Genomic DNA, 72089 nt, shown 5'->3' with positions numbered 1-72089 from the left:
GCTTGTGAGTTTTATTTATTGATAAATTTCTTGGCAACAATTAGAGGCATTTGGAATCATTTATTTTGTCTTAGACTGGGCCAAATTTCTATAATAGAGAGACAATCAATGTAAGTTATTGAAGATGATGACAATAATGATGGTCTTTGTTCTAATTAAGTATCAGAGTTAACCCAATACTTCCCCTTTAATAGTTCCATTTCCTCCTAATCATATTCAAAGTGCACCCTATTCTATTTATAATTGTACAAAACAGTCAAAGCAGAGTCCCTGAGAACAAGTATGCTGTGTTGACTCTGCTGACAGCTGTCAGAGCACCTCATACTTCATTAGAAACATACAAAAACATACTCGGTTATTAGAAAACATTTTTTTAAATTATTTTATTGAGATCATAATGGTTTATAACATCGTGTAATTTCAGGTGTACATTATTATATATCAGGTTCCATATAGACTATATCATACTCACCACCAATAGTCTAGTTTTTATCCGTCGCCACACATATGTGACCCTTTACCCCTTTTGCCAACCTCCTCGTCCCTTTCCCCTCTGGTGACCATTAATCTGTTTTCTTTATCCCTGTGTTTATCTTCCACATACGGTGAAATCATACGGTGTGTGTCTTTCTCTGTCTGGCTTATTTTGCTTAACATCATACCCTCAAAGACCATCCATGTTGTTGCAAATGAGACGATTTTGTCTTTTTTCAATGGCTGAGTAGTATTCCATTGTATATGTACCACATCTTCTTTATCCACTAATCAGTCAATGGGTGCTTGGGTTGCTTCCACATCTTGGCTATTGTGAATAATGCTACAATGAACACAGGGGTGCATAAATCTCTTTGTATTGTTGATTTCGTGTTCTTTGGATAAATACCCAGTAGTGGGATTGCTGGATCTTATGGTATTTCTATTTTTAATTTTTTGAGAAATCTCCATACTGTTTTCCAGAGTGGCTGCACCCATTTGCATTCCCACCAGTAGTGTATGAGGTTTCCCTTTTCTCCACATCCTCTCCAACATTTGTTATTTTTTTGTCTTGTTAATTATAGCTGTTCTGACAGGTGTAAGGTGATATCTCTCAAAATAGTTTCGATTTGCATTTCCCTAATAATAAGTGATGTTGAGCACCTTTTCATGTACCTGTTGGCCATCTGCATACCTTCTTTGCAAAAACGTCTGTTCATATCCTCTGCCCATTTTTTGATCAGGTGGTTTGTTTTATTGTTGTTGAGTTGTATGAGTTCTTTATACATTTTGGATATTAACCCCTTTTCAGATATATGATTTGCAAATATTTTCTCCCAGTTCGTGAGCTGTCTTTTCATTTTGTTCATGGTTTCTTTTGCCTTGCAGAAGCTTCTTAGTCTGATGTAGTCCCATTTTGCTTATTTTTTCTTTTGTTTCTCCTGCCTGAAAAGACATAGTATTGAAAAGGATGCTGCTAAAACCGATGTCAAAGAGTGTACTGCTTATATTTTCTTCTAGGAGTTTCATGGTTTCAGGTCTTACAATTAAGTATTTAATTTATTTTGAGTTAATTTTTGTGTATGGTGTAAGGGAATGGTCTACTTTTGTTTTTTTGCATGTGGCTGTCCAGTTTTCCCAACACCATTTATTAAAGAGACTTTCCTTTCTCTATTGTATGTTCTTGTCTCCTTTGTCAAAGCTTAGCTGTCCATAGATGTGTGGTTTTATTTCTGGGCTCTCAATTCTGTTCCATTGATCTACGCATCTGTTTTCGTACCAGTACCATGCTGTTTTGATTACTATAGCTTTGTAATATATTTTGAAGTCAGAGAGTGTAATGCCTCCAGCTTTATTCTTTTTTCTCAGGATTGCTTTGGCTATTCAGGATATTATATTGATCCATATACATTTCAGGATTCTTTGTTCTATTTCTGTGAAGAATGTCATTGGGATTTTAATTGGTATTGCATTGAATTTGTAAATTGCTATAGGTAATATGAACATTTTAGCTATGTTTATTCTTAGAATCCATGTGCATGGAATATTTTTCTGTTTCTTTATGTCTCCTTTGATTTCTTCAATAATGTCTTATACTTTTCAGTGTATAGGTCTTTTACCTCCTTGGTTAAATTTATTCCTAGATATTTTATTCTTTTTCTTACAATTGTAAATGGGATTGTGTTCTTGACTTCTCTTTCTGCTAGCTCATTATTAGTGTATTGGAATGCATAGGTTTTTGTAGGTTGATTTTGTACCCTGCAACTTTCTCTAGTTGTTGACTATTCTTCATAGTTCTTTGGTGGATTCTTGAGGGTTTTCTTTAAATAGAATCATGTCATCTGCAAACGACAAGAGTTTTACTTCTTCCTTTCCAATTTGGATACCTTTTATTTCTTTTTCTCACCTAATTGCTCTGTCCACAACTGCCAGTACTATGTTGAATAAGCGTGGAGAGAGTAGGCAACCTTGTCTTGTTCCTGTTCTCAGAGGGATGGCTTTCAGTTTTTCATTGTTAAGTCTGATGTTGGCTGTGGGTTTGTCATATTTGGCCTGTATTATGTTGAGGTACTTTTATTTTTTTTTTTTTCTTTTTAAGATTGGCACCTGGGCTAACAACTGTTGCCAATCTTTTTTTTTTTTTTCTGCTTTATCTCCCCAAACCCCCCCTGTACACAGTTGTATATCTTACTTGCAGGTCCTTCTAGTTGTGGGATGTGGGATGCCACCTCAACGTGGCCTGACTAGTGGTGCCATGTCTGCGCCCAGGATCTAAACCCTGGGCCACCGCAGCGGAGCGCGCGAACTTAACCACTAGACCACGGAGCCGGACCCGAGGTACTTTTCTTCTATGCCCATTTTATTGAGGGTCATTTAAATCATAAAGGTATGTTGGATCTTGTCAAATGATTTCTCTGCATCTATTGAGGTGATCATGAGATTTTTATTCTTCATTTTACTAATATGGTGTGTCTGATTGATTTGTGGATGTTGAACCATCCCTGCATTCCTGGTATAAATCCCACTTGATCGTGGTGTATGATCCTTTTAATGAATTGCTGTATTCAATTTGCCAATATTTTGTTGAGGACTTTTGCATCTATGTTCATCAGTGATATAGGCCTATAATTTTCCTTCTTCATATTGTCCTTGTCTGGTTTTGGTATCAGAGTGATGCTGGCCTCATAGAATGCATTCCACCTTCTTCAATGTTTTGGAATAATTTGAGAAGGATAGGTATGACCTCTTCTTTGGATGTTTTATAGAATTCTACAGAGAAGCCATGTGATCCTGGACTTTTGTTTTGGGGAGGTTTTTGATTACTGTTTCCATCTCTTGTGATCGGTCTATTCATCTTCTCTATTTCTTCTTGATTCAAGTTTGGAAAGTTGTATGAGTCTAAGAATTAGGTTATCCAATTTGTTGTTACATAGCTTTTTACAGTATTCTCTTATAATCTTTTGTATTTCTGTATTATCTGTTGTAATTTCTCTTCTTTCATCTCTAATTTTATTTGTTGCACCTTCTGTCTTCTTTTCTTAGTGAGTCTTGCTACGGTGTGTCAATTTTGTTTATCATCTCAAAGAACTAGCTCTTAGTTTTGTTGATCTTTTCTACTGTTTTTTGGTCTCTATTTCATTTATTTCTGCTCTAATTTTTATTATTTCCCTCCTTCTGCTGACTTTGGGCTTTGTTTTGTTCTTCTTTTTCTAGTTCTGTTAGGTGTAGTTTAAGATTACTTATTTGAGATTTTTCTTTTTTGTTGAGGTAAACCTGTATTGCTACAAATTTCCCTCTTAGCACCACTTTTGCTGCATCCCATAAGACTTGGTATGTTGCATTTGCATTTTCATTTGTCTCCAGGTATTTTTTAATTTCTCCTTTGATTTCATCATTGGTCCAATGGTTTTTCAGCAGCATGTTGCTTATTCTCCACATATTTGTGCCTTTCTCAGCTTTTTTCTTGCAGTTGCTTTCTAGTTTTATAGCATTGTGGTCAGAAAAAATGCTTGATATGACTTCAATCTTCTTAAATCGATTGAGGCTTGCCTTGTTTCCCAACATATGGTCTACCTTTGAGAATGTTCCATGTGCATTTGAGAAGAATGTGTATTCTGCTGTTTTGGGATGGAACGTTCTGTGTATATCTAGTAAGTTCATCTTGTCTAGTGTTTCATTTAAGGCCACTGTTTCCTTGCTGACTTTCTGCCTGGATGATCCATCCATTGATGTCAGTGGGATGTTGAGGTCCCCTACTATTACTGTTTTGCTGTCAATTTCTTCCTTTAGGTCTCTTAGTAGTTTCTTTATATAATTTAGTGCTTCTGTGTTAGGTGCATATATATTCATAAATGTTATTTCCTCTTGGTAGAATGTCCCTTTTGTCATTATATGCTGCCCCTCTTTGTCTCTCATTGTCTTTTGTATCTTGAAGTATGCTTTATCTGATATAAGTATGGCAAGACCTGCTTTCTTTTGCTTGCCATTTGCTTGAAGTATCATCTTCCATCTTTTCACTCTCAGCTCATGTTTGTCTTTAGAGCTGAGATGTGTTTCCTGGAGGCAGCATACTATTGGGTCTTGTTTTTTAATCCATCTAGTCACTCTGTTTTTTGATTAGAGAACTCAATCCATTTACATTTAGAGTGATTATTGATATATGAGGGCTTAACAGTGCCATTTTATCTCTGTTTTCTGAGTGTTCTATATTTCCCATTGTCTCTCTTCCTTTTTATTTCTGACTGAAATTTGTTTGGTGGTTTTCTGTGATAGTTTTCTCAATTTTCTCTTTATTTATGATTTGTGGCTCTGCTCTGATTTTTTCTTGGTGCTTACCATGAGGCTTGTATAAAAGATCTCATAGATGGGATAGTCCATTTTTGAATAGCTGCTTATCTCCATTAGCCTAAGCAAGTTCCATTCCTTTCCTCTTCCCATTTTGAGTTGTTGTTATCACAAATTATTCTTTTTTGTGTTGTGAGTTTGTGACTAAACTGAAGTGCTTATAATTATTTTTGATGCTTTCCTTCCCTTTTATGTTATAATTGCTGACCTGTTCTGATAGAGAGCTGCAATTTTCTGATTTTGTCTGTGTACTTACCTCCTTGCTCAAAGCACTGTAAAACTTTGAATTTGTTACTGGTAGAAGGGCTTCCTTTACCATTTGTTGTAAGGGAGGTCTAGTGGTGATGAACTCCCTCAGCCTTTGTTTATCTGGGAAAGCTTTTTGCTCTCCCTCATATCCAAAGGATACTTTTTATGGATAGAGTATTCTTGGCTGAAAGATTATGTTTTCCAGTATTTTGAATATATCATTCCATTCTCTCCTAAACTGTAAGGTTTCTGCTGAGAAATCTGATAAAACTTCCTTTGTAAGTTATTTTCTTCTGCCTTGCTTCTCTTAATATTTTTTATTTGTCATCGATTTTTGCTCATTTCAATGTTATACCTTGGAGAAGTTCTTCTGGCATTGATGTAATTAGGAGTCCTGTTAGCTTCCTGTACTTGTAAATCCAGTTTCTTATCCAGGTTTGGGTAGTTCTCAGCTATTATGTCTTTGGACAAGCTCTCTGCTCCTTCTCTTCTCCCTCTGCAATAGCTATAATCCTCATGTTGCATTTCTTAATTGAGTCATATATTTCTTAGAGAATTTCTTCATTTTTTAAAACTCTTAGTTCTCTGTCCTCCTCTATCTGAATCATTTCTATATTTCTGTCCCCTAATTCACTGTTCTGTCCTCCACAACATCAGCTCTATTTTTTTATGGTTTCTAGATTATTTTTCTATCTCATTCACTGTGGTCTTCATATCCAGAATTTCTGTGGGTTTTCTTAGAGTTTCAGTCTCTTTGGTGTAACATCCTTCTGTTCATTGATTTTATTCCTAAATCCATTGAACTATCTTTTTGAGTTTTCTTGTAACTCCTTGAATTTCTTTATGACAACTATTTTGAATTTCTTGTCATTTAGATTGTAAATTTTTCTGACTTCAGGATTGGTTTCTGGAGAATACTATTTTCTTTCTGCTCTGAAGTGTTACTGTAGTTGTTCATGGTGTTCGATGGATTTATCTTTTGCCATCACACGTGGGGTAGTATCAGGTAGCAGATTTCACCCCCCACCATTGAGGGGAGCAGGAGCTGTGTTTTCAGATCCCATCCCCACCTGCTGGGAGTTGTGCAAGTAGGGCTGTTCTGCATTTGTGTGGGTGTGCCACAGCAGCTCTGCAAATTGTGCTTACATGGGCAGGGTCTCTGTGCTGGGTGGATGGGTCACTCTCACATGGGTGGGGCCACTGCACTTGGCATGGGACTGGCTGAAATGCTACGCCACACAGGAGGGGTGCCTATGCAGAGTCTGAGCTACCTCTCAGTGGGTCTCACTTGCTGCTGTGCTCCATGGGCAGCACATCTTCTGAGCCGGTGGAGTGCCTTTTCACCTGTGATGTTCTCAGCCAGGAAGCACCTTCACAGGGCCTGAGCCACCACCACTCAGTGTAGAGCATTCCCACTGGAGGGGCCACCACTGCACAGTGGGCACTCCCATAGGCAGGGCTAGAACTCTGAAAGCATTTGCACCAGCCAGGCTGCCCCCACCTCCTCTTACAGTTGTGCCCACCTCTATGTGAGGATCCGTGACCTGGCTTGCTGCTTCCAGGAAGGGGGAGGGGTGCACTCACTTAGTTCCACTACCTCCCAGGTATCCAGTCCACTCAGCTTCAGATGCACAGCAGCATGGATTTCTCAGATGTCCTGTTGTGCTGTGCAGGGAATCTGCTACTGGTTAATGAACGTTCATTTAGTTGTAACTTAGAGGGGAGAGATAAAGGGAACAACTCACTCCACCACTATGCTGACATCATCTCTATAGAAAACACTTCTTTAAATGGAGGTGGAAAATGGCTCTTACAGAAATCCTAAGATAAGCCCACAACAGTATTACTGATTGCTTATACTTCCCTCCTTGGCAGAAATTATAGGACAAACATGTATTAATGGTACACTTCCCAATGTTGGTGGCAATGCCACTGCTTATCCTTTGGAAGTTATGAGCAGAGATTAACAGTGATGCTGGCTGGCAGAATCTGGTTACCACGTGGGGCCCAGGCATATTTCCAGAGTGGGCAGCAGCAGCTGGAGTTGAGGCCGAAGCAGCAGGAGCAGACCATGGCCAACAGTGAGGGTATCTTCATTGCCAGTAAGCTTGATCAGGTCCAGGGGCGCCTCATGGGAGAGATTCTCAAGCATTTTCAGCAGAAGGATTCCAACTTATTGGTTTGAAATTCATGCAGGCTTCTGAAGATGTTCTCAAGCAACACTACGTCATCCTGAAGGATGGTCTGTTTTTTGCCAACCTGGTCAAAGACATGTACACAGGGCCAGTGGTTGTCATGAGATGAGAGGGGCTGAATGTTGTGAAGACATGCTGGATGATGCTAAGGGAAACCTATCTGTGGGCTTTAAGCTTAGGACCATCTTTAGGGATGTTTGCATTCAAGTAGACAGGAACATTATTTATGGCAGCAATTCCTGCAGAGCGCAGAGAAGACTGGCTTGTGGTCCCTGTTCAGTGTTATGTGTTACCATCAGAGTAAGATACTTTATCCCAATGCAAGAAAAAAAAAAAAAAAGATTTAAGAAAGCAATGTTGGCACAATCCAAAAGTTCAGTGATGTGGGCAGACAAGGTCACATAAAGTGCCATGAAACTGCCTGAGGTCAAGTGTTGGTAATCAGAGCAAGAGTCAGAGGTCTACTCTCCAGAAGTCAATTCCAGCTGGCTAAGGCACAGGGAAAAGAGCAGACAGCAAGGAAAACCATAAGCAGATGGACCAAAATTCAAATTTTCAGATGAAAATGGCAGCAGAGTACAGAGAGCTGAAGCTCTCTGATGCTACACATTAGTATGTGAGCAGATCCAAGGGCAGGAACATGTCTAAGCCCATGAATATGACTATGTAAATCGTTGCAACTGACTTCTGTAGGCAGAGAGTATTTTTCTTCCAGTTGGAGTAGTAGCAAAGCCAGGGCAACTTTTAGACATACACAGCATTTGTGGTCTCCATTGGAGAGCAGCTATCGCTTGTCCATCATCAATGTTTGCACAGAGACACTTTCATGACTATCAGGAGCAGCAGGGCCTTTCTGGCTCTTCCCTCTCAACAAAGTGCATAACTGTTGTAGAATTCAAAGAGAAGCAGTGGAAACAGCCAGTGTTGAGAGCTCTTTGCTGATCATGTCCCCACCCAGTCTCTAGAGCTAATTGGTTCAACCAAGAGCTTCCACCCAAACTGTGAATAAACAGTTAAATAAATAGTCAGAGAGAGACAAGCTTCTAGGGGGTTCAAATTGAGTACAGTGGCTTATTAGTAAGTAGTGAAATCAATTAGTGCCTCATACACAGCATTTCTTCAATGCATTAAGTAGAATAGAATGAATAGAATGATACTTAGTAATTTAAAGTTCACGTATGCGTGATATTGGGTTATGATGTTAGACATAATTCTTACTTTTAGTCAAAGTCAAAAATGCTGAAAAACTGCTGCTTTAGAGCTTCCTTTACAAAGCATGGATGCATTAGGTTATGTGTCCAAATTCGGAAACAAAGTTGTTTAATCCAAACTGGAAAGACATAATTTGCATTAAAAATTCAAATATGAAAAAAGGAGCGCTTACTTTTATACACCAAAAGGACAATCACTTTTTAACCAAGGTGACATGAGAAGGACCATGGAAAGCAAGTACATAGACATAAACTGCATCTGACCTGCTGATGTTGAGCTCCAGTGTCCGCAGTCTTTACATGGCCCACCCCACCTCCAAACTTTCAGGTTCCAATCCCACACCCCCTCATTCTATGCAGAAGAAAAAAATGGTTGTAATTTTTTGAACTCATTGCCCAAAAGCATTTTGTTCACTAAATTTTTAAATAAATCAGAAAACTATAATTATTTCTTGCACACTTGGTAGTCTCCTCTTATCTGCAGTCTTGCTGCCCAAGGGTTCAGTTACCTGCAATCAACTGCAGTCAGAAAATATTAAATGAAATATTCCAAAAATAAACAACTCATAAGTGTTAAATTGCCACCATTCTGAGTAATGTGATGAAATCTCATGCTTCTCAACTCTGTCCCACCCAGGATGTGAATCAGCCCTTTGTCCAACATATCCAAACTGTATATACCACCCTATTAGTCACTTAGCAGCCGTCTGGGTTATCAGATCTACTGTGGTGCTGTCACAGTGCTTGTGTTCAAATAACCCTTATTTTACTTAACAACGGTCCCCAGATCCAAGAGTAGTGATGCTGGCAATTCAGAAATGCCAAAGAGAAGCCAAAAAGTACTTTCTTTAAGTGAAAAGGGGAAAGTTCTTGACTTAACAAGGAAAGAAAAAAAGTCATATGCTGAGGTTGCTAAGATCTATGGTAACTTTTAATACAGTATAGTGTTATAATTATTCTATTTCATTATTAGTTATTGTTGTTAACCTCTTACTGTGCCTAATTTATAAATTAAGCTTTATCATAGGTATATATGTATAGGAAAAAAATATAGTCCAAATAGGGTTCAGTGCTATACACGCTTTCAGGCATTCACTGGGGGTCTGAAATGTATCCATGAGGACAAAGGGAAATACTGTAATTTGCAAATGATTCCTAAATGTACCCAGTGGCTAAATTCGGGTTGCTCCTCTAATTTCTGGAAGTTATTTCTAAGTTACTGGTTCCCTGAGTGGCAATTAACATTAATTTTGAGCATAAAAGGCCATGGTGCAGCCAGAAACCAGAGGCAACAATGGGGATTAGGTGGAACTCAGCCTCAAGGAGATATCAGGATGAGGAAGGAGACTGGGTCTGAGCAGGGAGCCATCCAGGGAGAGGAAGCTGATGTGGCTGCTTCTCTTGTGGCTGCTTCTCAATCAACCCCCTCCCCCAGGCATTAAGTTCCTTCATACACTCTTCCTACAAGTGTCCAAAGTTCCAGTGGAGTCTGTGTGTTCTGGATGCATGCCAATGCTGCCCATACTTTGATGTGGGGAGAAGCCTCAAGAATCCATAACTAAAGATTTTATGTACGAAGCTGTTTATGGATGTCTGGAGTTTCTACTGCCCAGAGGAAGGAATCACACTACAATTAGAGATATCGTGGGGAAAAAAAACGTTCAGTTGACCTATAGAGAAAATATAAACAGCTGAGTTTAAGTCAAGAAATCAGAGTGAGTGTGTTTTCACCTCTAACACCTTCCATTGGCGTGCTGAAATGGGTTACTGCAGAGCCAGAGACCACCACACACAACTCATGGGTGCTGACTACAAACTCAAGCGTTGCCTGAAAACTGAGATCCAGGGTCTCATTGTACCACTGGGAGTTGGAAGAAGAGAAATTAATATCTGTAATTTGTGTTCATTTAAAATTATTTTCACTGCAAGTTAGATTATAATTTACATGATTCAGGTCATTAAAACTGATTATGGTTTTAACCCCCCTTAAAATATTAGAATAAAGTATAATTCAACAGCAAATCTAAAAGAGTCAACAACAATTTCAGTCTTGGGAAAAAAAGAAGGTCTGGGCACAATAACATGTAAAGAACTGTTTTATAAAACTATTTTATATAATAAACAATGCTAGTGGGTAGAACTGTCCATCCTGGCTAGGGTGACTGACACTAAAAACTGCTGTAAGAATGAAACTTCTAATCTAATCATGAGCAGTGTGGGGGGTCAGAATTGGCCACCCCAAAATGTATCTCTTTGGCATAAAGAATATTTTGGGCCTTTGCTTTTAAAGACTCCAGACTTGGTAAAACCTCTGAAAACCAAGTCAAGTTACCCTTTGTAAGAGACATTTACATTTCTAAGGGAAATCTCCATTTGTAAAGATATCTCCTTCTCTCTCTCTCTGTGTACCAAGAAGAGGGGGATGACTTGATCTCTAGAAACTCTTATCAATGCTGAAAGCAAGGACTTAAATCTGCATAATATGCTTACTCCTATTTGCTGTGCTTTTCTGGTAATCTCCCATAACTGACTCCTCCCACCCCCAACATCCTCCTTTGACTTTAGCTGAAGATGCTATTTAAGGTGGCAGCTTCAGCCATTCTGGTGGAGTTTCTAAGTTTTCCTGGGTTTCTCCCATGTATACATGTTATAAAGCTTTGTCTGATTTCTCTTGTTATTCTGTCTAATGTCAATTTTAGTTCACAGCCCGGCCAGAAGGACATAGAGCATCCCTACAGCAGTAAGGTAGTAGGGGGCTCCAAAGACATGACATGGAATTGGAGGATGCACTAATTTAGCTTCAAAATCTAATATGATGTATTCAAAATACTACATTTTGTGTCAGGGTTTCTATCAGTAGCCCTGTCTTCCATCTGCAGACCACAATAAAACTTAGCTCACTATAGAAGCTGTAACTGCTGAGATTGTTGCATAGGTCTGCGTGTGCAAAGTAAGGAATAAACTGTTCAATGGATTTCAGGAGACAATTGGAGGGGCCTGAAATATTCTTTGCCCTACCTCCATCATCTGATAATGCCACAGCCGGCATGCCCACCAGCACCATGTTCCCCCTCCACCACCACCAGATGGTCACATCTTGCTTCCCCATTCACCCTTCCAAGTAAGAGAGGCAAGTAACAAACGGCCTATTTTTTCACAGCCTAGGTTTCCAGTTAATATTCCTGCCACAGTTACTTCCTCTGAAGTACCTCCATAACATAGGACCTCACCTGTACTCTGACACAAACTTCTGAATTGCCCTGGTCGCAGTTAAGGAATCTCTCATGAAGACTAATCTCCCTGAATTAGTGGCACTCTTGGTGTCGAAGCAAGCTAGGTGAATATGGTTTTTCTCTTCAGATCCTGATCACCACTCTTCCTTCTTGTCCATCATAGCAAGAGAATTTGTCACAGCAAGAGAATCCAAAATTTCAACTTGTGAAGGGTCCCAGAGAGGCTAAGGAACAAATGTCTAACTTGTTGCAAATTTTCCAGGGCTACTGAGGAATTTGCCTACATAGTCAGACCAGAATCTCGAGGGTGCAGCAAATGAGCGTTTCAGGTAACAGGCATCCAAAAGTAAGCTTCAGCAAAATGCACTTTCAGGAACTATTTCAACCCTGAGGAGTCTCAAAAGAATTGGGATGGGACGCCCAATTTTGGAAGGCTTCTGCTTTTATGGAACAGCGGAAACAAAATAGTTGTGAATCCCGCAACAGAAAAAGGCTGTGTCTGTTACGAAATTGAATGGACTGAGCCACGTGGTGCCCACGTCATGAAGACACGGGGCGGGGTCATCAGGAATTCTTGTTCTCCCTGCATATCGTGCAGCACCCCCAGGGCCATGCACATCAACAGGGCCCAACACATGTCATCTGACCACGGGAATGGCCTCATACAGTCAAAACATATCCCCCCAAAATCACAACTGTCTAGAGCACCTTGTGCATAATTCTAGCGTTATGTTTGCCATAGCATATTGCCCTCATATTCTAATGTCTGTCCCTCCCTGACTGTGAGCTGTCAGGGCCCTGGATTGCCTTTTATGTCTCTGCATGTCCCAGGCCCAGCCCTGTGCTCAAAAAGGAACTTTGAATTGACCCAATAGATACAGCTTTCTCATCAAAGCAGGGCTTAGGCGCCCACCTTACAAGATGTCTGCTACATTTCCACTCCGTGCTCCAAACAAAGGAACTGAAGCACAGAAAGAGCCTGAGGTCATGCAGGTCCGTGAGGAGCAGAGCGCATTCAGGGCTCCAGTTCCAGGCCAGGTGGATCAAACAGCTACCAAAATGACATGATAAATCCAATCTTGGGAAAACTTAAAAAAAAAAATCAAAATGGTTGGTATACTATCAGCAAGGTAATTAGTTAATTAAAACCTATTTTGTTATGCTAGATTGTATGTGGAAAGAGAGCTCAATTATAGTGAGCCTGATACTTCCTGGGATAATTTAAACAACAACAGTAATAATAATGGAACATGAAATGGGTTCCTCCAGCTCTGCTCTAGAAACTCAGGGGCAGACTCCGTGCTCATTAGTCAAAGACACAGGCGGTTGAACTCTGGGAAATCAGGAGCAGAGTCCCCTGAGGAAAAATTCAAAGTCTTTTCCTCTAACCCTGCTCTTACTAATTCTACAAGTTTCTCCCCCTTGACAATGGCTCTGCCCCGAGGACATCTCTGGGGGCGTGATTTTCCAAGGTCTTTATTGAAAGCACCACCTGGAAGGAGTGATTACCTAACAATTTGCCAAAAGGGAGGGCTGCAGAACCTTTGGCATTTTTGAATTGCAACTGTTTTCTGTCATCGTAAAGAAAAAGCTAATCATTTTTCCAGCAAACCACCCCCTCTGTCTCCTGCACAGACTATTACGAAATTGCCAAAGACCACACACTTGGCTTTCTCTGTTTTCACAGTTTTTAAAGCCATCATCAAAAGGCAAAAGGAGCCCGAGACGAGGATTTCTTTCCAGCACAGCATCTGAAGTGGAATTCCATTGGTAGAATGCTATTCTCTTCTGGCTACTTTCCACGAGTTCCATCTTCTTATTAAGTGTTTATCATCTTGCTTAAAGAAAAAGGAGACAAAAAATCTCAAACTGTGTCCAATTGGGAAAGTGCCATGCAGCCCTTACAGTCATGCTATCGAATACTCTGGAAATGAATTTTAAAGACCAAAAAATTTAGCTCATAATATAAAAGTTCAATTTACGATAACATTTATCTCCACGTTAATAAGGAATTTGCAAACAAAGATGATTATCCAGGGCTTTGAAGATGTACACCATGAATCAATCCAGCCACATATTAGTGATCCAAGGCAGTTGGTTTTAACAGTCTTGGCCGGTGTAAGATGTTTCTTTTTTATGTGAAATTATGTTGAGAGAATTTTGAAATGCATACCATCTGAGTCACAGGCACTGGCTCAGAAGCAGGAATTTCACACAAACATATTTTAGCAGCAAATCAATGATGTAAAGTTTGTTTTCAAGGCAGAATAAAATAAATGATTCACTTCCAAAACCAATCTGACCCATGGGGCAGGGGAGAACATGTCATTGGGCCCAAAGTTGAGGAAAGTCGCCAGAGTTGCTCATCATTTCATCATACACAGCCCTCCTGTGTCCTGTGTGCCGTGCTGCCAGAACAGAGACCTTCCGCTACCTTCCCCTCTCACCCGCTCCCTCCGAACACGTATTCCAGCAGCTGACAGCCAGCTCCTCCAGGGTCTCACAGTGTGATTCAGGCCGCCTTGTCTTCCTTTCACCAAGCTTCTCACCACCTCCCAAGCCTAACCTTGCCCTGGCCTCCTGGACAACAGCGTCCAATTCAGGCTTCTCTCACATACACACTTTTAGATTGATACAGATGAGACATTCTTAGAGTTTTTGTTTGTATTCCAATTTATATTTTTAATGGCTCAGGAATTAGTACTTATCACAAATAATGGCACCTTTAATGCCTCGAGTCGCTCTATGACAGAGTGTGCTATTCCTATTACATGGATTTTTCCACCCTACGTCTGACTTTCCAAACCTGACTCCTTCTTGCAGACTTAATTCAAGTATTATCTGTATTATGAAACCTTACCTACTTCTCCTGTTCCTTGTAATTTTTCACTTCTCACTGTTTCCATTCCATGTAGTATCTGTTGCTATAATTCAGGGTTTATTATCTACTCATGTTTTATTACTCTTGAATTGTTTCATGCACGTAATTTGGTCTCCCTCCTAGATATCTCAGGGAATCCGAGGTTAGGATTATTCTTCTATGATATTCCCTATGAGGCCTGGTCACAAAGTGTCACTCAATAAGTAGTAATGGGTGGAAATAGACCCTTGAAACTGTTGTAAAGCTGAAGTGGTAATATATTCATACAACTAATCTCTGGAGCATTGCCTTGACTAGTATTGAGTTTCATTTTATTTGAGACATGTTGCTCTCATTTTGAATCATTTATTTGGTATGGGGGACAGGGAGTAAGCGGCAAAGGGGAAAAGACTGTAAAAAAGTATGAGACCTACATGCCCTGTGTGGAGGGAAAGAGTGGTTCCCAAATACTGCAGTGCATTGGAATCGCCTGGGGCGTTTACTAAAAATAAGATTCAAAACTTTAAGACTCATGCCAAAACTCCTTAAAAGATACCTCCTGATGTGAAATCAGGATCTTACCTATATTTTAACAAGCTTTCTAAAGGTTCCGGGCAGCCAGTTTGATGCAGGCCATTGGATTGGCCTTTGGAAACCCCTCATGTAAACAATGGGTTCAAATCTAGGTTCAGAAATTTAAAAGCCATGTGATTTAGTATCAGCTACTTAAATGTTCTGATCCTCATTTACTTGCCTGTGAAACTGGAAAAATTACACCCAATAGCAGTGAGGAGATGACCTGTTCCTATTACTGTCCCCTGGTGTGACTTTGTCCTCTAGGCCTGGGAATATGGAGTTATTTTTCTATTCTGGGGAGTGTCAGTCATCTCAGCACCAATCCTCCTGGAAAAGAAGAAACTGAGACCAGAGGTGGAATCTTCCAGGGTAGCTTTAAACTGGAAGATAATTTCAAACTCTCTCTGGGGTCTCCCAGCCTAGGCTTGCTGTGAAGCGCTCCTAGGTGGGAGAGTGGGAGGGATGAGTTGGCTTCTGCCACAGGAGGTCGGCTTAGAGACTGCCTGCAGGGGACCCTAGGAGATGGGTTGATGCCTGAGGGTTTAGGAAGAGCCGCATGTAGTAGCAAGTTGTCCATTATTCATTGTATAAAGTGCTCTTTCTATTATCCTGGAAACTTAGGAAAATCTTGTCAAATATTACAAACTGGTCTGAGTTACATAGTAGGAAATGAAGGGAAGGGTGGATGTACAAACCTGCACTAAAATGGTAAAGGAGAGATCAGAGTAATGTTATCTACCTCCTAAAGGGAAAGTAAATTTTGGAAGAAAAGCATTGAAATTATGAATTTTGGACTATATAAAGAATCTTTTTCCTTATACCACTAAAGTAAATTGGCTTTATTTATTTATTTATTTATTTATTGGCTTTTTTTTTTTCATACAGAAAACACCTAGTGATTAAGCTAAAAAATATATGAGCCCACCGGTATCAGTTAGGTACATATTAGGCTGCTGTATCAAAGACACCCAAAACAGAATGGCTTAAACAAGATGGTGAAAACCTACAAGTAAGCAGTCCACACTGACAGCACCAAGGCTGTCAACAAAAGACAGAAAGAATTTGCATCCTTAGCATCAACATTCCTACTTTAGTTCAAGTCTTTATCCGCCATCTCTTCATTGGATTATTGCAATAGGTAGTACAGGGACCCAGACTATTTCCATCTTGTTACTCTGTATATTCTCACTATGTTAGGGTTCTGTATCCTGACCAAAGATGGTTGCTTCACCTCCCACCACTCCAACCCACGGGAAGAGGAAAATAAGGAGGAGGAAGCATGCTGCTTTTATTTAGAAGTTGCTCATATCACTTCTGCACATATTCCAAGGCCTAGAATCTAGAGCCAGTGGCCAGACCAAGATGTCAAGGAGACTAGGAAATGTAGTTTTTAGCTGGGAAGCCATATGTCCAGCTGGAACTTCTAATACTATAGCCAAAGAGGAGGCCAGATATTGGGGGTCAAGTAGTTGTTTTTGCCACATCACCCTGAAGAAGGTGATCAGAAGAATATCTTTCATTCTCCTCTAAAGAGCCTCTGTAGGATCCACTGTGGAGCTGCGCACACAAGGGCTGTCCCATACACAAGCAGTCGAGCTCCGAGAGGGAGTGACAGAACAAGTTCTAGAGGTCCTACCTAAATCAACAATTTCTTCTCCAAATGTATGTAACTTGATCAACTAAGGACATGCTTTACAAAAATTCATGTATTTTTCAGCAAAAATAATTATATACAAGATATTAGGTCTGGAAATAAAGAGATGAAAAACATTCGTTCCCTACCTTTGAGTCTACTTCAGTGAAAGGGATATTCATGGGAACAAAGCAGTAAGAGCTAAAATCACAGCATAAATGAAATGATGTGACCACACGATGGTGGAAATGACTCTCCCGGTGTGAGATGAGAGGGAGGTAAGCAAAGTCTTCACAAAACAAAAGAGACTCCACTTTCCTGTTAACAGATGAAAAGGGCAGGACTAGCTCAGGAAGGCCAAGGACGGAGGACAGCGATGCTTGGTGTGACTGAGGTAGAGGTTTGTGAGGGAGTGACAAGACAGTGGTGGGAGGTGCTATAGAAATAGGCATGAGCCAAATGGCAGAGGCTTTTCATGCCCCACTCAGGGGCTTTCTTCTGGGCAGCAAGGAGTCAGTGTGGGGTACCAGAAAAGCAAAGTCTGTTTTGCAGGAGGATCACTGTGGTGACAATGTGAAGTTGGTGGAATTATGGATAAACTATAGTAAGAAGATTAGTTTGGAGGCTCTTGCAGATATTGCAATAATCCATAGAAGAGGTGATGAATAAAGGCTTGAACCAGGGCGGAGGTGCTAACGTCAGAGAAGGAGGGGATGGGAGATACTTCAGATGTAGACCCCAGGGATGGGTGAGGGGCAAAGGCAGGAAGTTGCACAGGATGAATTAGAGTTCTCTAGCTTAAGATCCCGAGCATAGAGTGATAAATTAGTTGAGTATGTGAGATGAATCAGAGTATTTTCTTTGGTTGGTTGGAGCGGGTGGCTCCTATGCCCGCAATTCACAGGGTTCATAGGAAGGTGAAGACAACCTCTTATTGCCATCACCAGATTCAGAAAATTATTTCTCATCCCTCACAGAAAAACATTTCATTTAAGACTCATTTCATTCAGCTCCACCACCTTCTAGTCTTCCTTATCGCTGTCACTATCAATCTCCGAACTGTTCCGTTAAGGATTTTCACCTGGTTCATGGTCTCCCTCTCCACCATCACATCAGTTGACTTTAAGTCCATGTGTACAACCCATATTAGACTTGAACCTCCTGTTTTCTTGACCTTTTCAAGTTCATTGACCACCTTGGCTTCATGTGAACTCACACTTTTCTTGTGGAAAGAACTTTCTGTCAGCCAATTCACATAGGAAGACAATCAATCATATAGTTACAAGAGACCGTAAGATTAATACAGTTTCTAAGGAAAACACAACTATTTCTGGCACTAAGGAAGGGAAAATCCTCCCATGCATCCTCATAAAAAGGACAGGAGATTTTTAAAAAATGAACCATATTCTTAATATTTGTACAACAAACACAAGTGAAGTTCATCAGTCTCTTTTATAAGCTTCTGTTACTGTATGCCAAGAGCACAACTCCAAAGCAGAATTCCATAGCAGCCCAAATAATGCAGTTCTCTTACCCTCCTCCCCTCAAAAGAAGAATTCTTTGATCAAACATTTGGAAAGTGGTGGGCTACATTTTATTGCAAAAGTCTCACAACACTGTTTAGGAAAGAATAGCTTATAAATCGAGAGCAGTGCAAATATCTTTAGGAGAACCAAAGGGTATCTCGTGCTCTTATCCCTGTTAATCATTTCTCCAAACCAAGCTGGATGGATCCATGATGCTGGTCACACTGGGATGGGACTGCTCTCCCAAGAAAGTGATATTTCAAGTCTGTGTCTTCTGCTCGGGCTGAGATTGTTGTTCTTCTTTTCATCGAGGAGCCTGGCAAGGAAAATGAACCTGGATGAAAGGCCAGCTCTTCCAGTGCAGAGGTGGCCCAAGGGAGTATTCCACAAGCTGGGCCTCTGTTCTCCCAAGATGTAGTCAGAGCTCATTCCAAGGCATGGACGAAAGAGCAGTCAGGCTCTCCCAGGCACCCACTCAAGTTTGTCTCCATGGGAGATAGCCATGATAATTTCAGCCTGATACAAGTTGAATAAGGTGTTGTCCTTAGCTCTTAAGAAAACAAAATGGAAAATTTCAGTAAAATAATAATTGGTATTTAACTTTGTTCTCTACTTCAAAATAAACTGACAATAAATAAATTGATAATTAATAAACTGATTACCTAAGACACTCCGACTTGGTTAATTTACTGTAAGGAGTCATTGACCCTAGATAAGTTGAATGTTGAGGGATTCTCAACATTCTTTACTTGTTTAATTGTTGACCTGTAGTCCTTTGGGGGAGTTCTAATTAATTAACAGTATCTGTTGTCCATTATGGTTATTCCTGTTTCATGACAATGAACTTTCAGCTGCTCTCTAGAGCCATACAAACCCATCCACTGACATTCTCATCAAAATGAACAGGGCAATCTAGAGGGAAGGGAAGCACAGACACAGAGCTGAGGCAATATTCCAAGTGTAGCAATAAATGAATAAAAGCAGTAAGTGCATTTAATAAACATAATCACATGCACTGTCAATCTACAACAAGGTAAACACACATATATTTAAGGATATGTAAACACTTCGTTACTCTGGTACTGGAATCATATCTACACAAGATGGTCTCTCACTCACTCCTCTTTCTCCCTTCCCTCCCTCCCTCCCCTCCCTTAATAGTGTTTAGTGAGCATCTATAATGTATTAGCCACTATGCTCAGCATGGAGACTAGAAATAAGAAAGACATTATTTCTGCCCTCAAAGAGGTTACAGTCTAATAATGATCTCAAGATGATCAATAATTCTGATTGTTGGCTGTATGTGTCTTTGATAAAACCAGAAAACTAAGGAAGTCAATTAATTATTACTTAATACATCCATTCAGGAGGCAAAAATCTTTCTAATCTGGAATCTATAGGGCAAAAACTAATTAAAGCGGATTTCAATTGGTGAGAAAATTGGAAAGGAGTGTGACTCAGAAAATCAAATACACGCATAGTCATTAAACACTCATCCAGCAATTATTTTTTTTTAAAGATTTTATTTTTCCTTTTTCTCCCCAAAGCCCCCCAGTACATAGTTGCATATTCTTCGCTGTGGGTCCCTCTAGTTGTGGCATGTGGGACGCCGCCACAGCGTGGCTCGATGAGCAGCACCATGTCCGCGCCCAGGATTTGAACCAACGAAACACTGGGCCACCTGCAGCGGAGTGCGCGAACTCAACCACTCGGCCACAGGGCCAGCCCCTCATCCAGCAATTATTGTTGAAATTTTTGTACAAGTTACTTCATATTGTATTAATAATAAAAATAAGATTCAGGTTATTTGTACTTTTAAAAGTATGTGCACATAAACACACATTTTTCTGAATAGTCTATATTAGCGAGATATATTTTTATATAAAAATAATAAAATATGTCCTTAAACATTAAAAAAATCAGAAATGTTTATTAATAGCTCTTGGTGAACATCCAAAATTGCTTCTCCATAACCTCCAGTCCGACCAATCTTTCCAAGAGAAGTTGTATGACATCTCTCTGCTCGGCCAGTGGCCAAGACACCTGGCAGTCTCCTCAGAAGGGCTCCACCCGTCGTCCTGTGCAGGACCCAGGTAGGGCATCCTCTGTGCAGTGGGCTCACCCAGGGACAAACCACCCCAGCAAATTACACAGAGGAAGATCAACACCTGCGTTTGGTTATATTCAAGGTCTCCGTCAGGAGAGAGACCGCCTCTAGACTCGTGACAGACTCATGTCACAGTACTCCACTGTAGCTCAGAAGTTTTGAGAAGTGCTTTTAAATTACCCTCATCTCACTTACAAAGGAAGATGGCACATGTCTCTAACAAGCAAGCCACTTAGTGAAACCACATGGGACAGAAAGTGAGAAGAACATCCTGTTTGACCAAAATTACAGGAGTAATTTAAGAAGTCGGAAAGTCATTACCCTAGTTGGAATCTGAACAGGAAACCAGGATTAACACCCTGAAGCCTTTAGGTAAAGTGCCAAGAACTCTAATGACCTAACCATTTAGGGTGTTAAGGAGCTGATTACTAGAGGAGGCTGAACAACCTAGAACATCCTTTGGGATAAAAACTACATGTAAATTACTGTCACTACTTGTGAATAATGTTGATATTTAATTCCTTAACTCTTTGTATGGAGGCCACTTTCAGGAAAATATGAATATTTTGTCATCATATATTTAATAATGAAGCAAAATTTAAACTCAAGAGAAAGACCATTAAATATAGGAAAAAGCATTTCTTTCAGTCTGGTAATTTAGCTCTTACTTGAACTCTAACTCATAGTTTAAAAACAAAAGTAAGAATGACAAACAGAACACTGGAAAATATTAATTAGCACTCAGTGTGCAGACTAGAAATAGTTATGGATAAATATCCAAGAACTTTAAGAGGCTGGTTGGCCTTATATGTACCAACACTTCTGAATCTCTAAAGCTTTACTTTAGAGATTTTTAGAGTCCCAAATAAAGAATTTACTTGGAACTTCTATAAAATTGAATAAGAAGCCATACGAGACTGGACATGCTATGACAGATTATATTATTATTCCCAACTATTCATTCTCTCCCCTGTAAAATGACATACCTCCTGCCTGTTGCTCTGTGGCTTGCAGTGCCTCTGTGTAGGCAGAATACATCTCCCAATGCCACTGCATGGCTCAGCCACATGGCTTTATTGGACTAAAGAAATGAGAGCAGAGGTGATTGTGTGCAGAAGTATTGTGGGTTTCCCCCAGCTTTCTTGCATTTTTCTTCTTCTACAAGGATGGCTTGTCTCAAATGGATACTGTTCCTTCAGCCTAGGTCCAAGAATGAGAAGATACTCGATGCAGAGCCAAGCCAATCCAAGGTGAGCTATGGCAGCCACAGCCAATTGTAGTCACGAACATGAAATTTCAAGAAGAAATAAACATTATGGTAGACCATGGAGACTTAGGGACTATTTGTTACCACAGAAGGCTGCCTAATGTATGTTCTTTCCTGATGTGGGATCAATAAACATAATTTCACAGAAAATCATTGTGCGAGTAAAAATTGACCATAAAGACCTGATGAGGAGATGTGTCTTGTTGTCTATACAACAGGTAACATACATCTTTCACTTAAAGGTGGAAAAAATTTTCTTCTTCTCTACTTCCATGTCTATCTGATTTACACATAGTTGTGTGATAACACAATTTTCCCAGTCACTTGTGGTACTAGAACACACAACAGTGATAAAAATCAAGCTTCCCTTGGGTGCTTCATTATGTCTCCTACAGTTGTTTTCAAACCTCCTTCTAATATAATCTTTTCCTAAAGAATCCAGGGGCTTCAATTATCCTAGGATCCTCATTACAAAATTTTATAGACTCCAAACAACATCCTCACTTCCTATGTCCTGCATCCTTAGGACCCATGTGACAATACGTAGGACAACTTCAGGACCCTAAAAAAGTCCCTAAAGCACCATGGAAATACTAGAAAATTAAGGCAGAGTTAGAGGGAGTTATTTTTTGGGGGGTGGTAAAGATCTCTCTAGCACTCCTACAATCATACCCAGACCACAGAGATTATTGGCCACTAGCTTTAAACATAAAGTAAGCCTGTCTGAAAGACTCAAAATGCAGAGGGAATTCCATAGAAAACAAGAGAACCGTAGAATGAATCCAAAAGTCCTAGAAACTCAATAGCCAGGTGGAAATCTCCTCCAATCCTTTGAAGAAGTTGGTTGGGGAAGAAAGGGAATGGAGGCATTCTTCCCTTCCTCTATTCATATAAACATTTGCAATGGTTTTCTGAACAAAGAAGAGCAGCTGCTTTCCAGCCAGTGGATCAAAGTGCGCGCAGGTGACGAAGGCTGCTTTTTAAGAGGAGCCCATCAGGCACCAAAGTGCAAAGGTGAAAATTAGAACATATGGGGTGAGGAGGTGTTGAAACAGCCACACAATATTTCCAAAAGTTCAGAGCAGATTAGTGTAGGTTATGTCTTAGAGCTGGGAAAATGTTTGAATTGGGAGAGTTTTCATTTTTGCCTGAAGTGATTCTCCGCCTTTGAATTTATACCTTTATAACTATGACATTTTTGTAAAACAAAAGATCTCATTGTTCCTCCTCTGCCCTGTGAACTCTTATTTAATTCATATAGCACACTGGAGTCCTTTCATTTTTCTTTGGTTTCCAGCACAAAACTCTGTAGCATCTTCTTAATTGACAGCCAAATGTTTACAAGCCTACCTTTCCAGGACAGGTACTTTTTATTTGAAATGCCATTGATAGATTTAATTATGTTCAACTTTCTCAAAAAAAAATCCCATTGGCGCAGTAAAATATATTGAATTTGATGTGTTTGGCTGTAAAAATTTTCATTTGGCCAAGTCTACATAGTCGAAGTCTCCAAGTGTAAATTATAGTGTTATTTGAGATGAAGTATAGAGTCATTTGTGGTGCTCAGGACGACACATGATGTAATCTTACACTCTGTCTGCAGGTGTGATATTGGATTCTGTTAGGACAGGCACCTGGTATCAATGTTCAGTCTGGCATTGTTTCAACATGGTCAACCATGGCTGAAGATGACTAAAATACAACAGCACCCAGCTATGGCAGAATTCCTTTTAAGAAGAGGAATGATGAGTAACAATTACAATGAACTAAATGGTGTCTGATTACTCTTTCTCCCTGAAAAGCACAAAATTCTTGCTCTTTACTGTAATATTGTCAGTACCATGAGAAGATAAAAATGAAACCATCTTACGAATAATAAATACAATAATAACATGTGAGTTTTTCATATGAAAATGATACAGATATTGATGACATTTTTCAAATACAGTTGATGGATATATCCTGGGCCATGTATTTTCCCTTTATAACATTCATCACACTAGTACGTACTTAAGGAATGTCTCTCTCTACCTCTAGTCTCTTAGCCAAAGGAGGGAAGGGACCTAACAGAGTGCACAGCACATAACAGTGTTCAATGCCTATTCGTCGAAGGAATGCTCGAATTCACATGTTCCTCTTTCTCACAGACTGATCTTTGCAGGGGTATTCATCTAAAAACTAGACAGCTACATGTTTGGCTTTTGGGGTACAGACCCTAATCATGGAGTAGAGAAAATCAACTATTCCATTTGAAACTGCACCTGTGATCTTAACCTCATTTAGATGTCTGCCCCGCTGTGCAAGCACCCTCAAAATGTGCAGTGATGAGCAGATGTCTCAGCAGATGAAAGGTGATCTTTTGAATATTTGAGGGGAAAGAGGGAAATATAACTCGCCAAATTGATTTTTAATAGCCTAATCACATTGAAAGTTTTAGATATTAGGAAAATTTATAAAATTGATCTTTTTAAAGTTAATGGGAATTCAAATTCTACAGTTTGATTGACATTAATCCAGACATAGGACTGACAGGCATGACAAATTTGATGGGAAGTTATGTAACAGATCAATTGGAGTATGAGACTTTTTAAAAGGAAGTGGGATCTCAAGCCCATATTTTGAACAGTTTCAGGAAAATGAAAACCATTCATTTATTTATTTAATTCCCTCCCTCAAGAAAAGGAAAAAAAAGTGATTTCACTTGTTTGAAATTCAAAGATCTCAAAGTGATTCTATAGTCATTATCTTGTTTGATCCTCATGTCCCCAAAAGGCAAGGACAGATGCTGCGTCACGTCGCATAGATTAGGAAAGAGGCTCAGCCTGGGTGGTGCCGTTGAGTTGGGCTCTGTGTCCTGTGCTTCTTGCCTCACGTCAGGCTGCCTCTCTTGAATGTTCAAAGTCATTCAACTTGCCACCTAGTCATATTTAATCAAGGTGTATACCTTTAGACGTGAAGTGATTTGGAATTTGACATTTCTTATCCCCACACCCTGCCCTCTTCACTTCCCTCACTATTCTATATGTTAGATGATTCAATCTTGCGAAACATGTGAACCCAAAGTAAGTTAATTTTTTCCATAAGCTCCACACTTTTAAAGATCAAAGCTGGCATCTCATCCACTCTAGTTTACGTGCCAGTGGCAAACAGAAGACATCTCAAGGTTTTCCCTTTGAACAGAGTATTTTGGCACACAGGGGCCTCCTCATGGCAGTGCTCAGTCAGACGATCCGACAGTCACAAAGTGGACTAAAGCCACTGCATCTACTCAGGCTTCCTCAGCAAGATTTTTCTGAAGTGCTGGTGAGTCTCGTATGATATCCCACAGCAGCCTTCTAACAGCCAGGGGAGTGCTGTCCCTGCCTTTGTTTGAATTCACACCCTGTTGCTCAGCAAATCCAGCTCTAGGAAAGCTTTCAACAACTTTTGTGAAACAATCTCAAAGTCATTTTACACATGTTTATTGAGGGGTTTTTTTCCTTTGCAACTTCCCTGGAGGAATAAAATTGGTAAAAATCATTGAGGAAAAAAATTCTTATTTATTCATCCACCAGTCAAAACTTTATAATTTCATATAGTGAAAAACAACTATTGAAGGTTAGAGGGAAGACAGATGGGAAGGGAGAAGGAGAGAGGAATTTCCATTTCTCTCTACTAAGGTCCTTAACAGAAACATGGGAAGGCCCAAGATGAAGACAGGCATTGGGTTGCATGAGCTTGTTGGTGTCCGTGGGGTTAAACTAGGTCACTGCATCTAAAACCACTAGAAGGGAGAGAAGGGTAATGGAACAGGTAGAGAAATAGCAAGAGGCCACTTAACAGGTTTAGGCAACTCTCCAGACGAGGTCAACCGTTTCCCAAAAGATTCAAGGCATGTAACTGAAATAAGGGGCAGATGAGGATCACAAATGGACATCAGAAGGATTTCAGAAACTCAGAGATATTCAAATACTCAAAAAAGGGAATGATAAATATGCTGCCAATCCTCTTGATCATTGAAAAATTTAAGGAACGTATGAGTTAACAAGTAATTGATGAAAACTTAGAAAAACAAGGGTTTACTGGAGCGCATGATAGTTGACAAAGGAAAAGGTATTAGAAAAGGTATTTACACTTATGAATGTTTACCTTAGGTTAAGGGAATATTGTGAATATACTTATCTAACTTAGAAAAAGACATCTGCCAAGTTTCAGATGATATTTTTGTAGACAAGAGGGATAAAAACTGGTTTGATTATGGTGTTAGGGCAGACTGCATGCTACAACAAAGAACCCTCAACTTGCAGTGGCTAGATATACCGCAGGTTGATTTCTCCCTCCCACTACAGCGCAATGTGTAGGGACTTCGACCGATGCCACCTTTCCTGGTTCAAGATCTCCTCCATCTTCTAGCTGTGTCTCCTCTAAGTCCTAGAGTCTTCTCCATGAAGTCAGTGAACAGAGACAGAGGAGACTGAGCACGACAGGCTTTTGTGAACCATGCCTGGAAGTGGTTTGCATCACTGCCACTCTCATTCCATATGCCACAATCTAGTCTCAGGGCCACATCTAGGAAGGGGAGGCTGGGAAATGAGGCCTAGCAGTAGGCAAAAGTAGTCAAGGAGAGCATGGATAATGTGAAAAACAGTGAGCACTAGCAGTCCCTGCCACAATGAAAGCACAGTGATGGTTGTTCCTACAATGCTTTGGTTAATAAATCTGATGTTGAATATCGCTTGGCCCTACTACACCCAAACTTTTAGAAACAACATAATCAGACGCCTAGAAGTGCTCTTCTAATTTTCATATGACACAAAATTGGGAAAAAGCTAATAAGCCAGGTCAATGGCTAGCAAAGTTGTTCTGTAAAACATCACACAGTAAATATTTTAGACTTTTCGGATCACACTGTCCTGACCGCTCAATTCTGCCTTTGTAGCGCAAAAGCAGCCATAGACAGTGCGTAAACAAATAGGTGTGGCTCTCTTCCAAAACAATTTCTATTTACAAAAAGGGGTGGCTGCCCAGATTTAGGACACAGGTTGTAGTTTGCCAATCACTGGACTAGGTGACAGAATCAAAATTTAAATAAATAGTATGATGGATCTGAAACAAGACATTTAGCCCACATACCTTTAAAATTCTTCATATAGATTGAAAAGAAAAGCCCTCCACGTACAGGCAGTGACATGGTTCTTGTGTAAAACACCTTTACACAAACTGTGCTTTAGCAAAATCTCAAAAGGAATTAACAGTATGGTGTGGGAACCTAAAGGTCATGACTAGGAGTGTGGTAGTTGGGGAAGTTCCAGTACACAAAGACACTGATGACATCATGTAACATGGCCTGTTGTTCTGTCCCCCTTGGGTACACCAGCCAACTGTCTTCCAAGAGACCATTAACTTGGTGAGTTTGCCATGGTTCCATGTTGAATCCTTGGCCCAGAAGCCTGATTTACTCCTCAGGAATAAGAAAGCTCAAGTATTTTCACCCACTATATTGAAAAATTTGCAGAAAGTTAGAGTTGTACGACAACATCATGGCCAGGCTTGCTAAGTAAGAAGTGAGTTTCCCAGCTCTGGAAGGGACCGCCTTCCACAATGGCATTAGGAGATTCTGGAATTGGATGAAACGTTGGATTTGATGACTTTCGTGGACCTTATCAATTCTACACAATGTGTGAATCTAAACTACAAAATAAATTAACCTCAGCTACTACTTTCTTTCTTTCATGTTCACCAGAACTGAGTATTGGGGAAGAGAAAAAATGTCCTTGAGAGAGAAATTCTTTCTGACATTGGACTCAAAGTTCTTTTTGCCCTTCTAGGCCATACCACAACATATAGATCCCTGCCAAAGAATCACAGAATCTTAGAGTTAGAAAAAACATTTTAAGATTATCTATCCACATGCCTATTCAAAGGGAAAATCTCCTTGGCATCAGTGCCAACCAATGGCCATTTGGCTTCTCCTTGCACACGTTCAGACCAAGAGCATAGGGTCTCATGAGGCAGCCCCATCCATCCTAGAATGCATCTATGCATTAGAAAAATGGTCCATGAATCCAGCTGAAATGTATTTTTTTGTAAGTTTCATCTATCAGTCCTAGATTTTGCTTACTTTCATTTCAGTAGCTCTCTAATTCCAATACTTGTTTAATTTGAAGTCCAGTCTGGGGCTCGGGCATTAATTTGCTACCATACATTATTAGTCCACTCTCTGAAGGTGATAGCTCTGATGATGAAGATATTCGGATGTGCATGATGTACACTATCATTACTATTAAGTATAACAATAAGTACCATTTATTAAGTGCCTAGTGCTAAACAGGCAGGGATAGGATAAATCATTTATGTTTATTATCACTAGTCCTTACATCAATCCTTGTAGGCAGTATTATATCCATTTTATAGTAGAATAAACAAAGACTTTGAACAGTTTAACGACTCACTTAAGGGTAAACAGACAACAAACGGTACAATCAGGATTTGGAGTCAAGCGGCTCTGATCCTAAGTGCATGCTTTTTCCATTTACCCTCCAGGTAACCTGTTTTACCTGTCCAGGTAAATTGTATCTTTGCCCTATTTAGTAGTTTGTTATCACACTTTTTCCAATTTGTGACAACCACATCATGCTGAAGCCCAGACTTCCAGAGAATCAATGACTTCTAACCAGCCAAACACAAAACAACGGAAGACGTAACAAATGTACTCTCAGATCCCAGCCGAGGTGAGAAGGGCCCTCTAGTTGGCATCAAAGGAAACTGAAATGAAAGCACAAACTTTACAAGAGAATGTGAGCATCAGCGTCTACTTCGGAGAGTGCCAGTCTGAGGGACACAGCATCACAAGCCATAAACATTTAAACACGGAAAACCTCACTAGAACGTGCAGATTAGAAAAATTAAGAAAGACACCCGTAGACAATGTCACTCCCCATATGCTCAGTAATGCTTAAAACAGTTTTATTAAAACTGAAAAAACAAGCCGTTGGACCAAACGCTGATGACGTGCAAAAGTGTTGAATCAAATGACTGATGATGCTCAAAGAGCTGAAAGAAACATTTTTTTCTGAACTGTTATACAGTGCCACCCACACAGGAAATTCAACAGACATATTAATTATACCTGGCATGTAATCCAAAAGATCCAGAGAATGTGCTTTATTTATTTTTTCTTTTGGGATGGGAGGAGAGTAAAATAAGATGCTATCTGCAGATGATGCTGAGAGCTGGGTATGCTGTTTTCATCTGAAAAATCTTCAGTCACACTAATTCTTCCCAAAATTGTTATCTTCTTCTGCAAATAAACCCAAACCTTCATTTCAAACAACTGGCCCGACGCAAATAATTACTAATCTAAGCTCTGATCTGGGCCCTACGGCTCATCTGTGGAAAGACTTCCCAAAGGACTCACTGCTCTGAGTTGTTAAAAACTCAGTGTTTTTTCACAAAGTCAGTCTTACACTCTGATGTCCACTTTTGCTTACCACTTTTTCCACCTCCTGAAAGTTCAGATGCATCTTTTTTTTGGACTCTTTCCAACCCCATCTATAAAAGCTTGAGCAATTTCAAAATGCCTGATTTGCTAAAAAAAAAAAAAAAAGAAGAAGAAGAAAAAAAAAGCCAGAAGGGCCAAAATATGATTGCAATTTAGATCACCTCAAAAAGTCTGAAAACCTTGGAACCCAGATCCAGAAACTGGAGGCTGGTATTTCCTTAGCATTTGATTTTATTTTGGTACGCGCTTCTAAAGCTAATGAGATCGCTCTGAAGCATCATACTTGAGTCCCGCGAGGTGATGGTTTTAGACGGAGATGTCCTGAACCTTTGCAGTTGGGGTCTGCGGCCTCCTCTGCCCAGATAATACTGCTCTCACAGCTGATGGCCAGCTTGATTTGCAGCCCACGTGCCCTGAGGAACCTTCAGGCTGCACGGTTCTTCCGCAGGGCTTTCCATCGGCCCCAGGGTCACCCAACTCCTCTGTCCCTCCGACTAGGCACCGGCGCGCAGGGCTTCTCCTGTTTCCTGGGCTGACCCTCTCTCCCCGGTCACCTCGCTGCCCGGGCACCAGCTCTTCCCTCTGCCTGGCGCACTCTCTCCCTGACGATGCCTCTCGCTGCAGAGATCAGCTTCAACAATTCCTCCGAGAGAAGCCCTCCTCCGACTCCGCGGACGAGGCTGGGCTTGTACAGTCGAGCCGACAGGCCCCGTCCCCGGTCGCCCGGTGCCCAGCACGCCTGGGCAGGGCTGTAACCACGGCCTCCTGGCTCTGAGCTGCCTTCGAGCAGAGCCCGTGCCCTGCTGGCTCAGCTCTGTCCCCAGCCCGGCAGAGCGGGCAGCACAGACCCTGTTCAGTGCGCGGCGGCGGATTGATCGCCAGAGCTGCGTACCTCTCAGTCCTGTACTCCAGAGTGGGGCCAAGTCCCATCACGTTCGCCTTTCCCAAGAGAGCGCAGGCTCCAACACAGAAGAAGTAGCTCACAAACGTTTACTGAATAAGTGAAGGCGCAGAAGGGGCATATACTTCTAATTTATAACATCATAAGGAGACAGACAAGTAAGGAGCTATGTTCTGTCCTTTGAAAAATACTGTGTTTTTAAGCAAAAATTCCCACGATAATAAATAATTCATTGAAGAGAAACTCACCCTACTCCTGCCCTCTTCTTTTCTTTATGACCACCTACCAAAAACCAATAAGTTATGACATGAAATGTTCCATCAGCCAGTTGTTTGGGTTTGGTACACTTGTCACTATGACATTTGAAGGCTTTTTTTTTTTTTTAAGCTAAAACCAAATTTTAAAAAATATCTAATTTAAATTTGGGAGACGTTCATTGTATCGTTGGATATTTTTATCCCCAAAATAAATAGGTTTGAGGATTATGCTCTGATGATTAATCCAGAGGCATTCAAACTAATACAAACCATTAGAGAAAGGAAATCTGGATTTAAAGTGAAAAGCAATCTACACGGAATATTATCTTTCAAAATCTGAAAGCAGGCATTATGGCTTCGATTTCTGACTCTAGAGCGAGCGCAAACCTGCTGAGGAGTGAGCTGGAGTGCCCCAACTGCATGAGGAAGGGAGAGCTTCCCCAGATGTCTCTGGGTTTTTAAATGAATGAAATGCTGACAACTTGATCATAACCAGGTTGCTTTCTCGCCATTACCACAATGAGTAAAATTTACTTAGTCAATACTTACGAGTGAGCGTTTTTAAAAATATATTTAATTTAAGCTGTTTGTTAAAACATATGATCTATATTGAAATGTTTAGATGTTAATGATAATAAAATGAAAATATTCTGGAAAGGATAAAGGACATTTGCCCAAGCTGTTTGCAATTGTTTCTATGCATTTTTTTGCATTTAATCACCCCGTAAATCAGCAAATTAATGGCAACCTGAGTTCACCTTCTATAAATGTGCATACTTTCCCTAGTTAGAAACTCCACCATGTTTTAACTTGTTAAATAAGTATTGTGGGCCATCTATAAGGAAGCCAAGCAAGCCAACAGTTTCTGACTCCATGTAGAAATTTTATAATACGTGGAGAAAACAATGAGACTGCTAAGAATTCTAATATTTTCCTGTATCCAATACAGCTCTGGCAGCAATGATGTAAAACCCTTCCATGTGCTCAAACTACATACCCGCCTAGAGGTCATCAACCAGAAGAAAAAAAGGCCAAACATTTTAAAAATTCATTATGTGTTATCATTGCCACCTTTCTAGCCAAGAAAAACACTGAAATCTCAGTGTTTGTGGGAACAGCAATGCATCCTGCTACTAGGGGCTCTCAGGCTGCTCTGGGGATTACCCCGGGCTGAGAGGCAGAATCTGCCAGGTAGAAGCCCCCCATTGGGCTGAGTTGCCTTTTCTGAAAGAAACAAGACAAGAAAGTAGAGAAAAGAAAAGAAAAAGGAAGAGAAGAAAAGAGAAAATGCTAGTGCACAATACAGTACACTGACTGGCAGACTGATGTGGTCCTGCAGCTTCGCCCAGGTCTCCCTACCTCTGTGGGACTCAGTTCCTTCACCTGTATGATAAGAAGGTTGAATCCTGTAAGGTCCATCTTCATAATTCATGATACTTCATCAAGACTTCATAATTCTAAACTTGGTTTTTTGGGGTTTCTTTGCTAAGGAAGATTCACCCTGAGCTAACATCTGTGCCAGTCTTCCTCTATTTTTGGTACATGGGACACCTCCACAACATGGTTGGTAAGTGCAGTAGGTCCACACCCAAGATCTGAACCCATGAACCTCGGCCACCGAAGCAAAGTGCACAGAACTTTAACCACTGGGCCACGGGGCCAGGCCCCATAATTCTAAACTTTTGAGACATGTCTTTGTTGCCAGAAGCTGGAATCCTAACCACCACTCTTGGATTGATTTAGTTTTAGTTGGATCCATCATGGACTCAGTTCCCGTGTTTTGTCAATGATTCCTTTCCAGCTACTTTTAAAGCAGCCCCTTACTGAACATCCTGGAACTTCACTCTGGTCCAGCTTTGATGATCGCATTTGAACTACAGCAGGGATACACATGAAAATGGATCCAAAAAATTCCTTCTTGGCAGTTTGACCAACCACCTTATCTCAACTGTAACATCTTCTTTACTATCCCGGAATACTGGCCAAGATTGTACCCACTTAGTAAAATAAACTCAGTATTTAGCATAAAACGTCAAAATATACTGAAGGAAGAAAGTGAGTGGCTCACACCACCCTCCCACCTCATTTCCATGGACCTCAATTTCAGAGGGACAGACAGTGTCTGCACTCAATTCTAGAGAACAGCCTAGCTCACCATAGGATGGCCAAGATGAGTCTTTAAACTTTGCTATAAAATTATGGTAAAAATTCCTGAAACTTCACTTATTCATTCAAAAAATATTATTGAAGGCTTACTATGCTTCAAGCAGTTCGTACCTCTTAAAAATATTGAAGTAAGGCAAGTGCATTCCATAAATTCTGTGCCTTCCTATAAACGAGGTTGAAGACAGAGAACTCTGATCTCATGCCTGCCACTTTCTAGTTGTGTGAACTTACTCAAATTCTGAAGCTTAATCTTAATTTTCTCATTAATAAATGAGCATAAAATACCTGTTTCATGCAGTTTCTGGGAGACTGAAGTGAGGTAAATACAATCATGCGTCTCATAACAACATTGCAATCCAAAATGGACGGCATATACGATGGTGGTTCCATAAGATTAGTAACATACAGCCTAGGTATGCAGTAGGCTGTACCATCTAGGTTTGTATACGTACACTCCACAATGTTCTCACAACGGGGAGGCCCCTTATGACACATTTCTCCAAACATATCCCTGTCATTAAGCAACACATGACTGAAATATATAATTCATAGCATAGTACCTGACACATGGAAAGCATGCAATATATATTATCAAGGAATATTATTGTCATCACCATAATCAATAGCATTATTCAGAATGGTTGGTTTTATGAAGAAGGAATAACAAGAGAGCATGGTAAATTGCGTTTGGTTTCTGGCAAAGAATGGAGCTGTGACCACGCATAGTCAAAGCTCTGTCTGTCAACTAGAACTCTCTGAGACTAGAACTCTCCGAGTCTGTGTTTCCCTGAAGAAGTCAGTGGCTGGCTCCTTGATCAACCGCACTCAACATTTTCCAGAGAAAAAGATGGTAGGAAAAACTTGCTGCAAACCTTCACACTGGGAGTTAGATAAGCAACTGCTTACCTTTCCTCTCCAGCCGCTATCTCCAGGGATGACCTCACCCACACTTGACAGGAGATAGAATAACACTGACAAGACCAACAGCTGCCAGGCAGAAACGCTGGATTTAGAGCTTTACGAGGCTAAAACCATGGATTTTGAAGTCAAGAGGGTGGCAACATGGCAGCACAAGCCAGAGTCGGAGGTTTGGGGCTGAGACGGTGTTGTGTGTGTCCCAGAGCTTCCACCAACCCAATTCCCCTACTGTAATCCAGACCTTGAAGGAGGCACAACTGAAGAGTATGTGGTGATACAGTGGGGGGGGTGGGGGGGGAGACAGAGCTTCTTGAAGAAAGATCTCCACATAAATGGGAAATTCAATTACTCTAACTCTAAAATACCTTATGCAAAAGAGGCAACTTCTATGACCAAACATAAGGCAAATACTAATGAAAATGGAGCCAGCCCTGATGGCCGAGTTCGGCACTCTCACCACTTCAGCAGCCCGGGTTTGCTTCCTGGTCACAGAACCACACCACCCGTCTGTCAGTTGCCATGCTGTGGCAGTGGCTCACGTAGAAGAATTAGACCAGCTTACAGCTAGGATATACAACCATGCACTGGGGCTTTGGGGAGGGAGAAAAAAGAAAAGAGGAAGATTGGCAACAGATGTTAGCTCAGGGCGAATCTTTCCCTGCAAAAAAAAAAAAACTAACGAACGAAAGATGAATTGCAATCCTCAGAGAATAAAGAGCACAGTATCCACTGTGTTGCAATCCTCACTTGGTTTTTCCTTATTTTTTTCCAATGGAGGGTTTTTTTAAATGGGAATGGTATGTCTACATATTGTGAACATCTTTCCTTGTCAGTGTTCTTTCTGTTCTAGCCTCTGTTTTCTTTACAATGTATTAATTTTTTATAAAAATAGGAATGCTGTATAAACCTGCTGTGAGCTCTTTCCTTGTCAATGCCCGTCTACAACATGATTTCAGTGGCCTAGCTGAAGTCTGAACAAAGCCCAGTGTCTTATCTCTGACCTCCTGTTTTTCATGGGCGTTCTTTCACTGATGGACCTATGTAGTCCCATGCTGTGACCAAAGCAATTTTTCTCACCATAATTACTGACCGTCTTAATCTCATGATAGCTCCCCTCAGTTAAGCCCTTTACTCTGCTTCAGTCTCCCCAGCTATCACCGGCCCCCGGACGCTATGTGCTTCTTCACCCACAGCTTGTCCTCAGGGGATCCCTTTGGTAACAACACACCTCACCGCACAGAGCCTCCCGGACCTGCAGCGTTCCCACTCTCACCTACACTAAACTCATCCTGCTTCGTGGACCCGGAATCCCACCTCTTCAGGAATTCTTTCTTAACTAAAAGACACAGTGCCCCACATTTCCCCTCCCCCCGCGCCCTCAGATGCTGTATTCCCCTAAATACGCTCCATGAGCATAAAGAACGTGTCCCAACTTTTCTTTTCACCCTCTGTGTAGTTTTCTAGTCTGTGGGCTTCACTGAAAGTTTATGTTTGCTGATTGCTGCCAACTAGTCTGTTTTGTAAGCTACTGAGAAGTTCAGAACCGTTTTATTAACGAGCTCACAGTAGAGCATCCTGTCTCCAGGAAACGCTGATGAGGAAAGAAAAAGAAGCCATCAGTTAAGCGGAACTTTGCCTCTGTCCCCAGGGAGGCATCTCTACTAGTTTCCCATTTAGGGTGACCTCTCAAATAAATCATGTTTTTACGATGATTAGAAATACTCCACAGATTATTTTGCCAGGAAGTCTATAGTTCACCTGAAACTCACATGAAATTAGAAGAATTTTGGTTTTTTTCCCATTTTGACTCAAGATAAAACAAACCAGGGCTGTGAAGGTAGGGCATCCATGATCCTTTATGGGGCAACCCAAGCTTACAGGAATTTGAGAGGTGTGGCGAGAAATCACGAAAACTCTGTCCCTGATACATTTCTTTTGCTCCGAGGCAAAATTGTTTGTAAAAACTGTTCTTTTGATTTTTGTTATCCAAATAATTCCAGCTTAAATTGGAACTCAAATATTAATCTGATAATGACACCGTTGAGACACATTCTCTGACAATTTATCTCAAATGACTTACCAGGCTTTACTCTCCCCCATTTTCTGCATTCCTTTCCAGCCAGGGTTTGCCCGTCTCTAACACCAACCACCCCCCTACGCACCACCACCACCAGCATCTGGGAGGAAAAAAGACCCTAAAGTGTGTGTCTTAAGATGATTACTATGTACTTGGGAATATCCTTTAATTTAAATTTTGTTTTATTTTATTTTTAGCTTCAAAGCTTTTGCAGGAATGAACACCTGTCTTTCAGGGCATTATAAGAAATTGTCAGGTACCTGACATACTTTGTTTTGTCAAGTCCTCCAACAGTGACACGGAGGATAGAAGTCACATTCTAATTAATGATCAAAGCAAAAGACACCTGTAAGGCTGGGTTAGACTTCTAAACTCTTTGATATTAGGTTTACAAATCTGAAAGAGCCCTTTGATTCTCTCTTGTGTTTGTCCTTTCTTGGAGATCAACCTAAGTCTTTTATTGAAAGGCAACATATTTAGCTGATCTGAGCACTGAAGTTATGGGGGACAGTGTCCATTCATACAGTAACTCTTAACACCTTACAAAAGTCACACTCTATCCCAGAGGACGCCAGGGCACTGTCCAAAAGGCCCCACTGCATTGGAGATCTGTTGTGGCACAGGCTGCTGTAAGTGCAAGAGCCCTCAGGAGTCTCAGAAATCCTTCATTTGCCATCAGTTGAAGGAAACTGTACTTGTGGCCTCTTAGTATAAAGAGAAGGAGAATGCAGTGTTCATTGAGATGACTCAGAATTCATTTCAACTATAATTAGTCCACATTATGGGCAGAAATCGGTTATTTTACATAAACTAAAATACATACATAGTTATATATATTTATATTGTATAACTATAATCAACCGATTGATATATTGATATAATAATATGCAAATTAAGCATTACTATATTGACATTATATCAACAGCTTTATATTTTATAGTATACATATATTATTACATGGTATATATGCTATATATATTAAAAATATAGAGAGTACTTTTATATACGTATACACTAATTTCCGTGGTGAAAATGGGACAGTTGAGATTCAACTATAAAAGTATGCACTGACATGGAAAAGTAGCTTGGGATCTCTGATTGGCTACTAGAAACAGTATTTTAAATAATTTACAATCCTGGAAATAGAGAAAAGTATAAAGAATAAAATACAGAAATAATCTCTGTCATATTTTGGTGTACATTTTTTGCAATTTTTTAATGTGAACAGAATTTTACAATTTGGGCATACTGAATGTATAATTTTGTATTTTTCTTTTTTATGATTAACGTGAATATTTTTCTTTATTGTTTAAATTGTCAATAAGTATCATTTAATGACTGTATAGTTATATATCCTATAACCCTCAATAATTTACTTATTTCTAATTTTCTGTTAGCATAAAAACATGATGATGAAATAAAATAAAACTGTTTGGCAAGTTCCTAATTCATAGTACAAAATCGTCTTTCAAATAGGCCAAATCAGTAATTTACAACTCTACCAGCCATATATAGAAATTCTCAAGTACCAGTAATTAGTCTTTTAATTCTTTGATACTAGTTCAGTTTTTAAATTTTTGCACTTTTTTGATTACTAACATGGTTGAATATTATTTATTGCTTATCAGACATTTCAATTTTCTCTTTTTCTATTTGCATAGTCTTATTGACTGTACACTCCAACTACCGATTTTCTTAAGTTCTTTACATCTTAAGAAGAGTAACCCTTCATCATTAGGTTTATTGCAAATACTTTTCTTTTTTTAATTTTTCAAACTTTACCACTGGAGTTTTTAATGCATAAAGATACATAAAGATTTTTAAAGTCTTATGCAAGCAAATCTACCAATCTCTTCTTTTGTGACTCTTCCCATTGCTTATTATTTTAGGAAGTCTTTTCTCATAGAGAGATCAGAAAAATATTTGCCTGTTTTCTTATTGTTTATTTTATCTTACATTAGCACCACCTAAACTAACATTTCTTTAAATTAAATAATTATTTGTAACAAAGCTAAGCTTTTGTTCTTCATCACAGCATAATTTGCAAATATCGCCATTATTTGTCAGAAACTAACCAAGAAAAAACTAAGTCATTCCCCTAGGAAATCATATGGAAGCATCAAGCTACTGTCAATGGGGTTTTAAGGAGTGTCCAATTCCTTCCTGCCCTGAGTTCATCAAGAACCAATGTAACGGTTTAAGACACAGTCTATCACACAAAGAATTGTGATTTCTCATGGAGCAATAATCTGAGCATAATTCCTAACTTTATAAAGGAGATGGTAATTGGGATGGGCTCTGTTTTTCTAATGGGCAGATCTGCTGGTTCGGTGTGACAATTTGAATAAAGGAAAGTTTTGAAGGGTTACATATGTTCCTTGAAGAGGAAATTTGATGAGAAGTAGCAGCTTAGTATTTGCTACGAGGTCGCTCAACTTAAAGCAGCTTTCAACATCTTTTGAAGAAACCCCACTTAAAGTTTAGCCGATCAAAATGGCATAATGTATAGAAGTCCGAATCCCTCGCTGGCCTATCCATTACAGAGGGGCGAGATGCAGAGATTTCAGAACTGAAGGTCAGTGCAGAATCCAAAAGTGAAGTTGTCTGCCCAGTCCTTACCCATCAGAAAGAGAAGGATGCTAACTAAGGCTTCAAACTGACTACCAGAGCCCCTGGAAATGGGCCCACACCTCACGAATCCTAAATCAAATCATCAGAAAACGGTTTTCCCTCCGGCACTAATCAGACCAGAAATGGTTACAGAATAGTGTTTCTCTTCCTCGTTCATGACTTCTCATTCCAAGGAGAAAAAGACTCATGGACATACCATTCATTCAAACTTTTCACTTACTTTGAGACCAAACATTAGGGTCCAATCTGGCTTTTTTAATGGAGAAAAAAACCAATTGCTTTAAACCTATTGAAAGCAAGGGGATATGGCCTTAATGATTAGAGAGAATCAAGAGAGTTTAAAATCTAAAAGTGGAGCTGTGGTTAAAAGAAATGTCACTACACGAATAAAGGAGCTTCACATGGAAGACAATGCAGGGCACAAGGAGGCAGATGAGAAAGAAGAAATGGAGATGGAGGAGGATCCTTGGAGCGTCTCGCTCACACCGTCAATACAACAACCCCAATCTAATTTTCTGTCAATGTGGGAAGAATGCGACTTTGATGATCACTTCACTGCAAAATGTTTGCCTAAGGTGATACCAGTGCAAATTACAATATGTCAGACCCAATGCAAGGCATATATTACACTACAGAAAAGTTCAATTGTCATACATTAATCAAAATATTCTGAAGTGGGATCTTCAGATCTGGGTGCAACAGAGTATGAATATTTCACACTCTAGTCTGTGTAGACTAGTAACATTTGCTAACTATTGTTTTTTACTATCTAGAAAATAATACCTTTGTTTCATTAAAAATCTGGCCCATTGTATAAAACTGTCTCACATTGTTAAAATAAGAATGAGATGAGTAAGACAACTGCGAATTGCTAAGGATCTTTACTCTTAGGCTAAGTGAGGAAGAGAACCATAAATTACTGGGGGGATACTTTTTCTGTGTCTACAACTAGACTAAATTGACCATTCTCTTCCCTCCAGCTTCCACTCCCAACCTGTAACCCCTTAGGCACACAAGTAATTTTGCTGTAATTTAAGCAGAGCTGGTTGTTTTTTTATGGAAAGTTAAGTGAAAGCACATATGTAGGCATGATCATCTTGCTTAGCTTCTGAGCCAAAACTTAGCAGAAGTATTTCACCCAGACAAAGGGGGATTGTGGATGCAGATGGGACGGGGAAAGACAATGCAACGCAGTCGTCTTTTAAAGCCTTGTCATCCAGCATCAGCTCCTCAAGCAGAGCTCACACCTCGGGTTCCACTTCTATTCTTAACATGTCTTCAAAGAAGGAAGATCAAATCTGGCACTGTCCAAAGATTCATGCCTATTTTTCTCTTGATCTTCCCCCCCTCAAACTCTCCCTTTGAACAAGATTTGCACATGTAGGATGAATAGAGATTAAGGGCAATTACGGTTTTTGTTTTGGTTTTAATGGTCCATGCAACCCTGAAATTTGCTTGTGAAATCTGTGGCTAATACTGCAGTATTGCCTGTCTCATCTGTCGAGTGCCATATTTCATCGCTTCCAAATGCCATTTCTGGTATTTTCTTTCAACTTCAATCTAAAAGCTTTACTTTTCATGTGCTTTAAGTGCTGGGCACCAAGTATAAGAATTAAAATATCCCAGGGCTTTGAGGGAGAGAAAGCTAAGAGGTCCCCCAGTAAGATCCCCTGCCCACCCAGGATCCTGCTCATTTGAAAAAACAAAGGCAGCAGCAGAGAGAGGAGGAGTCGGGAGCACATTCCTGGGATTTAATAGTGACGCCTCCACAGTGGATGGACTCCTGGCAGGCTGTTATCTTTGTCTCCCTTGTCAGACTCGGGAGGGGAAAGGCCCCCAAAGAATCTATCTCACTGACATAGAAATGGCAGCTGGTACTGTTTCCCTTTAAATAAATGCTTGGTGCTAGTGCTGTCTATATAATCTTCCCTGCAGCTAAAGCCTCGCCAGAACAAAAGGCACGACAGAAAAATTAGGTGCGTGCCAAAGTGTTCTGAAGTGGGAAGGTGTGAGACATTTCCTGGTCCAGGCCTTCAGCCCCCAACACCCGACCCGGGCTCACACCGTTCATTTCCCACGGGGACCGTGGTCGGGTCAATCACCTGCCTTGTTTCTCAATGAACAAATGAGGATTGTTCCCTCTGCTCACAGTCAGCATGTGAGATCAGGTTCTGAGCCTTCCTTGACAAGCAGATTTTGTGACACAGGAACAAATAAGTAGTTGGAGAGTAAGTAATAAATAACCTCTGTCGAGGTACATTGGTGTGACTATAGCCACGCTTGCACTCAACCTACAATGCCAGGAGCCCATGGAATGGGCCTAGACCCGGAATTAGGAACCCTGGTTTTCTCTGTTAATTTACATAAAGATCTTACTCCACCTTCCCATCACAAAACCACGAAACCATAGTAATATCAGTCCTCAAATCATTAACTGGTTAGGGATTAAGAGAGGAGAAAAATAGCAAGTGAAATCTGAATTCCACAGAGCAATGTATATAAAATATACACAGTCGATGCGTTTGGGTCTAGTGCTAGTCTATATAATATATACATTTATATATTCTTATATATCTACCCACATATGTATGTATTACTATTTTTAATTTTAGGAACAGTTATGAAGTATCTAAAATGCATATGAAGTTAGCACAATGTAAGAAAAATGGCCTCTGTTCTCAAAAAGCATGCGACCTGTAGATATATTTATTTGATATGTTTAAATGTACCCATTAGTAATGTGGAATGTCTTCTCTGTCAGACATCGTGCTACTACCTAACAAACCTTATATCTACTGTTGATATGAGCTCTATGAGGGATTATCTATGAGATGGAAGTAGGTTAGTTACAGGAGAGAAGGTAACCCCTCAAGCTCACACAGCTAGTGAGCGTTGAGTCCAGTCTGTCAGACTGTGAAGCCTGTGCTCCTTCTGAGCAAGTCATTGCTGGGCAAGGACTATGATGCAAACCAGTCAGTGAGGGCTATGAGGGCATCATAAGCAAAGCCACTGTGCTGGCACTACAGAGGCACGATTTTCTACTGAGAGAGAGAACTAGTGAAGTTTCCTAGGAGAAGGGGCGTTTGAGTTCGACTCAGTTGTGTCACTGGCCACATTCCCATAATTACAGAACTGACTCTGGATGTTGGTCATTAAATCATCACACAATCTGTGAACCATTTCACCATATTTGTTTCAACCCAGGGAGGGGGTTCCAACTTTAGCAAACCAGGCCATTTCTAGCCAGGGGGTTTCATTGAGGTTCAGCACCCCTATCCTCGTGCCCATTGATTGGCTGAGTGATAAGGGGAGGGGTACACTGGGAACAAGTGCACTCCATCAGGAGCCTCCCCTGGGCCCTTGCCTGCATGGTGTTCAATAGGTGTTTACTTCACACAAGCAAGAAGTAAGTGAAAAAGTTCAGCTAATCATCTGTTTGCAAATAAAAATTCTTTGGTGCTAGGCAATCTGAATAACTGCATGATACTTTGAAACTTTTGGCATCTTAATGACTGAATCAAAGATAAGGGCAAGCAATGTGGGTTCTCGGAATCTCCAGGTTAAAATTAAAATGCTCTTTATACCACCAGTTGTGTGATCTTGGGCAAATAAGTTATTCTCCTTAAAAATTAGCTTTTTTAAAAAATAGTGACAAAATACTACCTACCTCAAAGATGTGTTACGAGGACTCAAGAGACCGTATGGTGAACCGTGTTACATAAAATGCTGGCACACGGCAAGCACTGAGCAAACAGAATTAATACATTAGAGTTAGGAAAGTTCCTCTACCTAATCATTGGGCGTGCTTTCCTACATCTTCTCAGCCTATTAGCTTTCCTTTATTTAACAACATTTTAAAATGTGTGGAAAGAAGATTATTCTAAGGAAAAAATTAAGTTGTATGATTAAAATATTTGCTTCTATATAAGTTTAAATTTTAAGACACCGTCAAAACTTAGAATTTTCATATATCTTCACTGGTAAATATCTCAGTACTGACCCTCTGCCATGTCCAGACGAGTCCACATCTGCCATGAAAATGTGCCATGTCGCCAACAGGCAAGAGAGCATCGTGATAGCAAAGCTGACAGACAGAGATTACGAGAGACCTCAGAAATTACGCCTCTTCTCTGTCTCTTGCAGAGAGCCTAACAAACCACCTGGAGCTCCCTGGGCCTGAGATTCCACATTTGTAAAATGATGCTGAACTGGAAGGTGTCTGTGGATCCAGTCAAGGTCAAAATACCTACATGCATGTGACCTGGTTACAGGAAAAACAACAAAAAAAAAGATGCTCAGCCCTTCTTCCAATATGGAATAAATAAGTGCATGAAATGTTGGTAGTCTAGACTATTATGGCCATTTGAGAGATAATGAGAGAGAAACTCAGGCACCATGAGATTATGTCAACTGTTTATGGTCCCTTGTGTATTGTCAAACAGTCAAGGAATTAAAGTAGCCACTTTTTAGTGTCCTGATCCTGTTCTCTCCCCACTCCTTTCACATGAGAAAGGTCTTATTTCAAAGTACAATTTGCTTCCATGCCGGCCAATTCTTCACAAACCATTGAGGTAACGTTTATTCAACCTCACACGTTAGCGACTATTTATGAGCAGTGTTTACAAGCTCCAGAGATTGACCCAGCGGTTATTAACGCTACGCAAACCAAAAGCCGTCTAAATTTGTTAATCTAGACAAAACACAGGGGCGACTCCAAACCAACGTGCGATGTTCTGTCTCTGGGTTTATTCGAGTGTAATGCACCTTTAATGTCAACTTGGATTTTTCAACTCTGTCACAAGCCTCACAGTAATTATAGCCAACAGTAAAGTTGAGCTCAGCCACAGAGGCAGCACACAGGAAATTGTGGGGAAATTTTAAAAACAAAACCAAAACAGAGACAAAAACCCCTGTCAATTTTGAGAAAGATTTAGAAAAAAACAAAATTTGCCCCAGTGTAATAAAATGCAAAGACCATGAGGAAGCATGTTAGGCCCACTCACCACTTCTCTGGCTGGTAAGGCTTAGTCCCCTCCTGGGCCGGAACCAGCGCTCGCGTTAGACGGGCCCGGTTCTCCTGTCCCCTTAGAGCATGTGATTCCATCATCAGCTTATTTTTGGCTCCGCAGTTAATGATCTGTTGGTGCCCACACTTTTCACTTTGTCACAACAACTGGGGCCCGCAGCTGAAGCACAGCTGGCCTCTCATTCGCCCAGGCCTATAATTTAGTTTAACAGCTTTAGGGGCAAGAGGAAATGGCGGAGCGCCCGACAGCCCCCACACTCGCTTCAAAAATTAGTTCCGTCCCATGCTGTATATATACTCGTGAGTATTTTAGGCAAACAGTGTAGGCAGGTCAGGCCCAGATGGGTGCATAGCACTGCTTACTCTGTGCTTCTGGCAGAGGCAGTCAGGTTTCGGGGGGAGAGAAAAATGTGGTCAGAGGATACCTGTGAATCAGGGTGTGCGTGTGTGTGTTTGTGAGAGGGAGAGGCGAGAGGGAAAAGCACACCTGCATGGGTCGGTGGGTTGGTGTAATGGGGGTGTGTGTGGTACCTTGAAAAATATGCAAGGCATTTTTTACAAACATGCATATATTCTTCCCTGAAACCTAAGGTTGGAAAAGAATACTATCCTACACTTTCACGGATGCCCTGAAAACAATTGTGGTTACCTCGCAGAGAACACCCGGCCTTGCAGGTGAGTCAGTTCAGCTCTCCAGCTTCACTTTGGAACTTTGTAAATACCCCAGGGGGTGGGCAGATGAGAGAGGGCTTGTGTCAAATGGTGCCTCTGATTCAGCCCCAGGAAATAGTGTCCTCACAAGTGAGAGCATCTCACCTGAAGGCCCATCCATGTATTCTACATCTGGGATAGTTCTGGGCTTTGATGTGCTTTGCAGTCTACCCAAAGTATGTGAAATGGACTGGGGCACATCCCCTCTCCACCCTGGGGCCTGGAAACAAAGGGCTGTCAGAATAGAGTGAGAGCTTGAATGGAGTGATGAGCAGGTGCTAGGAGCCATGCAGCTAGAAGACAAGGTGGTTTAGGAGCTGGAGGATGGGGCATGAAGCAGCTGTCCTAGGGAGAGAAAATTTTCAAAGGGCTTTTGGGAATTTTTGCTGTGTCATATGCCGTGTTGCTTCTTTCTCTATTTCCCCTTCAGCAATGCCTGGTGGCTTTGGCATTGGATCTTCAGGGGAGCAAATGGACAGAAGGTAGTGGGCAGAGTGCTGGGTCAGCAGGCAGGTGGCCATGGTGCAGAAACCTTCCCAGGGGCCGGCCACACTCAGGTCAAGGAAGATGTGGAGTTTGGAAGCACCAGGATTCTGTGTGATCGGAATCATTCATTCATTCAGCAGGCACTGAGTTGGAGCACAAGGGAACAGTGGAGTCCAGAAAACTAAGATGTCCTCACCCAGCAGTTTATGCTTCAGCAGAGAACATAGAAATTAAGCAACTACACAAATAATTATTCAGTCACAAATGTAAAACTTAAATTCTCCCTTCTCTATGACGTCATTCATTTTTTACCTCTACTCTTTCATTCCTACCAGCCTACAAATGTACCATAATTTCTCCCATTTAAAAAAAAAATCCACTTTAATCCTGCATCTCCCTATAGCCATCATAACATTTCTCAGCTTCCCCTTTTGGCCAAGCTATTCACAAGAGTCATCTGTATTTCCTGTCTTCAATATCCGTCCTTCTGTTCCCATCAACCCCACCCCAATCCTTCTGTCTCCTCCACAATTCACTTGAAGCTGTCCTTTCAAGCTCCTCGAGGACATCCACATTGCTTGATCTACTGGGCCATTCTTGGTCCTGAGCTTATCCACATGCAGCTTTTAGGTGAGCATGACATGGTGTTAAAGACCAAGAACTCTGAGCCAGACTGAGTTCCATTCCCGGCTCCAGTAGTGTGAACTATGTGACTGAGTAAGTTCATCTGCAAAATAGACATAATAAAAGAACATACCTGATAGGAAGACTATCATGATGCAATGAGTTGATGTATGTAAAAGACTCAGAACAGTGACAGGCACATTGTAAACTCTATGTAAGTTATAATACTAGTAGCAGTAATTAATAGCATTGGTCACTCCCACGTTCTTCATTTGGCTTCCAGGATACCATACCTGCCTGGCTTTCCGCATGGCTTTTCATTGGTCTCCTTTGCCAATCTCCTGTCATCTCCCCAATCTGGAGAACTCGGGTGCCCCAGAACTTGGTCTTTGAACATCTCTCCTCCTGGGATTTCATTTAGTCTCATGTCTTCAAGTGCCATCTGAATGTTGACACTCCCAGTTTTGTATCCCCAGTATCAAGTCCCAAGTTGGTCTGATTGCTATCTAGACCTTTAGGTTTCCTAGGCATCTCAGACTCAGCCTTCTTGCTGTTCTGGACCTCATCAGGCATGCTCTTACCTGGAAAGCACTTTCCCAGATAGCTAATGGGTTATTTGTTCACTCCTTCCCAGTCTCATTTGTGGCCTTCTCAATGAGGCTTTCTCTGATCATCCCAAAATGCTACCAACTCCATGCCTTATTAACCTCCTCTGCTTTATTTTTTTCTCCATTGTATTTACAAGCTCCAAATATACTATAGATCATACATATGTATTTATTGTTCTGTCTTCCCCATGTCTGTTCACTGCTATATCTCTAGCACTTTGATCTTGCATAGTATATAATTAAATGCTGAATAAATATTTATTGAATGAATGAAAATAAAAAGAATGAGAAAATGAACAAATTGGGCCCTGAGGAGGATACCAGGTGCTGTGGGAATCTGTATTGAGGTTCTGACCTCAACTGTGGTGCCAGCAAGGCTTCCCAAGGCAGCAACACTATGCAAAGCAAAAAAGAAAAGAAGTGAGTCAAATGGTACTCCTCAAAATTCTTAAATTCATCAGTGACCTCAGCATCATGGCAGAGTGGGCTGTTCCCCTAGGCTCACCTCCCTAAGATACAATAAAAAGGACATTGATTAACCAACAGAGGACATTCACACAACACAGTAGATGTCTGAGAGATCCACACAGCCATACGTCTGAGGGCGGGGGTGCCGGACTTCCTGGGAAGCAGTGGAAGGAGGTAAGTGGATCTCCTCTGCTTCCCCAGTGGCAGCGATCTAGAATGCAGGACCTTGTATAGTGGCTGGCACACAACTCTGAGACAAGAAGAAGGAAAAGGCAGCCTTCTGTGGGACTACTTTCACCGCCAGAGTGGCTTCTCAGCCCTCAGGTACACTTCACACCTGGGCAAGTAAGCCACCCTGGGGACATCCCCATCAAGCCAAGAATCCCAGGCAGGCAGCCAGGGGGTGAAGAGCAGGAACACAGGCAGGAAACAAGGCACCCCTTTCCCCAATCTCTCTGGTGCATCAGCCCCACCAGTCGGCTAGGGGATCCCCAGCAGAGCACCTGCACTTACATGTGGGAAGCAGCAGTGGCCAGACACAGAAAGCCCTATTGGTAAAACTTCCAGCAGATGGGAACAATGGCCAAGGGTCTTGGTGGGCTCAGAAAACACAGTTCGTGCCCCCTCAAGTGGTTGCAGGTGGAATCTGTGACCAGGTACTACCATTATGCCAAGGCAAAAGTCCACCCCATCAAACAGCATGAAGAAATATATTAACACTCCACATCAGAAGGACAATGACAAGTACTCAGAAACGAATCCTGAAGTCAGAGAAATTTACAATCTAAATGGCAGAGAATTCAAAAGAGTTATCATAAAGAAACTCAACGAGTTACAAGAAAGCTCAGAAAGACAGTTCAATGAACTGAGGAATAAAATTAATGAGCAGAGGGAATTCTTCACAAAAGAGATTGAAACTATAAAAAAAAAACCAGAAATGTTGGAGTTGAAGAATACAATGAATGAGACCTTTTTAAAAATCCAGAATCCTTAAAAAACAGAGCTGTTATTATGGAGGACAGAATTAGCAATTTAGAGGACAGAAATATAGAAATGCTTCAGGTGGAGAAGGAGAGAGATCTAAGATTAAAAAGAAATAAGAAATTCTCTGAGAAATATCCAACTCAATTAGGAAATGTAACATAAGCTTTATAGGTATGCCAGAGCAAGCAGAGAAGAAGAAAGGAGTAGAGAGCTTGTTCAAAGAAATAATAGCTGAGAACTTCCCTAACATAGGGAAGGAGCTAGAATTACATGTAAATGATGCTAGTAAAACTCCTAACTACATCAATGTAAAAAGACCTTCTCCAAGGCATATATTAGTAAAACTGGCAAAAGTCAATGACAAAGAAATACTATTAAGGACAGAAAGGCAGAAGAAAATAACCTACAAAGGAACCCCTATCAGGCCTTCAGTAGATTTCTCAGCAGAAACCTTACAGGCTAGGAGAGAGTGGAATGATATATTCAAAATAATGAAAGACAAAAACTTACAGTGAAGAATACTCTATCCTGTGAAACTATCCTTCAGATACAATGGAGAAATAAAAACTTTCCCAGATAAACAAATGCTGAGGAAGTTCATCACCACAAGACCCTGCCGTACAAGAAATGATCACAAGGCCCTCATACCTGAAAAAAAGAAAGAAAGGGTTTACAAAGCCTTGAGTGAGGAGATAGACAGAAAAAATCAGAAAACTGCAGCTCTCTATCAGAACAGGTTAGCAAACACTTTATTATAACATTAAAGACAAAGGGAAGAAAGCATCAAAAATAACTATAATCACTTCATTTTAATCACAATCACAAACTCACAACACAAAAAGGGATAAGTTGTGAGAACAATAACTTAGATGGGGAAAAGGTAAGAGATGGAACCTGCTTAGACTAAGGAGATGAGACTATCAGAAAATGGATTATCTCGTCTACGAGATCTTTTATACAAACCTCATAAGGAACCACTAAACAAAAAATCAGAACAGAGACACAAATGATAAATAAAGAGAAATTCATTATAGAGAATCACCAAATTAAATTGTCAGTCAGAAATACATGGGATGAGAAACAAGGGAAATATATAACAACCAGAAAAAAAGATATATAATGACAGTATTAAGCCCTCATATATCAATAATATTTCTAAATGTAAATGGATTGAATTCTCCAATCAAAAAACACAGAGTGGCTGGATGGGTTAAAAAACAACACCCAACAATATTCTGCCTCCAGGAAATACATGTCAGCTCTAAAGATAAATGCAGGGTCAGACAGAAGGGATGGAAGAAAATACTCCAAGCTAATGGCAAACAAAAGAGAGCAGGTGTTGCCATATTTACATCAAACAAAGTAGACTTCAAGATAAAAAAAGTCAATGAGAGACAAAGAGGGGCAGTATATAATGATAAAAAGGACATCCGCCAAGAGGACATAACACTTATAAATATGGATGCACCAAATACAGGAGCACCGAAGCATAAAGCAACTATTAACAAACCTAAAAGGAGATGTTAACAGCAAAACAATAATGGTAGGGGACCTCGGCATCCCACTTCCATCAATCCAGGCAGAAAGTCAACAAGGAAATAGTGGAATTAAACAAAAAACTAGACCAGATGGATTTAATAGATATATATAGCACACTCCCTCCAAAAACAGCAGAATACACATTCTTCTTAAGCGCACATGGAACATTCTCAAAGATAGACCATAGCTGAGGAAAAAGGCAAGCCACAATAAATTTAAGAAGATTGAAATATCAAGCATCTTTTCTGAACATAATGCTAAGAAACTAGAAATCAACTACAAGAAAAAGCTGAGAAAGTGACAAATATGTGGAGACTAAACAACATGCTACTGAACAACCAATGGATTAATGAAGAAATCAAAAAATATCTGGAGACAAATAAAAATGAAAATACATCATACCAACTCATGTGGGATGAAGCAAAAGCAGTTCTAAGAGGGAAATTCATAGCAATACAGGCCCACCTAACAAACAAGAAAATTCTCAAACAAGCAATCTTAAACTACACCTGGCAGAACTGGAAAAAGAAGAACAAACAAAGCCCCAGGTCAGGAGAAGGAGGGAAATAAAAATTAGAGCAGAAATAAATGAAACTGAATCCAAAAAACAATAGAAAGGATTAACGAAACTAAGAGCTGGTTTTTTGAGAAGATAAACAAAATTGACAAACCCGTAGCCAAACTCCCTAAGAAAAGAAGAGAGAAGGTGCAAATAAGTAAAATTAGAAATGAAAGAGGAGAAATTACAACAGATACCACAGAAATACAAAGGATTATAAGAGAATATTATGAAAAACTCTATGCCAACAAATTGAAATGGATAAATTCTTAGACTCATACAACCTCCCAAATCTGAGTCAAGAAGAAATAGAGAATCTGAATAGACCAATCACAAGTAAAGAGATTGAAGCAGTAATCACAAACCTCCCAAAAATTAAAAGTCCAGGACCAGATGGCTTCTCTGGAGAATTCTACCAAACACTCAAAGAAGATTTAATACCTGTCCTTCTCAAATTATTCCAAAAAGTTGAAGAACATGGAACACTTCCTAACTCATTCTGAGGCCAACATCAACCTGATCCTGAAGCCAGACAAGGACAACACAAAGAAGCAAAACTACAGGCCAATATTACTGATCAACATACATGCAAAAATCCTCAACAAAATCCTGGCAAACTGAATACAGCAATATATTAAAAGGATCATACCCTATGATCAAGTAGGATTTATACCAGGGATGCAGGGATGGATCAACATCCACAAATCAATCAATGTGATACACCACATTAACAAAATGAGAAATAAAAGTCTCATGATCATCTCAATAGATGCAGAGAAAGCATTAGACAAGATCCAACATCTATTTATGATAACAACTCTCAATAAAAAGGATATAGAAGGAAAGTCCCTCAACATAATAAAGGCCATATATGACATACCCAAAGCTGACATCATACTCAACAGGAAAAAAATGAAAGCCATTCCTCTGAGAACAGGAACAAGACAAGGGTGCCCACTCTCACCACTCTTATTCAACATTTTACTAGAGGTTTTTGCCAGATCAATTAGGCAAGAAAAAGAAATAAAAGTTATCCAAATTGGCAAGGAAGAAGTAAAACTCTCGCTGTTTCACACATGACATGATTCTATGTATAGACTACCCTAAAGAATCCATTGGAAAACTATTAGAAATAATCCACAACTACAGCAAAGTTTCAGGGTACAAAATCAACTTTAAAAAATCAGTTTCATTTCTATACTCTAATAATGAATTAACAGAAAGAGAACTCAAGATTGCAATCCCATTTACAATCACATAAAAAGAATAAAATATCTAGGAATAAATTTAACCAAGGAGGTTAGAGACCTATACAATGAAAATTATAAGGCATTATTGAAAGAAAGCAATGGTGACATAAAGAAATGCAAAGATATTCCATGCACATGGATTGGAAGAATAAACAAGTCAAAATGTCCGTACTACCTAAAGCGATCTACAAATGTAATGCAATCCCAGTCAGAATCCCAATGACATTCTTCACAGAAACAAAACAAAGAATCCTAAAATTCATATGGAACAGCAAAAGACCTCAAATAGCTAAAGCAATCCTGAGAAAAAAGAACACAGCTGGAAGCATCACAATCCCTCACTTCAAAATATACTACAAAGCTATATTAATCAAAACAGCATGGTACTGGTACAGAAAAAAACACACAGATCAATGGAACAGATTTGAAAGCCCAGAAGTAAAACGACACATCTATGATGGCTAATCTTCAACAAAGGAACCAAGAAAGTATAATGGAGAAAGGAACATCTCTTCAGTAAATGGTGTTGGGAAAACTGAATGGTCACATGTAAAAGAATGAAAGTAGGCTATTATCTTTCTCCATACACAAAAATTAACTCAAAATGGATCAATGACTTGAAGGTAAGATGTGAAACCATAAAACTCCCAGAAGAAAATATAGGCAGTACCCTCTTTAACATTGGTCTTAGAAGGATGTTGTCAAATACCATGTCTACTCTGGCAAGGGAAACAAAAGAAAAAATAGACAAATGGGGCTACATCAGACTAAAGAGCTTCTACAAGGCAAAAGAAACCAGGAACAAAGTGAAAAGACAATACACCAACTGGAAGAAAATATTTGCAAATCATATATCCCTCAAGGGGTTAATCTCCAAAATATATAAAGAACTCATACAACTCAGGAACAGAAAAACAAACAACTCAACCAAAAAATGGGCAGAGGATATGAACAGATATCTTTCCAAAGATATACAGATGGCCAACAGTCACATGAAAAGATGTTCATCATCACTAATCATTAGTGAAATGCAAACAAAACCACAATGAGAGATATCACCTTATACCTGTTAGAATGACTATAATTAACAAGACAAAAAAATAATAAATGTTGGAGAGGTTGTGGAGAAAAAGGAACCCTCATGCACTGCTGGTGCGAATGCAAACTGGTGCAGCCCCTGTGGAAAACACTGTGGAGATTTCTCAAAGACTTAAAAATAGAAATAACATACAACCCAGCTATCTCACCACTGGGTTTATCTAAAGAACTTGAAATCAACAATTCAAAGAGATCTATGCCCCCTCTATGTTCACGGCAGCATTATTCACCATAGCCAAGATGCAGAAGCAACCCAAGTGCCCATCAACTGATAAACGGATAAAGAAGATGTGGTGTATATATATACAATGGAATGCTACTCAACCAGAAAAAAGACAAAATTGTCCCATTGCAACAACATGGATGGACCTTGAAGAGTGTGATGCTAAGCAAAAGCAGCCAGACAAAGACAAACACCATATGCTTTCACTCATATGTGGAAGGTAAACAAACATATGGACAAAGAGAATAGTTCAGTGGTTACCAGAGGGGCAGGCAGTTGGGGGGAGGGTGAAAGGGGTAAAAGGGCACATATATATGGTGACTGATAAGTAATAATGTACACCTGAAATTTCACAATGTTATAAACTATTATGACCTCAATTAAAAAAAATTATCAAGGTCATCAAAAACCAGGGAAGCTGAGAAACTGTCCCGGCCAAGGGGAGCCTCAGGAGCCGCAATGACTAAATGTGATGTGGTGTCCTCGATGGGACCCTGGCCTAGAAAAATGACTTTAGGGAAAAACTAATGAAGTTCAAGGACAGTATGGACTTCAGTTAATAACAATGTCTTGGTTCATTAGGTGTGACAAATGTACCCTAGTCATGTAAAGCATCATAGGGGGGTTCCCAGGAGCATACGGGAACTCTCTGTACTATCTTTGCAACTTTTCTGCAAATCTAAAACTATTCTGAAATTAAAAGTTTACTTAAAAAGGAAAAAGAAACCTAGCTTACATCCCCTCCCCTTCAGAAAATCCCCACTCAGAAAGTTCCACTTCTCCGGTTAGTCCTGGGCGTTCTCTGAGCTCTCATCTGTAGACCAGGTCTGCAAAGACTGCTGCCACTTGGTTTGTTGCATTTAAAGTGCCCTTCACTGTTTTCAGTTCCGTGGGTTCTATCTGTCCTAGTTAGGGGACACACTTCTTAAAAGCGACGGGGATGCTCTGTCCTGAGTTTGCCTTCACGAGAGCAGCTCAGGTTTTCATACGCAATGGACACTGAATAATCAGCCTTGAGCAAAGCACTTCACCTCTTTGTTTCCTCATCTCCAGAGGAGGAATGGAGATAATGACAGGAGTTTTCTGAGAAGAACTTTACCAAAAAATAGTTACAAGAATTAAATAAATTATTGCATGCAAACAGCTAAGCACAATCCTGAGGACATGAGAAATAATAAGTATCCTCTGTGCTCACTATTACACCACATTTGGCTTTTTAATCTCCTCTTTTTCTCCCTAAACACACATACTTCTGTGATCCAACCAGCCCTTATCCCTTCATCCAATGCATCACCAAGACCTATCAGTTCTGCTTCTTAAACATGCCTTGCACGCATCCACTTCTCTCCACCCCCACTGTCACCATTCTTATTTAAGGCTATGTCATCTCACGCTGAAACAAGGTCATTTCACGTTCGTCTTCCCTCAAACACTCTCGTCCTGTCCACACTAACACTTAAGTGATCTTTTCAATATGACCATCTTACTTTGACATCCCCCTGCCTAAAACCCTTCTGTGTCAGATCCTTCTCAGGGCCAAAAGACTGTCCAGACCCGTCCTCGCCCTCTTCATTGACTGTGAGCCAACTCTATTGGTCTTTTCTTCACTCCTGCCATGTTTTTGGGTTTTTTTCCAGTCTCTAGACCTTTGTAGATGCTGTTCCTTCGCCTGGAAAACCTTTCTTCCTTTTTACCTTCTCCTTGTTTTTGCCTGAGTAATTTTAACTCTTTCAGATACTAGAATACAAGTGACTTCCTCAGAGAGCTTGCCCTGAGGAAGTCATATGTGTTCACCCAAACTTGGATTATGTTCAGTAACATCCCCTGGGCACTTCGATAAGCAAGGTAAGATTCATACTCTGCATGTTCAACATGACTCCATGAGGGACAGAGAGTTCTGTGTCAGTCTATCTACCACTGTGTCCCTAAGACCCCACACAGTGACGAGCGTATAACAGGTAGTCTGTGAACACGAGCGGACTGTTTGATTAATTGATCCATCCATTGACTGAGTCCTCTGCCTCACATCTAAGCACAATGCAACATTGCTGACATTTTCTCCTGGCTCATCTCTTTCATAATGCTTCAGTTTCTTTCTTTGAAATGAATGACTAAAGACACAAATATCAGAAGTCTCTTTCTAGAATACATGGTGATTCTCTAAGGATGTTTGATTTGTCTCACTTGTCATTATTGCATTTTTACCAGGTGGGAGTATTGTCCATCTTTATCATAGAAATCTGTTCGTTGTTATACAAATGATAACGATAGGTAACCGCATTAAACATAACCCAATAAGAGGAAGTGAAATATATTTTGCACAGCTAGTTTGTCAAGATTGAAGTCAAACAACATTTATTGTACATAAATGGCACATAAAGCTTTAAGCTAGTCTCTTTCAAGATGATGATACAATTTCTGGGGTAATACAGATGATCGAAAAGAAGATCATATGACACTTTCATGAAAAATGTCCTTTAGTTTTTCCCTGAGCCTGTCCAAGCCCCAGTGATTCACTGAGGAAACTGCCAAGATATTTAGACTCTCTAAACCTTTTAAAGGGAAATAGTAATACCTATCCCACAAGGCATTTGTAGGCATAAAGGCTATGATACATGTACAACACTTTGAAAATGCAGAGACACTAACAGTGTTTGGCAAATAATAAACACTAGTTAATATTATATTTATAGACTTTAATCTACCCCCCAAAGGTGCCCATCTTCCCTGTCCCCAGATTGGAGTCTAGGCCAGTGAGACAATTCTCTTGACCACAGCTCAAGGTCAGAGCACCTGGTTTCTGCTGCCTGTTGCCTGTGGAGGGTCACCTACCCACAAACTGGAAGACCAGGATGTGAATTCTTAGCATTTCACTTGAGTGTATGAGTATGAGGAGAATGTTCTCCAGTGACCAGAGTGCTGAGAGAAACTCCAGTACCAATATCTGTTTTCTACGACACCAAATATCCGCTAACCTCCCCTAGGGGTCTCATCACAAAGTCAGCCACAGTGAGCACACTGGCCTTTGGAAAGTACTGTGTACTTATGATTGCTCAGTTTACCATAGGCCCTTAGAGCCACATTGGGTGGCAGTCTATTTTCAACAACCAGTGGTGAGAGGTTGAGACCTCAGTTCTGACATAATTACAGCCCCTACCATTTGTCTCCCTCACCAGAGGTGAGCACGTTGGGGGCAAGGACTGTCTTCTTCAGCATCTAATCCCATCTCCAGCTAGACCAGGTGACCTATTGTCAAATATCTGCTGGGCGTCTTTCAGTGGCTGATGAATTTGCTGTGATTCTGATTTTGACTGAGGATATCACATGAAAAGCACCCATATCCATTGCATGCCTATCATGTGCAGAGTAACCATAGTGACTCTTTCCTTCAAGACGCCAACAATCTAATTAAACACTGAACAGTTTATTTTCATATACGAAAGCAATCTGTGGTAGACTATACTATTTTCTCACAGTTTTTCCTTCTTTCCCACCCTTGCCATGGTTCACTGTGGGCAGAATAAGCATCTCCATTTCACTGCGAGCTTGGCCATATGGCCGTCTTTGGCCAGCGGAAAAGGGTCACTGCCAGCTCCAAGCAAAAGCATTAAGCAGCTACACTTGTTGCTGCTCATCTTATTGCACTCCTGAGCTCCAACGTGAGAAGACTCGCCCCATTGAGGGCTGCTTCCTCAACCTGGGCCCTATAATGAGACACATGCAGAGAAGTCCTGAACCAACAAGTGGAGCCTGGAGTGCAGCCTAGGCCAGCTGAGTTGTAACTGACCCATGGGCCCAACTGCGAGTCATAGATGTTCACTATTCAAGCCCTAAGATGTTGAGTTCTTGTTATATACTCACTATCTGGCAGAAATCTGTCAGTCTAACTCATTCTCCTGCAGGGAGCCTTGCCTGATTACAAGTGATTTCTTCCCCCTCCTAATTTCCCAGACCACTCAGGAGGCATTCTAGCTCACGCTGTTTTCAATTGTTAGTCGTCATTTTATGCATCATGACTTCCCAACCAGACTGTAAACCCCTGGATTCAGGAAATATGTCCTTTACTTGTTTATATCTCCTACTCTTCCAGGCATATTTTATTGCCCATAATATATAGTTATTTTAAAGTCTTCATTAATAATATATAATAATAAGATTTCTCAAATCTTCTATTACATTATCGGTTACTGGCCATTGCAGCATGCCTTCGCAATACAACCACAAACAAATGGAGTTGGAAGGGGGCCTTAATAATAATTATTAACATTCGCTGATGACTTACTGAGCACCAGAAACTATTCTAAGCACCTTACATTAACCCATTTAATCCTCACATCAGCCAGATGAGAGAGAGACTTTTATTTGCCCCACACTCACAGAACCAGCAAGTAGTGCAGCCTAAATTAGGACTTAGGTCATCTGGCTACAGATCACCTTAGCTAAAGAGAGCATTAGACATCAACCCGGTTGGTATCCATCCCCCCACACCTAGTCTGTCTGGGTCATTCAGCCTGGTCATCTTCTTAGGTGGGGAGCTCCCATTCTGGGTTGGACAGCACCAGTTGTCGGAAAGGCCTCTCCTTGCTGCAAAGCCTGGTGCTTCTACTCTCTGAAGCATTGTCAAACATGTCTTCCTCCTCTAGTGGCCTGTCAGATGACTGAGGCTGTCAGCACATCCTGGCAGAAGACGTTCTGCCTCAAGCCTGAAGCCTGACCCTTTCCTGTGCTGTCCCTCAAGTTGACTAGGGGTCAGTCTTTGTCAGCATCAATTTCCTGGTACCTAGCCAGAGCCTCACACACTCCCAACACAGCCTTGTTTATACCGTCTGTGAAAGTGTTTTATAGCTAGTAAAGCTTGAACAAAAATGTAGGCATTGTGATTATTATTAGAATGGACACTTTACAAATGCAGGTTCAACTGAATTAGACATACCCACTGAAAAATGTTGGAGATTTCTAAGGGCAAAATTTCTTTACTGAATTTTAGGCAAGAAAAGTAGCAGACACCTTCTCCTGGTATCTGGTGGTTCCAAGGCATGTGGTAGAAGCTTTTAGCAGAGAGTTGGAAGCAGTTACTTAAAACCTGGTTCAACAAGTGGTAGGATCCCAGCAGGCTCTGGGAATAGTCACCACAAGTGGTGGTCTGTAAGTGGGTCCTACATCAATGGAATCCAGAGGAGGCTCTTACCAGAAACAGCATCAGAAGAAGCCACAGTTCAGAAGGTACCACTTTGGCTACATATCCTTGCCCTATGTGGGCCCTGGTTTACATTTCAGTGAGTTTACCAGATTCATGCTTAGTTTTCACAAGGCAAACAAAAAAAAATTGAGAGAGAGAGAGAGTATTGATGAAAACTTTTCTCAATTATTTAATACCTAGTATTCTAAACACATAAAGAAGATACTTTGACATTTTTTTTCTTTCTCTTGGAAGATACAAGTGATCCTTACAAAGACAAAGGAGGGAGTGTAGCTGGATGGTTAAAAGCATGTTCTTTGGGGCCAGATCAATAAGGATCTCAGTTCTAGATTTTTCCTTTGGATGTGAGTACCTGGGCAAGCTGTTAAGGGCTCTAGATCTCAGGTTCCTCACAGCTAAGATAGAGATGACAACAGCACTTCCATCGCATGATTGTTTTGAGGATTAAATGAAGTAAGGCAATTAACATAGTACCCATCCCTGAGATGATAGGTATCATTATAGCCAATACTTTTAAATCAGATTAATAGGTGATAAAGTTGGATCCTTGTCCTCAAAGTATCTTTTACTACTAAGCGGCAGTTGATTATGCCATGCAGCTTGTTTTCATAGTGTACATATGGAAGCAGCACAGAGCTTTCCTTCTCCACACTATGAATAGACTCCTGGGGTTTCAGCACTCTCAGGGCCTCAGCTTGTATTTAGAAAGCTAAGTTGTCTGCTGGCAAATGTTCAAGCTCCATTTCTTCATGCTCAATAGGCTACAAAATGGCTTGGTGAGCTGGAGAGAAGCTATAATTAATAACAAGGGTAAAATACTCTCTCTGCTTAATATGCCGTGCTCATATCTTAGAAAGAGAAGTGGCCCTTCAGAAAAATATGACATTGACTGAGTGTCACTGTTTGATGGGCACAGCAAGCTTGAAGAAAAAGCAGTAAAACTCAACTAGAATGAATAGTCAGGAATGGGGTAAGTTGATTGATTTATTTTCTTTTTCTGCCTTCTGTTCCATTCCTTTTTCCTTATACCTTCTTTCCTGTCCTGCCTTTTCCTTCTTACATTCTTTCAGTATTTTTTTAATGTATACCACATGCCTAAGTACGGCAGTTACAAAGGTGAACGAGGCTCAGCCCATGCCCTTAAGAAGGTCACACTCCATTGGGGAAAAATAGGCCCCTCAAGAGAAGATGAGATAGAAGTGCACCAATAAAGATACACAGAGACAACTTAGGATCTGGAGAAGTTTCTAGCATAGGTGACACGAGAATGAACTTGAGTCATGAAGGAAGGGTATTATTTGTTTCCATCTTTCTTGGACTAAAACTTTAAAAATATGTACTAGATTGCTCTCCTGAGCTAACTTTCCTAAAGTACAACAAAGATAATGCAAGTGTATCTTCAGGAGATAACCAATACTCATGTCGTGCAAATGAAATCTTATTTTACAGCAATAGAATGGCAGATGTTTGATAAGACTTCCCTCCCTGAATGTTAATAAAAGAAACATTTTTTTCCAATATGTTTCTGTGTCATTTGTCTGTTTCTCCTAAGCATAAGGGGCAAGGGGCAATTCCAGTGAGCTGCGAGGTTTGGTGAGCTAGGGTTAAGTATGAGCTCCTCCACTATGACAAATGCCACGTATGCTCCAGGCTCATATGGGAACAACGTATAGACAAGTACGTGTTGGCTCATCCACACCTGAGGTGCTCCCCACTCACCTTCTTCAACACTTCAGAGCACCTACCACGTGGTGTAGTGAAAGAGAAATCTGGCTTTGGTTTCAGAAAGATCTCCCCTCAAATTCTGACTCTGACATTTGCTTTCTCTACAATCGAAGGCAAGGACCTCGCCTCCTCGTTCCTGATCTCCCAAATGGATCTCGTGTTGCCATCACTGTGGTACAGCTGTAACGACTGAGTGGGGTGGCCCAGCTGCTGTTTCCTGGGGGAGAACATGCCACATGTCAGGATCTTTTATTCAGGAATTGGTATGTCTTCTCCCATTTCAATACCATGAGGTGCACAGGAACTGCTATTATTCCCATTTTATCTATGAGAAAACTGAATCTTGAAGAGGTTGAATAACTCATCTAAGAGCACACAGATAATGGTGGTGGCACTGAGACTCAAGCCCAGTTTTGTCTGATGCTAAAGACAGGAATTAGGAGAACTCAACAGCATCTCTGAGTTTTACAGTTGGTGATATCATTAAGCACACACCTGTACACAGAATGTGCTGGTTAATTTTATGTGTCAACTTGGCTAGGCTATAGGGCCCAGTTATTTGGTCAAACACCAGTCTAGATGTTGCTGTGAAGGTATTTTTTAATTGTAATTAACGTTTACAACCAGTAGACTTTGAGTAAAGCAGATTGCTCTCCATAAAGTGGGTAGGCCAATCCAATCAGTTGAAGGACTTAGAGTGGTGACTGAGGTTTCCTTAGGAAGAAGGAATGCTGCCTCTGTTGTCCACTTGCTGTTATTGCTGAGTAGTTTGAATTTTTCAGAGACATGGAATGTAGAACTTCAAGACTATAATAGCCAAATGGAACTTCTTTGTAAGATTGTGTGGGGTGAAACACATGTATTTTTTCAAAGTCATACCAGTGGCCTCTAACACACAAAGTCCTGCTGTGGCCCAGAGGGGGCAAGGGAGACCCAGAGAGACCATGTGAGTGGGGGGTGGCAGGTTGGAGCCCCAGTGAGACTGCATCTCAGAGACTGTCACTCAGTAGTCTGTTGTAATGCAAAGTCATTTTTATAAAATATTTAACATCTTATGAGGAGAATCCACTTCATTAGTACTTGTACTGAAACTAAAATGATGAAGAAAACATTAAAGCTTCTCCCCAAATGATGGGAAACAAATCATAAAGCATTTAACATTTAAATGAATAAATAAGCAATTCAATTTCTTGTAATAGAGATAGCTAGATAACCTAAAATGACTTTCACTATAAAACACCTAGAAATGCTGGATAAAATTAACATACTCTTAAATGCATAGTGAGATTACAAAAATAGTAAATAAGTATCTAGACACCAAAAATAAGAAGACACTAAATAATAAAAATGTGGATACATGAGCTGAGGGATCTAGCAGAAGATATGCATCAACTTGTCATTCTTAGTAATAAGGAAAATTAGGCTTAAGATATCATTCCCACATAAGAACAGAAGAGTTACCAAAAGGACCATCTAAAAGATAACTATCAGGGGCTGGCCGGTGGCGCAGGAGTTAAGTGCGCACATTGTGCTTCAGCAGCCCAGGGTTTGCCGGTTCGGATCCTGGGTGTGGACATGGCACAGCTTGGCAAGCCATGCTGTGGCAGGTATCCCACATATAAAGTAGAGGAAGATGGGCACAGATGTTCTTCCAATATGAGAGCATAGGCTATCTTTCCATTCCTTTGTGTTTTCTTCCATTTCTATCAAGAATGTTTTATAGTGTTCAGTGTACAGGTCATTCACTTCTTTGGTTAAATTTACTTGTTTTGTTGCCATCGTAAATGGGATTGTATTCTTAATTTCTCTTTCTGCTACTTCAGGGGAAAATCCATGGTCCCACAGCAGCCACAGGGAAAGCCTCTGCACAGCTTAGTGGAGAGGCTCCGCCTGGCAATCACAAGGCTGGAAGGTCTTGGGGCAGAAGTAGCACAGCTGGGTGAGCTAACCACAGGCTGCAGTGGATACCCATAGGTCTGCTGCGGCCCATAGTGGACAAGTGAGGTCTTGCAGGCCCTGATGGTAACAGAGCTGTGAGTCTAGGTGATCCTGCTCCCAGCTGCTGTGAAAACCCATAACACCACTGCAGACCCTAAGGAGGGAGTGTGTCTAGGCAGTCTGTGACAGTAGGCACCAGCAACCCGAGGTCCCCTTGCAATTGTCCCCACAGCTAATGAGAGACCCCACAGGGCCACTGTGATCAAGAGGAGGGGCCCATGTCCAGTCAGCAACAGCTGACAGATATCCTGGTTGGCGCAGATTACACAGCTGCCCCCCCACCCCCTTCAGTAGAAGCAAGTGGAGGCAGTAACTAAACTCTATCTCTATGTGGAGGCACAAATCCATGCCATCAAGCAGTATGAAAAAAATATATTAAATTTCCAGAACAGAAGGAAAATGACAAGTACCCAGAAAACAATCCCAAAGACACTGAAATCTATAACCTAAATGACAATGAATTCAAAATAGCCATCATTAAAAAATTCAACAAGTTAAAAGAGAATACAGATAGACAACTCAATGAGTTCAGGAGCTATGTTACAAAAGAGCTTGACACTATAAAGAAGAACCAATCAGAAATGTTGGAGATGAAGAACACAATGGAGGAGATTAAGAAAAATCTGGACTCTCCGAACAGTAGGGTCAATAATATGGAAGACAGAATTAGCAATTTGGAGGATAGGAATATAGAAATGCTGCAGATAGAGGAGGAGAGAGAGCTAAGACTAAAAAGAAATGAAGAAACTCTCTGAGAAATATCTGACTCAACTAGAAAATGCAACATAAGGATTATAGGTATCCCAGAGGGAGAAGAGAAGGAGAAGGGGGCAGACAGCATGTAAAAAGAAATAATTGCTGAGAACTTCCAAAACCTGGGGATAGAGATGGAACTCCATGTGTCAGAAACTAAAAGATCTCCAAACTTTATAAATGTAAAAAGACCAACCCCAAGGTATATAGTAGTGAGGCTTGCAAAGTCAATGACAAAGAGAAAATACTAAGGGCAGCAAGGCAAAAGAAAATAACCTAGAAAGAAACCCCCCTAAGGCTGTCAGCAGATTTCTCAGCAGATACCTTACAGGCTAGAAGAGAGTGGAATGAAATATTCAAAACTCTGAAGGACAAAAACTTGCAGCCAAGAATACTCTATCCGGTGAATATATCCTTCAAATACGATGGAGAAATAAAAACTGTCCCAGATAAACAAAAGTTAAGGGAGTTCATTGCCACAAGACCTCCCCTACAAGAAATGCTCAGGAAGACCCTCATACCTGAAAAATCAAAAAAAGGAAAGGGGTTACAAAACCCAGAGCAAAGGAGATAAGTAGAAAGACAAAATCAGAAAGTTGCAGCTCTCCATCAGAACAGGTTAGCAAAAGTTAAGTATAACATTAAGGATAAAAGGAAGGGAAACAGCAAGAATAAATATAATCTTGTCATTTTAACCACAAACTCACAACACAAGAAGAAAGAAAAAAAATCAGACAATCACAACCTAGAAGGGGAAGAGGAAAGGGATGGAATGGCTTAATCTAAGGAAATAAGAGGCTCTCAGAAAATGGACTATCTCATCTATGAGATGTTTTATACAAACCACATGGTAACCACTAACCAAATAACAAGAATAAAGACACAAATTACAAACAAGAAGAAAGCCAATATAGAAAACTACCTATCTGAATTGGTAGTCCAAATATCATGGGATGAGAAACAAAGGAAATGCAAGAGAACTGGAAACGAGCAATAAAATGGCAGCATTAGGCCCCCACATTTCAATAATCACTCTAACTGCAAACGGATTAAACTCTCCAATCAAAAGATACAGAGTGGCAGGATGGATTAAAGAACAAGACCCAACAATATGCTGCATCCAGGAAACACACGTCAGTCCCAAAGACAAACACAGACTCGGAGTGAAGGGATGGAAGACAATACTCCAAGCTAATAATGAACACAAGAAAGAGGGTGTCACCATACTTATATCAGACAAAGGAGACTTCAAAGCAAAACAGATAAAGAGAGACACAGAGGGGCAGTTTATAATGATAAAAGGGACACTCCACCAAGAAGACATAACACTTATAAATATATACACACCCAACAGGAGCACCAAAGTATGTAAAGCAACTACTAACAAAACCAAAAGGAGATATCAACAACAACACAATAATAGTAGGGGACCGCAACACTCCACTAACATGAATGGATAGATCATCAGACAGAAACTCAACAAGGAAATTATAGAATTAAATGAAAAACTAGACCAGATGGACTCAATAGATATATATAGAACACTCCATCCAAAAACAGCAAGTTACACATTCTTCTCAAGTGCGCATGGAACATTCTCAAGGATAGACCATATCTTGGGAAACAAAGCAAGCCTCAACAAATTCAAGAGGGTTGAAATAATATAAAGCATTTTTTCCAACAATAATGCTATGAAACTAGAAATCAACTATAAGAATAAAGCTGGGAAAGGAGCAAAAATGTGGAGACTAAACAACATGCTACTGAACAAACAATGGATCATTGAAGAAATTAAAGAAGAAATAAAATATTATCTGGAGACAAATGAAAATGAAAATATGCCATACCAATTCATTTGGGACACAGCAAAAGTGGTCCTAAGAGGGAAATTCATTGCAATACAGGCTCACCTCAATAAACAAGAAAAATCTCAGATAAGCAATCTCAAACGACACCTAACAGAATTAGAAAAAGAGGAACAATCAAAGCCAAAGGTCAGTAGAAGGAGGGAAATAATAAAAACTAGAGCAGAAATAAATGAAATTGAAACAAAAAAGGCAGTAGAAAGGATTAATGAAACACAGAGTTGGTTCTTTGAAACAATAAACAAAATTGAAAAACACTTAGCCAGGCTCACTAAGAAAAAAAAAGAGAAAACTCAAATGAATAAAATTAGAAATGAGAGAAGACAAGTCACAATGGATACCACAGAAACACAAAAGATCATAAGAGAATACTATGAAAAACTATATGCCAACAAATTGGACAATCTAGAAGAAATGGATAAATTCTTAGACTCTTACAACCTCCCACTCTCACCACTCTTAATCAACACAGTACTGGAGGTTTGGGCCAAGCAATTTGGCAGGAAAAAGAAATAAAAGGAATCCAAGTAGGCAATGAAGAAGTGAAACTCTCGCTGTTTGCAGACAACATGATCTTATCTATAGAAAACCCCAAAGAATCCATTGGAAAACTATTAGAAATAATAAACAGCTACAGAAAATTTGCAGGGTATAAAATCAACATACATAAATCAGTAGCATTTCTATACTGTAACAACAAACTAACAGAAAAAGAACTCAAGAACACAATCCCATTCACAATCACAACAAAAAGAATAAAATACTTTGGGGTAAATTTAACCAAGGAAGTGAAAGACCTATACAATGAAAACTACAAGACTTTCCTGAAAGAAATTGATGATGACATAAAGGGATGGAAAGACATTCCATGCACATGGATTGGAAGAATAAACATAGTTAAAATGTCCATACTACCTAAAGCAATCTACAGATTCAATGCTATTCCAATCAGAATTCCAATGTCATTCTTTACAGAAATAGAACAAAGAATCTTAAAATTCATGTGAGGCAATAAAAGACCCCAAATTGCTAAAGCAATCCTGAGAAAAAAGAACAAAGCTGGAGGCATCACAATCTCTGACTTCAAAACATACTACAAAGCTACAGTAATCAAAACAGCATGGTACTGGTACAAAAACAGGTGCACAGATCAATGGAACAGAATTGAAAGTCCAGAAATAAAACCACACATCTATGGACAGCTAATCTTCGACAAAGGAGCTGATGGCATACAATGGAGGAAAGAAAGTCTCTTCAACAAATGGTGCTGGGAAAACTGGACAGCCACATGTAAAAGAATAAAAAGTGACCATTCTTTTTCACCGTTCACAAAAAATAAACTCAAAATGGATCAAAAACCTAAAGATTAGACCTGAAACCATAAGGCTTCTAGAAGAAAATATAGGCAGTACACTCTTTGACATCAGTATCAAAAGGATCTTTTCAGACACCTTGTCTTCTCAGACAAGGGAAACAATAGAAAGAATAAACAAATGGGACTTCATTAGACTAAGCTTCTTCAAGGAAAGGGAAAACAGGATGGAAACAAAGAAACAACCCACTAATTGGGAAAAAATATTTACAAGTTATATATCTGACAAAGGGTTAATCTTCATAATATATAAAGAACTCACACAGCTCAACAACAAAAAATCAAACAACCTCATCAAAAAATAGGCAGAGGACATGAACAGACATTTCTCCAAACAAGATATGCAGATGGGCAATAGGCACATGAAAAGATGCTCATCATTGCTGATCATCAGGGAATCGCAAATCAAAACTACACTAAGATATCACCTTACACCTGTAAGAATGGCAAAAATAACCAAAACAAATAGTGACAAATGTTGGAGAGGTTGTGGAGAAAAAGGAACCTTCATATATTGTTGGTGGGAATCCAAACTGGTGCAGCCACTATGGAAAACAGTACGGAGATTTCCCAAAAAATTAAAAATAGAAAACATATGACCGAGCCATCCCACTACTGGGTATCTATCCAAAGAACTTTAAATCAGCAATTCCAAAAGCCCCATGCACCCCTATGTTCATTTCAGCATTATTTACAATAGCCAAGATGTGGAAGCAACCTAAGTGCCCAAAAACTGAAGACTGGATAAAGAAGATATGGTATATATATACAATGGAATACTACTCAGCTATAAAAAAGGATAAAATCGTCCCATTCACAACAACATGGATGGACCTTGAGGGTATTATGTTAAGTGAAATAAGCCAGATAGAGAAAGACAAACTCTGTATGACTCCACTCTTATGTGGAAGTTAAACATGTAGACAAAGAGAACTGATTGGTGGTTACCAGGGGAAAGGGGGGTAGGGGGCGGGCACAAAAGATGAAGTGGTGCACCTACAACATGCCTGACAATAATGTACAACTGAAATTTCACAAGTTTGTAAACTATCATAATCGTAATAAAAAGTAAAAAAAAAAAAGTTGCAATTTGCCAAAATTCACACGAGAAGAAACAGACAATTTGAATAGGCCTGTATCTATTGAAGATATTGAATTAGTAATTAATAACCTTCCAAAACAGAAAGCATCAGGCCCAGATGGGTTTATTGGAGAATTCCACCGAACATTTAAAGAATTGTAAGATTCTGTACAATATCTTTCAGAGGATAAAAGCAGAGGGAATGCTTCCCAACTCATTCTATGAGGCTAGCATTACCCTAATACCAAAACCAGACAAAGACATTACAAAAAAATTACAGACCAATAATTCTCATGAACATAGATGCCAAAATTCACCCAAAAAATTAGTAAATTAAATTCAATAATATATAGAAAAGAATTATACAGCACCACAAAGTTGGTTTATCCCAGTAAGGCAAGGCTGATTCAGCTTTTGAAAATCAATTAATGGAATCCATCACATGAACAGGCTTAAAAAGAAAAATCAAATGATCATATTAATTGATGCAGAAAAAGTATTTGATGAAATCCAGCACTATTCATGATCAAAACTCTTAGTAAACTAGGAATAGAGGGAAAGTTCCTTGACTAAATAAAGAATATCAACCAAAAAACCAATAAATAACATCATAATTAATGGTGAGAAACTAAAACCTTTCCTACTAAGATCAGATACAAGGCAAGGGTGTCCCCTCTCACTGCTCCTTTTCAACATCATTCTGAAATTTCTAGTTAATGGAATAAGACAAAAAAAGAGAATGAAGTATATAGACTTAAAAATGAAGAAATAAAGCTGTCTTTATTAACAGCTGACATAGTCTTCTATGTAGAAAATCTGAAAGAATTGATTTAAAAACCTCCTGGAACTGATAAACGATTATAGCAAGGTTGCAAGATACAAGGTTAATATACAAAAGTCAATCATCTTCCTATAAACCAGCAATGAACAAGTGGAATTTGAAATTAAAAACAATATCATTTACATTAGCATCCCAAAAAGTTAAATACTTGGGTATAAATCTTTCAAAACACACACAAGATCAATATGAGGAAAACTAGAAAACTCTGATGAATGAAATCAAATAAATGGAGAAATATGCCATGTTCATGGATAGGAAGACAATATTCTCAATATGTCAGTTCTTCCAAATTTGATCTATAGATTCAATGCAATTCCAATCAAAATCCCAGCAAGTTATTTTGCAGATACAAACAAACTGATTCTGAGGTGTATATGGAGAGGGAAAGGCCCAGAATAGCCAACACAATATTGAAGGAGAGCAAAGTTGGAGGACTGACCTCATGCAGTATGCAGTGCAGAGGTTCCTCAGAAAATTAAAAATAGAACTACTGTATGATCCAGCAATTCTACTTCTGGGAATAGATCCAAAGGAGACAAAAACACTAACTTGAAAAGATATCTGTACCCCGATGTTCATTGCAGCATGATTTACAACAGCCAAGACATGAAAGCAACCTAAGTGTCAATTGAAGGATAAATGGATAAAGACAATGTGGCATCTGTCTATCTATCTATCTATCTATCTATCTATCTATCTACACACACACACAGGAATATTATTCAGTCATACAAAGAATGAAATATTGCTATTGCAACAAAATGACGGACATAAAGGGCATTATGCCAAGTGAATAAAGTGAGAAAGAGAAAGACTAATACCATATAATCTCACTTATATGTGAAATCTTAAAAAAAACACAAATTCATAGATACAGAGAACTGATTGGTGGGGGGTGGGTGAAATGGGTGAAGAGGGTCAAAATGTATAAACTTCCAGTTACAAAATAAATAAATCATATGATATTATGTACAGCATGCTGACTGTAGTTAATAATACTGTATTGTATATTTGAAAGTAGCTAAGAGAGTAGATCTTAAAAGTTGTAATCATAAGAAAAAAATTTGCGTAGTGTTGGATGTTAACTACATTTACATTGTGGTGATAATTTCACAGCCTGTACAAATATCAAATCATTATGTTGTGCACCTGAAACTAATATAATGTTATATGTCAATTATATCTCAATAAAAGTAGACCTAGCAGAAACAAAATATTAAATTATTAATGAAACTTTATGTTGAGCATAAAAATAGACACAGAATACCTAGAGTATGATTCCATGTATGTAAAGTTCAAAACCTTGAAAAACTAACCAATATTCTGTTTGAGGATACAAATGTTAGTGGTAATACTATTTTAAAAAAAAGCATGAGGATGCAGTACACACTTTGTAGGATAATAGTTACCCTGCATGGGGATGGGATTAATAAGAGGCTCATGAGGACTTTCAAAGACAATGTTCATCTTTGTATCTTAAACTGAGTGCTAGGCACATGAATACATATTGTATCTATTCTTTATAACTTACAATACTGACATCTTTGCATTCATCAATACTTAATAAAAACAACGTGAAAGAGATGTAAAATGAGTCTAAGTTTACAAAATCCACTGTTTCCTTATAAGATTTCCCAAATTAGAGATCAGAAAGATAATTGCAAAGGAAAAATATTCAAAGATGATATGGCTAAAATCTTTCCCAAATTGAAGAAAATCATAAATCCTCAATTTGAGGAAACACACAAGATTCAAAGGAGGATAAATAAATCTACCACTAGACATCTTATAATCACATATAGACATCAAAGACAAAGAAGGGATCTTAAAAGTAATCATAGAGAAAAGAGACTATCTACAAAGAAATGGCAATTGTGCTGACAGCCAATATTACCACAGCAGAAGTAAAGACAGAAAACAAGAGAAAAGTGTCTTTGAAGTGCTGAGACATAACTACCACCTAGAATTCTGTACCCAGCGAAGCAGTTATTCAAGAATAAGGACTAAGTTAGACAATTTTAGATGAATAAAAACCTAAACCATCTCACTACTAACAGACCTCCATTGAAAAGCATACTTAAGAAAGTATCCATGAAAAAGAAACCTGAAACCAGAGGGAAGGACTGATATTCAAGAAGAAATTATGAGATTATCAAACTGATGGTTAAATCTAATTTATCACTATTTGGTATGGATAAAAAAAGACAAGTTGAGAACTAAAATACTAGAGAAATATAATATGAAAGACAGAAATGACTCAGAGTTAGTGTATTGTAAGGTCCTTGATTAGTTAGTATGCAACTATTGACTACATTTAGACTTTATTGTTTCAAGCACACACTAAAATTTTAAGTTTAGCTATTACGAGAAGAGAAATATAATGCATGGATAACCTCCACCCCATAGAGAGAAGGTCAGAGCAATGATAAAATGACATAAGCAGGAAAAGGGAGGGCAGAGAAAGTGCAGAAAAATCAGGATTAGACAGCAGAGATGAAAGCAAATACATAAGGAAATCTATTAAATAAATATGGACTTCACAGTTAAAAGACAAAAGCTATCAGATTTCATTTCTATAAAACAGCACTTCGACAATAACAATAGAATTGAAGATGCACACACACCCTTGGAACTCAGCAGTGGCTCTTACAGAGGTGTAAATAGGGGTATGTAGAAGAGTGTTAACTGCCACATTGTTCGCAATGGCAAATATATTGGAGATTATCTAGATGTCCATCACCAGAGGCATCGATGAGTTTGTTCACACAATGAAATGCTATTCTGCAATTAACATGAACAAGCTAACAATGTTGTCAAGACGGTGGTGCAGGTGGACTCTGAACTCACCTCCTCCCACAGACACAACAAATTTACACTACTTTTGGAACAATTACCCCTGAAAGAGAACTGAAAACTGGATAAAAAGAACCCCCACAACAAAGGACATGGCTGACTGAGGTGGAAGAGGCAGAATTCCTTTCCGAAGAGAAAAAAGCCGCCTTTAGCCATGGCACTTCATGTCCAGCTGGGAGCAATCTTACAGTACAATGTCTTTCCTGGAGGAGCAGGAGATGTGAGCAGGAGAGTTTTGCCACAGTAAGCATCCTTTGGGCTCAGCACAACTGAGACAAGTGTCATAATAGCTGGCTTTGCTGGCTATTAACAAAAACAGGGACTACCCCAGAAAACCCATTGGACATAAGGGAAATAAAAAGCCAGCTCTTAAAGGGCCCACACACAAATTCACCCCTTTCAGAAAGCAACCTAAAAGCACTTGAAAGAAATGTGCACAGTCCTTTGGTGAAAAGAGACTCATTTGATACCCTCTGGGGACATCTTGATGAGACATGAGACCTCCCCAGGCTGGGACTACATCTCCAGGGACTAAGACATTGGTGGCAGCCGTTATTGTGACCTAGTACAGGCATGCTGGTGGACACCATTGGAGTTCTTCCCCTGGCCTGTTAGCACAGGGTCTTCCCCACCCAGTAGAACATGGATTTAATCCAGCTCAGCCAGGGTAAGCAGCCCACCCCAGGGACTGGCTCCATCCAATAGCAAGCCCTTGGGCAAATTGTGGGCCCACATAGGCTGGCTATGTGGGACCTCTGCAGCAGGGTGTGTGGGTCTGCCTCTGTGGGGCAGGGTGTGCACAAGGGGCAGGTCTGCAATGGCAGTGTGTATGTGGCATCTGCAGTGGGGCCACTTCAGTGCATTAGGGTGTGTGCACAGGGCAGGACTATATTGATGGGGTTGGTGTGGGCCTTCTCAGTGGCAGGAGACTTGTGCTTCTCAAACAGTCACATATGGGACTGGCCTCACCTTCCAAAGCCTGAAATAATTGGGTGCTCCCATGCCTGGACCAGCCTCACTCAGCAGCAATTCTGAGAGAGGTGACAACAGCCTTGCAGGCCAGAGGCCTACAGCAATTGTAAGCCCCTAAGCTTAGTAACCAGCCATGCTGGGGGCCTACTCACTTAACAGAAAAATTGCAACAGGAATGTGCTATTAGCCCTTACAGACTACTGTGCTGGGGCTCCCCACACACAATAAAGTGACTGAAGGGACCATAGCAGCCACATGCAGGTCAGCATTACAACCAGCCAGCCAGTGGGACAGCCTAGCCTCCCCAAGCACCTGCAGCAAGAGCAACCCAGCCACAACCTAAGGACACATGTAGCCCACACAGGGGACACTCCTGGAACACATGGAACTGGTGACAAGAGGGAAGCACACTGCTGGGCCTCATAAGGTATCTTTTACATAAGGCCACATTTCAAAGATGGGGAGACACAGCTGATCTACCTAATACATAGATATAGGCACAGAGAAAGAGGTAAAATGGGGAGACAAAGGAATATGTTGCAAATAAGGAAATAGGACAAATCTTCAGAAGAAGAACTAAACAAAACAGACAAAAACGATCTACCTGATAAAGAGTACAAACTAATAGCCGTAAGGATGCTCACTGATCTTTTGAGAAGAGTAGCTGAACTCAGCAAGAACTTCAACAAATAATTGGAAAATATAAAAAAGAACCAATCAGAAACAAAGAATACAGTAATGGAAATGAAAAATTCACTAGAGGGACTCAATGGCAGGCTAGATGACACAGAAGAATGGATCAGTGAGCTGGACAAAAGAATAGAGGAAATCACCCAAGCTCAACAGAAAAGAAAAAATAATTAAAAAGAATGAGAACAGTCTAAGGGATCTCTGAGACAACATCAAGCACACTAGCACCTGTATTCTATGTGTCCCAGAAGGAGAAGAGAGAGACAAAGGGGCAGAGAATCTACTTGAAGAAATAATATCTGAAAATTTTCCTAACCTAAGGAAGGGAACAAGCATCCAAGTACAGGCAGCACAGAGAGTACCAAACAAGATGAACCCAGAGAGGCCCACACCAAGACACATTATAATTAAAATGTTAAGATTAAAGATAAAGAGAGAATCCTAAAAGCTACAAGAGAAAGGCAACAAGTTACATACTAAGAAAATCCCATAAGGCTATCAGCTCACTTCTCAGCAGAAACCTTACAGGCTAGAAGGAGTGGCACAAAATATTTAAAGTGCTGAAAGGAAAAAACCTACATCCAAGAATACTCTGCCTAGCAAGCTTAACATTCAGAATGGAAGGAGAGATAAAGAGTTTTCAAAACAAGCAAAAAGTAAAGGAGTTTATTACCAAGAGACTAGCCTTACAAGAAAAGCCAAAAGGACTTGTCTAAGTGGAAAAGAAAAGATTGCACATAGGAATAAGAAAATTATCCAGAAAACCAATAAAATCACCAGGAAAGACAAACATACAGCAAATCAACCATCTATGAAGTTAATATGAAGCTCAAAAGACAAAAGTAATAAAATTATCTATTGCCATTATATGAGGGTAATGGATACACACACACAAAAGAGAGGTTAAGTATGATACCAAAAGCATAAAATGTTGGAGGAGGGGAGTAAAAGAGTAGAGCTTTTAGCAAGAGATCAAACTTAAGAGACCATCAACTTAATATCAATTGCTACAAAGGTAGGTGATTATACATGAACCTTATGGTAATCACAAACCATAA

Source organism: Equus asinus, chromosome 11 (genome assembly GCF_041296235.1).
Source record: "Equus asinus isolate D_3611 breed Donkey chromosome 11, EquAss-T2T_v2, whole genome shotgun sequence".
NCBI classification, from domain to species: domain Eukaryota; kingdom Metazoa; phylum Chordata; class Mammalia; order Perissodactyla; family Equidae; genus Equus; species Equus asinus.
Note: the sequence above shows the minus strand (reverse complement) of the source record.